This window comes from Hippoglossus hippoglossus, chromosome 3, assembly GCF_009819705.1.
Source record: "Hippoglossus hippoglossus isolate fHipHip1 chromosome 3, fHipHip1.pri, whole genome shotgun sequence".
NCBI lineage: Eukaryota > Metazoa > Chordata > Actinopteri > Pleuronectiformes > Pleuronectidae > Hippoglossus > Hippoglossus hippoglossus.
Window position 1 is genome coordinate 6,630,014 of NC_047153.1, and position 72,089 is coordinate 6,702,102.

The 72,089-nt window shown below is 43.1% G+C and overlaps 1 protein-coding gene across 16 annotated transcripts; it reads right to left on the bottom strand.

Annotated features, from left to right (window-relative positions):
• Nucleotides 1–7,955: 7,955 nt before the first annotated feature.
• Nucleotides 7,956–38,767, bottom strand: tle3b (TLE family member 3, transcriptional corepressor b). Of its 16 annotated transcripts, none has more exons than XM_034576278.1 (22): nucleotides 38,342–38,767; nucleotides 37,702–37,928; nucleotides 36,993–37,093; nucleotides 36,710–36,773; nucleotides 35,235–35,279; nucleotides 29,644–29,706; nucleotides 28,415–28,489; nucleotides 24,797–24,835; nucleotides 21,974–22,175; nucleotides 20,907–20,965; nucleotides 17,373–17,495; nucleotides 16,843–16,893; nucleotides 16,272–16,427; nucleotides 15,208–15,343; nucleotides 14,836–15,008; nucleotides 13,835–13,911; nucleotides 13,468–13,717; nucleotides 11,985–12,232; nucleotides 11,704–11,851; nucleotides 11,232–11,382; nucleotides 9,581–9,657; nucleotides 7,956–9,375 (listed from the first exon to the last, which is right to left on the bottom strand). In XM_034576278.1, exons 2-22 carry the CDS (start codon nucleotides 37,723–37,725, stop codon nucleotides 9,268–9,270), a joined length of 2,370 nt encoding a protein of 789 aa, XP_034432169.1. In that variant the 5' UTR covers nucleotides 37,726–37,928; nucleotides 38,342–38,767; the 3' UTR covers nucleotides 7,956–9,267. The 16 variants fall into 16 exon arrangements, with proteins under 16 accessions (XP_034432169.1, XP_034432152.1, XP_034432161.1 ...); XM_034576261.1 differs by having other exon boundaries at nucleotides 21,974–22,178; XM_034576270.1 differs by having other exon boundaries at nucleotides 24,797–24,838.
• Nucleotides 38,768–72,089: the final 33,322 nt, after the last annotated feature.

Sequence of the window (72,089 nt, forward strand, 5' to 3'; positions counted from 1 at the left end):
CTTCTATTGTACATTTTCAGCCAGCGGATGTTATTCAGACATCTGGAGCGTCTTTTCTTTTTGTCTCCCTCTGTTGGGGTTTGGGACACGTCCACCATGTCTGTCCTTGCGCTTCTATGTGTTTTTGTGTGTATGATCACATCTCACACCTTTCAGTCAAGGACAATCTCCAAGCAAACGCTAACTTGAGGCTCAGAATGAACACTTAACCACACTCATAGATATCAGTCCCCTAAACATGACAGGTTTCTTTTTCCACCATGATCAGTTAATTATTCTCAAGAAAATAATGTATTGGGTATCTGTCTCGGCTCATGTTCTATCCATCCACCAGGTGTCATGGAAATACGTTCAGTAGTTTTTTTCGTATTTCTGCTGACAAACAAACAAACAAAGAAAGAAACGGGTGAAAGCATCTTCTTGGTGGTGGAAACAACAATAAGTGAAATGATCTTGGTTTCCATGGCTACGACCTTGCAGCCGACTCCGTCTTCAGTTCAGTTGTACTTCCACTCGGTTGATAGTCAGTGAGGTTCAGTTCAGGACAACACCAGCATGTACCCGTCCTGCACGTGAGGTTAATGGCTCAGCCGTCTATTATTTGTTATCAGACTGTTTCTTAGGCTTTCACTGTCTTTCTGTGGCGCTGTGAATCACAGCTGAGCTGAAAAATGTCCGTCTCATTGGCCGGCAGGGAGCTGCGTCGCTAAAAGCTCCTGATTGTCCCGGTGTCAGAGGTGACTCCATTTCCTGTGGTCAGTTCGCTTCATGTGTTGACAGAGATTTGCTGTGTAGCTTCAGTGTTTGTGTCCGAGGGTTCAATCCCCTGCACATCAGTCCTTCTGTTCACTCAGGACTTAACACGCTGGTGCATTGTGACGTGTCAGCGTGCAATTAACCGTGTCAATGCACGATCAGGTCGGATCATGCAGCTGTTGGCTCGTTCGGCTGTTGAACGTTGTCAGTGTGACTAACAGAGCGAGAGTTAAAGGTCTCTGCAAACCAAGTCCGTATTTGTGTTTGAAACTGTTGCACATTTAAAAATAATACGACCTTAAGGTTGCGTCAATTATTTCTACACATCGACTCTTTCATCTGTCATTTAGGTTTTTTAGAACAGGTTGAATTTGTCCACAGAGTTGTCCGAGCTGTTCAGGATCAATTGGATGAATTTGTTTCCTTCTTTTTAACGTGTGATCCCAGTGTAGCCAGTAGCGTCTCATACTGGACCACTGACATCCTGCAATAGACTTGAAAATTATCCCAATAATTTCACATCTCCGTGATCAGAAGATGAAATTCTTGTTTGACGGCTTCTCAGGATTGGATGGACCCAATGTTTCTATTTCTACACAAAATCATCCTCACTGCTCAATTGCTTTTTATCTCCGACTGAATAGAATAATAAAACACATCGGACTCAGTTTGCAAGGTTTCTGTGGAGGATGATTTTTATCGGCTGACGGATTAAAAAAAAAAGCAGGATTTGCTGTTCAGAGACCTTAAACCTCTCAAAGCTGACCTCCAGGGAGATGTTTGTTTGCATGACCCTGTTGAAACTTGTCCAAAACAAACAACATGATAGTTGAAACGTTTTTTTCTTTTCATAGCAGAAAGCCAAAGAATCTGGCTTGTACCTCAACACGTTCAGAGCTTGTGAAGTGTTAAGAAACATTTTGTTTGTGTATCTAAGTGTAGAAATCTTTTAGATCAATATGTTTAGCGTGTATATTTAGATTTTTTTGATTGCTGTATTCATTTATAATACAATTTAATTTCCTTTCTCATTTACTATGGTTTACTGACTTACTTAATCTTTTATCTCAGGTTCTACAGAGATATGAAGTATTAATTCAGGAACTGACACAATCACGGTCGGTAAAAACACGGATGTGGACACTGGAACATTGTTTCACATCATATTGCAGAGATCAAAGAGTTCAAAGGGTTGATCATCAGCAACAGAACGAGTTGATTGTTTGATGAATTTTCAAACCGAATCCAGTTCTAAATCAGTTTTTTATTGAGTCTGGTGTTTTGAATTCTTCTGATCGGACTCTCCTTCCTCCGCTGCTCTGAATGAGCTGTTCTCCTTTTGTCTCTGTCGTTGCACAAAGCCCATAGAAATCCCAGGAACAGGCTCACACTCTTTTCTCCTGTCACATTAACTTGGCACCTCACTTTCCTCTGGCTCTTTAACCACAGTGAACCACCCAAACAAATGACCTGTTCATACAGCACAATGACCCCCCCGCCCCGTGTCAGCCTTCCGGCTTCATTTCGCTTCTTCCTCTTGCTGTGACCTCTTCCAACCTTCCTCTTCTTCCTTCCTCTTCGTTTGTTTCTTCTGAAAGTTTGTTGCTTTTCATTACGAGTCAAAACTGATTTAATTATGTTGCATGCGTTAGTTTTATTAGAAGGAACTTTAAATAACTTCCATAATAACACCTGTTCTATTTCCACGTCCAGCGTCATGTACTGTGGCTCCGGTTTAACAACAGTAAACAAATTTCATACTTATAATAATATATTTTTAAAGCACAAAAAATATCAGAAGAATGTCTACAATAAAAAACAGATAATAAACCATACAAGCAAAGACAATACCACAGTTTTAAAAAATACATTTGCGATACTATGGTCCAACAATCTCCTCAAGAAACTACATTTCGATTTACTAGATCCAGATTTGTATGTGGATCTGCACCAAAGTACAGATAAATGTTAGTCCCCTTAACATGCCTGGTTTGTTTCATCAAGATTCATGAATTAGTTTCTGAGAAATCAACGAAAAACAATGACACAAATACATGTATAGTAATCCATCCCGCAGTTTGCTGTTATCTTCCTCACAACCAGTAAACATGCGGTCAGGAGTGAAACGTAACTTCCTCCTTGTTGGAGTTAAAAGTACAATAGAAACATTGTAAAGTACAAAGTCAAATTTAGAATAAATTAGCACAAACACATTTGTCTTCTGCAAAACACCGTCAGGTACAAATGAGTAACTGGAGGTCAGGTTACAGTTGAGCTGCAGGAAACATAACAACTACAAGGAACCACATGTTTACCCACTTCAGCTTATACAAGCAACACAGGGATTAATGGGTCGACTGAATGACTGAGAGGTAACACAGATGTTCACCTGACTATATATACACACTTAAACTCACAATCACGTGCACTGAAATCACATGCACGCACATTCAGCGCTACGTCTGTTTGGAGAAATGTTTTTGTTGCAGGGCGGAAGCTTGTGTATTCACTCTGGTTACTGTGTGTGTGTGTGTGTGTGTGTGTGTGTGTGGTGTCACGTCTTCCTCTGTATGTGTGATCGTCTCTTCTTGCTGTTTCACTCTTCTCCCTCTGAGTTTCAGAGTCACTTTTGCCCTGTGAACCTCATTATCTCTGAGGACCTCCTCGTTACAGCTCCAATTGATGGAGGAGGAAGTTTATAATCATGTTCAATTAGTGCTCCATCGCATTTTATCCGAGCCCGTCCACTGTGCTAATGACACATTTGTACCAATTATTTGCTTTGCTGAGCTTGTTAACCCCCACGTTCACCTTGGCAGTAAAAGCGGCTGCTGTGAAGAACGCAAACAAATAAAACGGAGAAGAAAACATTTTCCTGCGCTTTGTTTCTTTCCACCTCCTCAGCAAGGAATGAATAAGAGAAGAGGATCATGGTAAAGATCCATTGGATTACATTATAATGTGATGTCTCTGTGACTCTGGCCATCCTCTGTTATCCAGTCAGTGCTGACATATGCCCAGTACACACTCAGGGCACTGTTGGCTTCCTACAGCCTCCTTTACTGTCGTGTTTTTTACCTGAAATCCTTTCAAAGCAAATCTCTCCCTGACAAATAATTCAGAAGATCCAGTTTAAGTACTGTTCTCCCCAGTCTGTGTGATCAAGATCAAAAGAAATGCTTTTATAAACAGTAAAAGCACTGAATTATACATAAGAATCTGAAACACACACACACACACACACTCAGAGAGTCCTCTAATTTGAGCCCCTGATTCTGAGTGGGCTCTTGTGTCCAGCAGACACTGATGAAAGCTTCTCATCTTTAGGACAGGTCAGATGATGGAGTGTGGCCTCAATGCTATCAAAGGAACCCAAATGACCTCTGGGAGCTGAAGCACCAGCACTCTTTGCCTCTACTCAAGCTCCCTTTAATCTCCCTCTGCTCTCCACACGCACTTGGTTATCAAGTGAGTGACAGAGAAAGAAAGGAGAGAGATTCACGTTTTTTCTTTCTTTCACATTTGTTGCTCTCTTGAAAGAAATACGGCACCCTCAAACAATCCTCTCGTTTTTCTTCAGGCTAATACGATGCGTTTGTGAGAGCTGCTGCTGCAGAGGCACAGACGTGAAGACAGGAAACACGGAAAAAGAAAGACGTGGCCGGGGGAGAGTGCTGAAAATGGGATGGGAAGAAAGGAGATGGTGGAAGTGGCAGATGAAAACATGAAAGGCGGTGTTGGTGGGGAAAAGAGAAATGGCAAATGAGAGAAAAGTCATTCAGCAAAATCATTTTGCTCTCCATCTTGTCTCGTGGTGCCATAAAAGAGAAATGAAATCAGACGGCTGTCAGGTAAAGGAGAGTAAAACCTTTACCTCCCTCGCTGAAATGGGCTGAGAAGAGAAACGCAGAGGAGAGACGTAGAGTGCCCCTGCATCACTTCTCCTTCACAGCCGAAGCTCGGGACTGTCAAGAGAACAAAAACACCTTTCATCAGGATTTTACAGGCAGAGCCTTTCAAAGTTGTAAAGGAGCCTTCACTGGTGCACAGTCGGCTTTTAGCAGAGATTGAGAGAGAATGTTTTTATGAACTGAGGGAAAATGGCTCCTAAATGGAAGATTTGTTCCGTAAGGTATTGAAATACGTGCCAATAATATAATACCTACAGAAAACAGAAGAAAAAGAACTGAAGTCCGAACATTTTCCGGAAATTTTTAGCTGTATGTGAGAACACACGTCCGAGTCAGTCGCTCTGATATTTTCCAGAACTTTTCCTGCCAGAGCCCAAGTAAAATATCTGAGAATAAAAATATCTCAGGATGAAAAAGAGGAATCATACACGTAGAAGATGCTGCTTAAGATGTCAACTCTGAAAGATGAGACTCTGGACAGACACTGGTGTTGATGTGCTGTCAAGTAAAACACGATGCTTTCCAAAACAGAATTCATACATCATGTCCTGCCTCATGAATGCTCCATTCCTACACTAGAAAATTGACTTTTCCATTACTCTTGCATTTCTCCAACTGTGTAGTCAGCATTCATGGCTTTTAGATCAGTTTCAGTTAGCAGGGATTTATTGTGGTGCACCCCAAGGTTCCATTTTAAGCCCGTTTTCTTTGCATCACACAGTATATGCTTCCTCTTGGCTCTGTTTTAAGAAAGTCCAATTCCCCTTATTGCCAAGCTGATGACATGCAGCTTTTTATAAGTTTTTCTCTGTGAGCACATCGACTTGATCTTTGAACCTCGTTGGCTGAGTTTTCCTAAAGACATTGGCCAGACTTGGCATTATTGATTAAACTGAACAAAGATTACAACGAATACTCAGAATACAGACTAGTTTTAAAGAGTCAAACTCTTGTTTTTTTTTATTTTGAGACCACAATCTGTCTCCTATGACTCACAGTAGAAATACGCAGTTGCAATTGTTTCCTCCAAAACATATTAAGCAAAATCCCATACTCATAAATAAACATGATTTCCAGGAGACGGGGGACATAAGGACAACTGCTCCTCAGGCTGGTACGATTGATGTTAGAGTATCTGAGCAGAATATGTGCATGTATGGATTCATAGCTCCACCATATGCACCGAGCCTCCAGCCCACACAGGGAGGTGAAATGTGTTATATTGTATCCCTAACCACCCTCTCTCTCTCTCTCTCTCTCTTTCTCTCTCTCGTCCACAGTCAGAAATCACAGCCTCACAGCCAGCACCCCCACAAATGTGAAAATGAAAGCACTCACCACCTGTGGTGGGAGCAGAGCGAGAGAGTGGGAAAGGACGTGGGAGAGGAAGAAAGAGGAGCGAAGGGAAAGACAACTGCTCAGAGCGGTGAGTCAGGAAAACGGCATCCAAACACTCTGACAGGACACATACATCACAAGTAACTGTATGGAAGCCGCAGAAATACACAACAGGAAGAGTCAAGAGTTGCAATTTCGTAATCGTGTGCTGATCTTTATCAACACAACATCTTTTGTGACACATTTATTTCAACAAATCCTGTTTCACAATCATCCCGAGATCGTCTTGAAGCCGCAAATTCCCAAAGTAGTTTGTCTTTTTCTAAGTCACGAGTGGGAGTGTGTGAAATATGAGTGCGGCTGAATGTGTCTGTGATTCAAGTGAAGCAACAGAATAGCCACTCAGTGTGTGTATGTGTTTGTGTGTGTGTGTGTGTGTGTGTGGTTTGGCAGGACACACTGATCCTGAGCTGTGTGTCTCATCCCTCCCACCATTGCTCCTGTCAACAGGCCTGAAACCACAAATCATCCCGTCTGGAAACAAAGACATTAACTCACAACTGTCTCTCTCACACCTTTTCCTTCAGTTCCAAACTCCTCTGTCTTCTGTCACACTTCACTTATTCCATGTCAGCGTGTGCAGTGACGAATAAGTTCTGTGGAGTGTGTCCCAGCCACGACATTCAACTTCCCATTAAGGGAAAATAACACCTCAGGTTCTTCTCAGCGGTAAGAACAAAGGGAGCCGAGTCGTGGGCCACTTGAGTCCCTTTGATAATCGAGATCATGTTCTGCTCCCCCTCATTCACTATATGTGGCATCACCTTGTGTGATGTTAACAATTCAGGTTATACACGCAGACAGGTTCCCTCTGTTTCCAGTCTTTATGCTAAGCTAGGCTAACTCTCTCCTGGCTGCAGCTTTGTATTTACCGTGCAGATGTGTTGGTATCAACCATCTCATGTGATTATCGGCAAGAAAGCAAATCATTTCCTTTTAATTGTTGTAAAGTACCTTGATTGTTCCCCTTCAGTTGCTAAAACTCAAACCTGCACTGATCTTTCTTTATAAGCATTTTCAGACATGAACTCCAGAGAAAGTCCAGATCCCCCCCCCCCCCTTGTACAGACTTTGACTTTCCACATATGAAGAACATAGCAGGAGACTCTGGTCAGAAGCATCACAACAACAAAAAACACTGGAGTGTTTCGGTGCAGATCTGCACAGAAAACATGATTTCCTGCCTCCTGGATGGAGACATTTTGTTTCCAGGTTGTTCACTGGTCCATCGCTGCATACGAACATTTGTTCCATTCTCATGAAGACGATATCTCAAGAAGCCTTGAGGGAAACATTTCAAATAAAAATTCTCGAGGATTAACTGATTTGGTTTTGTTGGCCAAAGGTCAAAGTCACAGTGGCCTCACAAAACATGTTTTGTTTCTCTTGAACATATCTTCAGATCAGTTTGAGGAAATTTAAATTTGATACAAACACTCAATTGCCCCACATTGTTGTGAATGTGATATATTAAGAGAATTTCATTACATCTGGCAGAAATGTTCACTCAAGGATGAACCGGTTAGAATTTGGTGGTCAAATGGTCACAGTGAACTCCCCAAACACTTTTTGGCTTCTCGAACGTGAAATCTTAAGATTGGCTTGAGATTGGGGGAAAAGATTATTGTAGACGGAAAGTGCACTGGTTACTGGAGGCATACAACTGTTTCCAGTTCATCCTGAGGTATTTGTACTAGTTGTATTAGTCCGTAGCAGCTGACTCAGACATTGTGTTCTATCTGCATCATTTCAGGTGATTATCTGGAGTTCAGTGCAGGTCTGAGCAGCTTCAGGTAAAACAGATGCTTCACAACCTGAAGGTGTTTGTTCAGAAGCTCCTGAAGAACATCACAACAAAATCAGCAGTAGGTCAATCACAAGGACATGGGCCATTCTACAAAAACAGTTTTATTTATTTATCAACAACTGTACATTTCTTTTTCAGTGCTGACAGCATTTGCTACATACTTTGGTGTGACTCAGAGGGAAGAGCGCATTTCGCCCCGTTTGTTATCTTGTTGGAAACGCTGACTTGATCCGGAGCACAGTGTAGAAACCAGAATTATTCACTGTCGTCGTTAACGTCAACATCGAAGACACTTTCACTCATGGGGTGTTTTTCTCGAGTTTACATGAAGTGCCACTCCCTCCGTCCTCAAGAGCATTTACAGGCACTGAACAGTTTTATTAAGACAGACTGATCTCTGCGTTTAATCAGGACAAATGTCACGACCTCCCCATCACGACCAGCCAAACATATTCCAGGAATAACGATAAGATACCGAAGGGCAGAAGGATTCCAATAGTGCAGATTGGACTGTTTGAGTTAAGTCTGTAGCCAAGAAATCAATGGTGCAATTCAACATCTGTATTACGTCAAGTTAGCAAAAAGCACATTGTCATTCAGTTTGTGCCTGCAGCAGTGAATCTCCTGCCAACTGAGGTCCAAGGGTTAGGCTAAACATTAAACGTCCCCCATCTCCCATCATCTAACAAGGTAAAACAAACAGAGAAAGATAGCACAGACAGAGCAGTACACTTTAAAAAGGTCTTTATATATATGAATTAAATTTACATCCATCTCTTTTCCACTCTGTCCCACAGTGGTCCAAACCAGCCGAGGCTCTGCCTGAGTCGGGGGGGCTCCATGTCAGAGATTATGGAGTGACGAAAGGCCATTTTGAAAATCTCCACAAAATGTCCTGTTTCATGTTTCACGCCCCTCTGTTTGATTTGTGAAAAAGTCCGCCCAGAGAATGTGCTTTAAGAAAATCAAAGAGTTAACGTTGTTTAAAAAGTTCTAGTCTACTGTAGGTTCTGCTCTCCCCGGCGTCAGAGAGAGAGAGAGGGCCAAGAAAATCATCACAAGTACACCCAGGACATGAAAATATATATTCTTATAATATATATAAAATGTCTTTTATTTAATCCGATATTTACACTTTTCACAAGATGTCTGAGGAAGGTTCTCCGAAATGAAGCGCTGCTTCACGGGGTCACAACCCAATATTCTCAGAGGAAAAAAAGGAACCCTCCAAAACAAAAGGACAAAAAAAGGTTCACTTCTCTCCAGCATAAACATCCTTAGGTCAACAGATCCATTGATTTCCACCGGTTTAGATCCTCAGTTCGTCTCGGCCTGGAGAAAAAGTCAAAGTCATCTCAGTAGAAGTGCTGGAGCCGAGCAGCTGACTGCTTCTCTTTAGTAGATGACCTCGTAGACCGTGGCCTTCTTGTCACCGGATCCTGTCACAATGTATTTGTCGTCTGCTGAGATGTCACAGCTCAGGACGGAGGACGACTCCTTCGACTGCGGGGAAGAAAACACAAAACTCATTAAATCCTCCCGTTGTGTTTCAGGTTATCACACATTTTATAAATGTCTTCTTCTCATTATGGTTAAGAGTTAGTTTTTTCTTTATACTGTCATGAATCTGAAGCATGTTTGAATTATTCTAAAATAAATCTGTCTCAGCGCACATGCAGTTTGAGTTAAGTGTGTAAATCATAGTCACCTGGAATATGCTGGCACCATAAGGAGTCCTCCATGCATTCAGCAGATTGTCCTTCCCTGTGCTCACAAACCATTTACCTGCAAACAGAGAAACAAACGTCATGACAATATAATCGGAACACACATGCACTGCCACACACACACACACACGCACGCACGTCGAGTGTGTTGTCACCAGGCGAAACATCCTCATCCACCTGAGCGATGATGGACATGTGATTCGGTAATAACCTCATCAATGGCCATAAAAACTAAAGCTGGTAAAATGCCATCCCATTAACAATCAATAAAAAAGCACATAATAAAAGGAGACTCTCACATTTACACTCTGATGATTGCTTAAATCACTGTCTTATTAATTACCCGACCGTCTAGTTGGTAATGATTTAATTAGTGACACAGAGCTCTGATGAAAGAGCCGGCGCCATTTGAATGAACAAGTTGTGCGGTGGTGGAGATATGAGACCGAGCTGAGGGGGAAATTAAAACTGACATTTCTGGATAAATGTCACTGAGGCGATTGTAAAACTTCAATTGTCTGAACTTTAAATTTAAAACCAGCTGCTCTGCCCAACACACACAATGATCTCAACCGAGATACAACACACACAATGATCTCAACACACACACACACACACACACACACACACACACACACACACACACACACACACACACACACACACACACACACACACACACACACACACACACACACACACACACACACACACACACACACACACACACACACACACACACACACACACACACACAGAGAGATCTCAACTGAGATAGAACACACACACACTGATCTCAACCGAACAGGCAGTGAACGTGCATGTTTGTAAAGTAACAGCCTCCTCGTTCACGCACACAACTGCATTATGAGCAATTTAGAAAATGTACAAGAGCAGCATTTAAAAACACGTTACTGTGGAAGTGATTAAACGAGTCACTGGATGTTTGAGTCCGTTCAGCTTCTACAGAAACTGTCGTTCCCTCATTAGGCAGCAGAACCGACCAGCAACCAATGGAACTAGTTAAATTCAGGAGCTACAGCTTGTGCTCATCTAGACTTCAAACATCTGACCACCACACAGGCCTCAGGGACGTTTCAGGACAGCAGGGGGGATTTTAATCCAACACAACCACCACCCACCTAAAAATGTATGGACTCACAAAACGTCCATATTTTTTTATTTATCCAGGCAATATTTCACACCTACTTTATTTCCTTAACACAGTCTGAAAATCTCTCAATGCTGAAATAATCTTTTCAGTTTTTCCTCCAGTAAATGTGAAATATTAATGTCTCCTAATGTGAATAAACCATAGGAATAAACCCTATTATTTCCTGGAAAGGTCATAACTTCAATGTCAATAACACAAAACTGTATAATCTGGTCACGCGTTGATTCCAGGAAACTTTTGGCCTGATGTGGAAAAGACAAATAGACAAAATCCTCATGTGACAACCTTGAATATCAACAACACATTTAATCGTTGCCGGAATTCAGCCAAACTCTCCAGCGGAGGCTTTTTGAATTTCCATCACAAACGAGACAAAAACCCTCTTATCCAGCAGGAATCAAACCTGTACTCCTGCTCGTGAATGCATTAAGACGAGTGTGTGTGTGTCTGCTACTCACCACAGTAGGCGAACTTGAGTGAGAGGACGCAGCTTTCGTGCAGGTGCAGCTGATACTTGTCGGGCTTGGTGTGATGAAGCACTTCCACGTTGCTGCTCTCCATGCCGACAGCCAGCCACTCTCCGGTGGGACAGTATCCAAGCGAGAAGATCTGCAACGAGGAATGTGTTCTTTCAACAAGTGTTTACAGTGTTTCATCATCTTAAAACAACCGAAGACCAATTAACACGTCAGCTCCAGATGCAACGTCTACAAGTTTTTCCTTTTAGAGCCCGATGAGACGTACAGATGGTTTATATGCATCATAGGAAATGTATTTTTGACTGTTTCTTTCAATAGTTTTTGCCTGCAAAGTAGATCACACACTGTAGCAGCTACAGTTGGACTGAAGGTGAAATGTATGTTTGTCCACTTTGTGGTGGGTAACATGAAAATGAAGAGCACGCTGGTTTGAGTCTCTCTCCTTCTCTACCTGTGAGGTAAAGTCGTGTTGTTGGAGCTGTCGTCCCTCCCTCAGGTCCCAGGAGCGGACAGTGTTGTCAAGGCCTCCGGTCCACAGCTTGGTCCCGTCGTGGGAGATGTCGATGCAGCTGGCTCCGTCTGTGTGGCCCTGGAACTGCCTGGAATAACACAACATCACACATGAGGTCAGGAACAGGGCAGGAAACCTTCCCAACTCTTACATCTCACGTTGGTGGTCAAATGTTTTAATCCTGAAACGCGCATCCAAACTCCTCATTGCTCGGTACTGACCTTACGAGGGTTTGGTTGTGGAGGTCCCACACAGCAATGTTTCCATCGGAGCAGCAGGAGAAGCAGACCTTGGCGTCAGGGCTGATGGCCAGTGCGTAGCAGGCCGGAGCAGAGGAAGTGAGTTCGGCCTTTATGCGGGGCGTCTGTGAGGCCAGGTCCCAGATGGTCAGCGTGCTGGCCTCCCCACCCACTATCAGGGTGCGGCCGTCAGGCAACAGCTTGCAGGAGCGGATATAATTGTCTCTGTTCTGCAGGGGAAACAAAAAGGAAGAGCGCTGTCAGGATAAGTGGATCTAATTTATTTACCTGTATATTTTTCCCTCATGTGAAATGGTTACATGAAAAAACTCAATTACAATTCTGTAGAGTAACCAATAGATTAACAGGATACTTGTGTGTATCTATAGATGATTTCAGACAGACAGCGTTCAGGTGTGGGGGTGGGGGGGGGGGGGGGGGGGGTGCAGCAGGCAGAGGCAGAATGTAAAGTGTAAATTCTGCTGCGGAGATCAAGTGTTTTTGTTTACAGCACATCGACTCCTGCGTCTTCTACGTCTATGCGCTTTTCATCCTGAGATATATTCTTTTTTTTTTCCAGTTTTATGTCTGTCACGTGGTATATACACCTCATCAACACACCCACTCTCTCCCTGTGAATCCTGCTGAGGATCTCCTGCTGTATGGGAGTTTTTTACTTGGGATCTAGCAGGAAAAACTCCAGAGAATGTCCCCAGCAACTGACTCAGACATTTGCCTTCCCACACACAGCCCCTCCAGATATTCTCAGGAGACTACCCGGTGTTCAGTGTATGTCTGAAAGCAGCTCAAGTCTCCTCTGCCACTCAGGAGGAGCTGTTCTTTTTAACGTGTGCAGTTTTTAGACTGCAGCTCTTTCATGTTACAGTGAAGATGTGGATGTCAGCTTTAACAAGGGATTCAGGGAAAGAGGGAATGGGGCAGCAGTTGTTGGCCAGGCTCCAGAAGAGCAGGAAGACAGATCAATAGGACTGTGGAAGCGCTGGGTCGAATTAAAACAGCACCCTGATGGCTTTATAAGACCCAGCTGCACTCTGGACACACCTTGAGGGTGTTGGAGGCCAGAGGAGTGGAGCGGGATGAAGCCACAGCATCAGGATGAGAAATGGGAGACAGTTGGGAGGAAGTAATGAGCTGGGTAATAGCAGACCGGGTAGGCCAGTCGGAGCATCATTACTCAGCAGGCTTTTTTTCTCCTCTCACTAAGGATTATTTCAGTGCAGCAGTGAGACACTTAACTGAATTATTTACATCTCTATCTGCTGGGATCTGGGGGAAAACTAAGGTGAAGTGTGGAGTCAGGCAACATATGATGCTCAAGAAAAGTTAATCACCGTCGTCTAATGAAACACGAGAACATCACGTCCGTCTGCAGTAATAACACACATGTAAAAGACTCTGTCTTTTCTTTTGTCGTGACTTGTAACAAACAAAAACATCTCGTTACCAGGCAGTCGAGTTGGGACACTGGGCTCTTGCTGCCTGGTTGGCTGATGTCCCAGATCTTGACACAGCCCTTGCCGCCGGTGTAGACGTGACGCGTGGGGTTGCTGATGGTGACAGCGCACACCACCTCCCCGTGGCTCAGCGTGTTGATCTGGCGAGCGTGGCGTGGGATGCCCGGGCCTACCAGGGCATCTGGAGGGAAGGGCACGGGCTGCATCTGACCATCTGCACTCACATGAAAAGAATAAGCTCTGCAGAAGACAGGGGGGGGGGGGGGGAGAGAGAGAGAGAGACATTCAGTTTAAACCAAGTCATCTGTTAATAAAAATTAGTTAAACACACATTTCAAATAAAAAACAAAGACTCACGGTTTTCCTCCAGAAATGGACGTGAGGCTGGCTGGCAGGCCCGGAGCTCTCATGTGAGAATGAGGGTCAAACCCCGCCTGCACAAGCACGAGGAAACAAGAGTTAAACAGTCAATAACCTGCAAAGATAAATTAGACTAAACTAATATTCAAATTGAAAACTATGCTTCATTTAAGCTGCTAACGCCCTGAGGAACCCTCGTTTCCAGGCAAATCCCTTCAAAAAGGTGCAAATTCAGCTTCATTGCAAACAGGGAAGCTTTGCACAAGGCTCCGACATCCCACTTGCTAATGCTAATGAAAGCCTGGGAGATTTTCAAACATGCACAAGATGCATTTTGGGGGCGAGTCTCTCTTTTTTCTTTAAGCCTTTGGAATGCTAACGAAGTAACATCAAAGTAAAGGAGCTGGGCTCGTCTTTGTACTCTCATTATGTTTACACAACATGCTGCAGCCAGCCGAGCAGAAATATTCACAATGAGTTCCGGAAATACACGATGAATACCCAAGTTTCTCAAAGTCATTCTACTTGTACTTTACAAGCCACAGTCAAGCTGGATAATTCATACACATGCTGGTGACGGCTTTGAGTCAAACTGATGGAGGTGGAATATACAACATGTATACTGTACGTGACACGGATTCAAGTTAAATTTAGGACTTCTTAAAACCACACGAATGAAATTAAAGATCTATGTCAAGTACAACAGATAAGGAAGATTATCAGATAATTATTCACACTTCAGCATAATTGATGAAAAGGTGAAGTAGCCTTTAATAACCCTCAGTTACGAGTCTTTCCCTGAGCCAAGCCGAGTCGCTAAGACCTACCTAAACACATTCAAGACCTAATACGTAATATTTTAACACATTTAAGACTTTTTAAGGTCTAAATTTCTGATCATTAAATTTTAACATTGCAAAGACCTAATTAGAAAGACATGTAAACAATAAATGAACATCCTCATTAATAAAATGTTTCATAGAGTTGAGAATAATTACAATTGGTGAGCGTCCGTAGGCGGCAGCAGCTGCAGCACTCATCTGAGGTGAGATGAGACCCGGATAAACGCTGGGGCTGGTGAGGGATCCGTTCATCTCGTGATGACTCATCATAGCAAACGGGGTGGCGTAGGAACCCGCAATAGACAGCGGTGTACGCAGGGCAGGAGCAGCTAGAAAACATGAAAGACACGAGAGAATAATTTAGTTTCAGAAATATTAAAATATGGTTCATTACAATGAGCGTAGGGCTGCAACTTTATTTTACCCTAACTCTATTTTATTAAATTCCATGAAAGATAATTATTTTGTTTACTCTTGTCAATCAATAAATCAGTGTGATGCTGAGGTACATTATGTGCGTTGACGTACCTAATGCCTCCATGCCGGGTGGTTTGCCCAGCGTTAGAGGTCGTAATCCTGGAGTGGTGCTGGTTCCTGGTGTCGGCGCCTCGTTCCTGGGTGTAGGCGTGTTGGACTTCAGGCTCGGTGTGGACGACTTGTCGTTCTAAAGCAGAAAGATGCTCTTAAGCCTTTGTGTGCAGCCTTGTTTTGTATCCTCTTACTCAAACACTCAAGTTCACTTCCTCTCGCCCTCAGCCACACACACGGAAACGAAACAGCATCCATGTCAGCGCTAAAAAAAATATTTCCCCACTGGCAGGAAAATCCAGAGTGACAATCTGAGTGGACGGCTCAAGGTAATCCAATCTAACACTGACACTTCATTACAGCTATGGTGAGTGTGTGTGTATGTGTGCGTGCGTGCGTGCGTCAGGGGTAGCAGTATAAACCTTTACTTAGAAGTCAAGCTTGTTAAGAGTGGCTAGACAAGCAAGATGGTGACCCAACCACTCCTCTCATAATTAATCCATCTCCTTCCGTTGCAGATCAAGTTAGAGACACGAGGGTTTAGCTGGTTGAGGGACAGAGTCACGCTGGGTGCCACGGGAGCTGAAGGGTGGTGATACGGACTATAAATCTATCCTAATCCGCAGTTCAATCGTTATGTAGAACCAATGCAGGCAGACTGTTTTAGCCTGGTGTGTAAGAGCTTTAGTGTCTGAGAGAAAATGGGGGATGGAGAGAGAGAGAGAAGATGAGATGGAGGAAGAGGAGGAGACAGCAGTTCCCTTGCCACTGTGTCTCTGGGTTATTTACAGCCTCGGGCCGAGGAAGAAATGACCATTTATTGGGTAAGCCATAAAGAAGATTGAGAGGAGTGAGCCACAGCGTTTGATTTCCTGAGAGTGCATCCACCCTCTGCCCCTTCAAGACCCTTCATAGCAGCCGACTGCTAAGCCGTCTGCGTATTAGACTAAAGGGCATTTGTCAAGTGGAGTGGGCGTCTGTGTGAAGGGCTGTCAGTTCGCCCATCACCCCCTCCACTGTAACCTCCTTATTTCATCATGTCTCTTGTCTTTCAGTGCACTCACATGGGCGTGGTCCTTTGCTTTGGAGGACGGTGTGCTGCCGGAAGAGGCGACGGAGGCGGGGCTGTTTGGGGCGGCATCCTTCTTCAGGCCCCGTGATTTATCGAGGCCGTTCTCTGGAGGTGAGTGAGCGGGGCTGGCTCGAGGGGTGGCCGGATCCTACAGAGTTAAACGAGACAGACGGAGAGCAAGACTGAGCAAACAGAGCAGAGGAAAGCCACCGGCATGTACATGTGGGTCAAACAAACTGGGGCCTCATGTGCAAACATAGATAAATATACTCATGCGTGCTTGTTCTCTCCCTCACATACATACACACACTTTTCATTCACCTGTCACTCCCTTTTCCCTTTGTGTTCTTTGTCTTATTACTTTCTGCATGAACGGCAAAAGAAATACAGCGAGTAAGCACACACTCATGGCGCACACAGCCAATATTGTGACAGAGTTTTTTTGGCAGCGCTGTGAAAAGTGTTGAGGTTTCTGCAGACAAATGACAAAGAGCCGTGTTTGGTTTCGACGCAGCGTTCACGCTGGAATGTGACTGAACGGCTCAGTTCAAACGAAGTCTCACCTCGTTGGAAACGTCCACCACCAGGTCGTCACTTTTGTCTCCGTCACTGTCCTGAAATGAAGGAGTCACAGGTTTAGTTTCCTAGTCGTTCATTAACGGTGGTAAAAATTAGTGGAATTTAATATTTTGACTGGTGGATCAAAATATAAGCCAGCATCTGTGACATGTTTTCAACTGTAGCATTTATTTATTTACTTTAAATACTGTAACCAGACAAACTGAAACTTGGTAATTCTGTATTTTACCGGTCAATTATTTCCAAATATTTATAATTTCTTGAAAGTTTCCAGGAGAGATCATTGCATCCTCTGTATTTATTACAATGTTAATGGAGTCACAGCTCTGAGATGTATTTTATTCAGGTCATAAAGAGCTTGTAAAATATTTTCCCTTCTACATTTTAGTTGACTCATAGCTTACATTTGAAGAGAGGCCTAATGAAGCCACAGAGTTAATCGATGTAAAGATACAAACAGAAACATGCTCAGGATCAGCTTCAAACAAAGAAACCAGTGGAGAAAAACACTCACGTATCTGCTCATGTTGTCCTTGTCATCCACTTTGCGTTTCTTGGAGTCGAGGCCGTAATCTGAAGAGCTGCGGTGCTTCTCACTCGCGGCCCGTAGGCTGTCTGACGGCGACACTGAGTTATTCTGCCAACGACAACGCACACAGACCACACAATCAATGTCCAGCTCCCAGAGTCTGCTTTTTATTTAACTCATAAAATCCTGCAGTGTACAGTGATACGCTTCAACATCCATGAACATGACTGAGTGTTGCATCGTGTTAATGTGAGGAAGAGGCTGGGCCATTATTGTGAATGTCATGATGTGATATGGTGTGAGACTTGCAAATAATTAAATTCTTTGTTGCCTTAAAAAAATAAATAAAGCACAGTTCGGCCACTGTCCAGACATGTCTTCTTTCAGTCAGGTGAATGTTTTGAGGTTTAAACGTGACAAACCCTGAGAAACCAGAAAAGCCAGGAACTGACAAATGGTGCATTTAAGCCCAGATATGACTCTGGAGCCTTTTCCTTTATCAGAGCAGTGACAATATTGACTGTACAGCTAAACGTACAATGCTCCCAGACTGAACTGGACTGATTTAGGATGGAACGGACAGAAGAGGATTCTGGGACAGCTTAGCCCCGCTGCTGCCACCGTGGCAGTGGCGCAAGTAGGAAACAGACGAGACAGCTGAGCACACACACACACACACAGAGACACACACAGACACACAGTACACCACTGAAGACAAAACACCCCCGACGTTTCACAGCAAAGAGATTGATCAGAACATAAGAGAAGATGTGAGGTGGAAGCCCAGTGCATCATGGGATATTTGGTGTATATAAACACAGATAAATGAAAAACGTGACATTGGATCCTGTTGTAGAGCCTTAGGTCAGACCCACTTGAAGCAACATTTAACCCAACAGTTTTGCATTCCTGACTAAACGAGACAACATGCAAATGAAAACAGCAGTGACCAAGATCTGTCACTGTGTGTGTGTGTGTGTGTGTGTGTGTGTGTGTGTGTGTGTGTGTGTGTGTGTGTGTGTGTGTGTGTGTGTGTGTGTGTGTGTGTACTGTGGCAGGTCAGTGACAAAACGGCATAAAATGACTGACAGAAAAGTTCATGAAAACCAACTGGAATAAAGAAGAGGAAGGACAGAAAGACGCCTTTGAGGGAAACTGGACAAGAGTGCAATGTGAAGACACAAAGAGGATGTTGCCAGCGGAGAAAAGAGCCATGAAAGAGGCAGAGTGAGAAAATGAGAAAAAAAGAGGAAGAAAGACAAGAGAGCAAAACAGGAAAGGAACTTGGCAAGCAATGAGAGCGTAGCAGTGTGGCAATGAGTTCTCCCCACTAGTGGGAATGCCCGCATAGGCTGGCACCATCTCAGAAACAGCAAACGGGGGGTTTTGTAGTCTGGGCACTGGTGTGGTGGGGTGGCACCGCCAACCAGCCCAACAGGCAGGGAGGCAGGGATGGGGGAGGTGGGGGAGTGGAGGCAAACCCTGAAACCTGCCCACAATGTCGGGCAGCTCAACAAATCCCTGCCTTCATCAGAGACAGAGAGATGTGGTGAAAGAGGGAAAAGGAAGATGTCTGACATCTTGGCTGCAAATAACGGAAAGAGAAAGAAGGGAGGAAGGCAACAGCCTGAAAACTGAGTGAAAGGGTGACATTAAAAAGCAACAACCTCCTGAGCCAAGGAGTGGAGAGAAGCAAATTTTAAAAAAACACTGTGGTTGGGCAGTTAATGGCACACAGGCATACTTATAGCACCCCCTTCAGAAACTGGCCCTGCCTCCACACACTGGGAGTCCGACTTTTCCTGAAGGTCTCAGCCAACCAAGAAGCCTTGTGCCATTTCCACACTGCCTCCTTCAAAATATGGACAATTGCTCAGCTGCTGTTGTGGTTTAAAAAGAAAAGCCACAAGAATAGTTTTATGCTTCATCCACATTACTGCAAAACAGTCTCTGTCCACACGAGCGTTTTGGCTCCGTATCAGTTTTAATCCGCGTCCATACTAACATGCCTGGAAATGCATATCATGTGACCACTCGCTTACACAGGAAGCATTTGGTTGTCAGCTTAAACAAGAGCTCGTCTCCTACACATGCAAGCAGTAATATCATTGTAAAATAAAGAATTTAACTGCACAAAGTAAGTGATTATCCATGTTGCATTCTACACAAGACTAGTGCTGGTTGTTTTCTTCAGTTGGGGGCGGGGGCGGGGGGGGCGGGGGGGGGGGGGGGGGGGGGGTCATGTGACAGGTGATTAGGGCTACGTTGTGTGTGAAAAGACCCAATCAGCAAACAGTCGTAAGTGTCTACGCCATTGTTTCCAAACATCGCTGTTTCTACCAGATGTATCCAAAACATTTTCAAATGAAAACGTAGTAGTGTGGATGTGGTCTGAGTGAAAGTATGACGTTAAAAGAAACTTCATGAGCCAAGGATAGTGGAGAGTGACAATTAAAAAAACAAAACACTGTGGTTGCGCAGTAAGTGACACACACACACACACAGCACTCCCTTCAGTAACTGGCCCTGCCTTGGCCTCGCAGCTTTCTGCCATTTTCACACCCCGTTCTTCCAGAGTCAAAATATTGACATTTGCTCAGCTACAGTTGTGGAAAAGAAAGCAACAGGACCCGTTCTTGAGCAGCTTGATGTGACGAAGCTGCCTGACGGACAGAAATCTGTGACATCATGACAGCTCGACTATGAATCTGCGCCTGTGACCTTTAAAGGACTGCCTGGACTCAATAACCCTGCACTTGTCTCCAACTTTGGTATCAGATGACCTGAGACAACAGGACAGGAAGACGCTGCGTGTGCGTGCACTGGGAAGGAGGGACGGCGGTGGAGAGATTAGGTGAGGTAGAATTGGCAGCCGCTCGTCACCATACGAGATGAGAGTTTGGGTTCCCTTCAGACATGAGTGGCCCTATTCAGGATGGCCAGTCAATGGGAACTCAATCTGGTCGAGCAGATCCAACAGAGCGTTCTGCTCCAGCTAACTGAGAGCTTTAAGCCAGTCCAATAAACAGGGACTTTAACATGAGAAGGAAGAGAGAGAGACGGGGGGGACAGAAGAGTGAGATAAGAAGAAGAAGAGAGAGCAGAAAATAAAGATATACGGTAAATAAAAGGAGAGAGGCAGATAAAGAGATGAAAAGGAGTCAGGTATCAGACACATGCAACAGTAAATCCTCTACAGAGGTGAAGAAAGAAAAGGAGTCAAAGTCGTTTTTAATTGTGCTGAAATTAAAGGAGGCAGCCGACTATTAATCCTCACCCAGTGATCGCAATCAGTTTCCACCAAGATTAGATGGCACTGGCTTATTTGACCAGACTTAATTATTTGATTTCAGTCAGCTTATACCTCCCGGAGTACAAAAATGTGTATGTTCTTATGCACAGAGCATTAATTTCTACTGAGCAGTGAAGCTGAAGTCTGTAAAGTACACCTGAACACCAAACACAGAGAACCGGGGGCCGACAAAGTCAAGACACACAGGAGAAGCAGAGTCAACATACCGTGCTCGACTCGCGCTCTTTCAGAGGAATGGCCAGAGGTGAGTGAAAAGATGAGGGTCCAGGAGAGAGAAAAACAAAACACAAATTAGTACGAGTGTCACCACAACTGAGAGATTCAATCACATAACAATTATTATTCATGTAAAACAAAGCTCTCATATGTGCAGCTCAGCATCATTCATGTTGTTACCACTTTATATCTTTTATAAAAGGGTTCATAAGTTGTGATAAAATAACTGTTAATGCTTAACAAACACTGATGCATTATATATCTCTATGAACTTTGGCTTTAGGTTGACAGGTTGTGAAAACCTGGTGATTGTTCTCAATAACGTTATCTTTATCAGGTATTCAGTTCATCAGGTGAACTCTCTAACGGACAGCTTGCCCTCTGGAAGTCTGGGTACAGGCTGTGGGACCAAGTCCACGTTTAAAAAATATACATTCACAACTGCAGACGTGATGAAATACTAAAAACTCCTCTATCAATGATTTAAATTACAGATGACTCAAACAAGACCATTTATTGTTGTTTCTCTGTAAAACAGCAGACCTGATGGCGTGTGAGAAAGTGACAAAGGTTTAGTAGATAATATTAACCTAAACATCTATTGCTCTTATATAATCATTAATAAATCCATTAATAATGTCAAATTCCTGTTTAAAAGTTGACTCACTAATTGGTACCATAACATTTAATGACAAAAATACAGATACAGGTTGTATTACTATCAACGTCGAAACTGAACAGTTCTACACTGTCTTTATTTTTCTATGCTATTAAAGTATGTTTATCCTCGAGTGTGCAAACCTCTAAAATGTCCTTTCCTGTTTCGTGATGTTGGTATAAACTATTTTCATATCAAAATATATTATATTAAAGCCAAATAAAATTACCCGTGTAAATATTTCCTCACCCAGTAATTCTGTGCACAAACACTTAGTTTTAAAACATACAGCGACATGTTTCTATGATAAATGTGTCTGGCTGGTAAAACCTGTTCTTGGCAGTTACAATCAGCAGTAAAATGCTACGGGCGCTTTGTGCGGCTGGCTGTGCTCCTCACCTCGGTGCTCCAGGTCGTGGTGGTTCTTCTCATCCTTTACAGGCAGGTGGGCCTGACTGCCAAGAGCTCCCAGAGCCAGCAGGCCGGAGCCAGCGCCTGTCACAGAGGGGATGCCAGGCGGCTGCAGGCCTGAGGGGTGAGGGGGCAGCTGGATCGGGGGGCCGTGGGCGGCGTGAGAGAGGTGCTGGGCCTGGAGCTGCTGCTGCTATAAACAAATGCAGAGAGACAAGAGACAAGACAGAGGACAAATGGGTCGGCTGGGAAGAGAATCTGTGAATGATCGCACTCTACTCCAGCGTTACAGCTGGATCTGACAATATTTAGTCCAAGGCCAAAGCGATTATGCATAATAGCCGAATGATGACGACTCCCAACATGCTGTTCCAGCTCATTCACTGTCTGAGGGAAAAAACTGATTCAGTTTGAATCTGCAGATAAACAGTGTAGTTATCATCTGCTTCAACATGCTGGATTAACTGAAACAGTAGAATACATTTGTTAATTGGTATTAGTCTTTAATTTATCTCACATTCTCATCATCTTTAGCATTTGTCTTTGCATCATTAACACATCACAGGGCACGGTCACACATTTTTCATTTGAAATTTATCATGATAAAAAACAGCAACTCATCACAGTGAAGAATAAGATGTTAATAAATAATTTAAACTGTTGTAGATTCATTCTGTGCGTTGAATCAAAGTATGGTCGACTGACACCGCTCTGTGCTAACGTCTGCACATGAATGCTCCTCAGTGTTGAGCCTATGAAAACACTGCCTCCAGGTTTACATGACAGATGTGTTTCTCTTCTCATATCACACCTCACTTACGACAACCCTGCCACACTCATCGCTGCTGCTCTACAAACTGCCTGTTGTTTCTTACTGAGGATACAAGACCTTCATGTGACAACCATGTTTGACGACATGTCTCCCCCTGGTCGCCAGAAATGATACGGAACATTTTCCCCCAAACTCTGCACCTCAATCATAGTTGGAACTGTTACAAAAAAAATAAAAATCAATAGATCTATATTTGAAAACCTCAAAACCTTCTGGAAAACCAAGCAAGCAGGCATGCCCACTCTTCTAGCAAAACGCTGTTAAGCACAGACACACACTCTCTCACACACACCTCCCAAGAGGCCATGAATATCTGCGTGAGAGGCAACCAGAGAGGAGTGAGTAGATAGACAGGAGTTAAATAGCCACTCAGGCAAGAGGGAAGCAAGTGCTTTAAAACAAGGTTAAATAACACTTAGCACATCCATCAACTGCCTCTCTAAAAAAAAAAGAAAAAACATGATTGCTATTCTGCTTGCTAGATAGAACTTCAATAACCTCATCCATACATTCATTACACGACAGGGGGAAAAAACCAGACAAGGTTATATGTAGTGGCTTAGCACATTTAAAGGTTTATTTAGCAGCTGGCCATTACTCAGTCAGCTCATTATGTGTAGCTGGACCTGAAATCGCACAATGGATATAAGCAACCGAGGGGCGGCATTGTTAATCGATATTGTGCTGGTGTGCCCGGCAGCCTATTTGTTGTGTAAAAGGAAAAGCGAGCAAAAAAAAAAAAAAAAAAAAGGAGAGAGAGGGAGAAAGGGGCCAGCCAGAACAAGAAGAGGGGGGAGCGGGCAGAATCAGAAAAAATAACAAGAGAATGAAAGAGAGAGCGAGCAAGGGATTGAGGCAGGGACGTCCCTATTGAGTGTGCCTAATGAGGAAAAGCGTGCAGGGATCATTATCAAGAAGCCTCATTAGCAAGCTATGGCTGAGGAGAGGAGCGAGGAGGGACGAGGGAAGGGGAGTGGGAGGTAGCAGGGGGGGTGGGGGTAGAGAAAATTTCAGAAAATAAATTGCTTCCAATTCAATATTCATGGATAAAGAGCTGGCTTCCTTTCACACTTATCTTTTTTCATTATGTGTAAATGCCGCTTCAGCTCAGGCAACTTCCACAGGAAACAGGCAATTAAAGTTAACTAGGCGAAGCTGGCTCCCTGCAGAACTGTACTGTCAGGTGGAACAAGCATCAACAGTAGCGGCACAAACCAGCTGGCACACCGGCTCAATAAGTCTGGCAACGATCGTCACATTACCTACTTGTCTTCTGTACTCAAACACATTCTCTTCAGTTGATGCGAAAAAGATTAGACAACGCCTTCTGCTAAACACCGAGCTGACTCGTCTGAGTATTGGAGTAGGATTGACACGAGGGTTTTTGATGTATGCCATCGGTTAAAGAAACGCGCTGTCACGTGTCTGACACCCGAGTAAGGCAGATAACACACAAAGATGCCCAAAATACACCCAAACACACCCAAGTTGTGGTCTTCGAGGGGCATCATCATCTCCCTTCACAAAAGACGTGTGTTAGGCTGCCAGCAAGCAATGCAAAAGAGTTTCTCTGGCTACATCCATACTAATACGTTTCTGTTTTGATCTCCAACCACTTGAGCGTTTTAGCTCAGCGTCAGTAATAATCCCCAACACGTCTGAAAACATGACCATGCCCATTTGCATACACTGCACATGTGCGCGTCTGTGTAAACAGAGAGTAGATTGTCTATTCTGCAGTTGGTTGTTAAGAGAAAATACTACATTGGGAAAAGTAACATGACGGATTAATATTCATGAACCAACAATTAGGTGGAGCTTTTCTGCATTTATTTCAAAATAAAATGGGGCCAACAGCGCTTTCAAACTTCTCAGTTTTAGGCGATAGGTTCAAATGTAGCAACACTGATGTGTTTTAAAACTAAAACGCAGTAATGTGGATGTAGCCTCTATGTCTCGTAACTTCCCTGAACACTGACCATGAAGGCTGGATAGGCACTATGAGGCGGCGGCTGCTGCTGCTGGGTCAGAGAAGAGAGGGAGAGATTCAGCCAGAAATTATACAAGCAACAAGCCATGGGTAGTAAATATTATAACTGTTATTTCATCACTTTATCTGCATTTTTCAGTTTTCTTCAGTGATCTATTCATTTTTTTGTTTATAAAAAAGAAAGAAAAGAGTCTGAGGTGAAGCATTTAGATCACCAAAGATATTCAGAGTGACAACAAAGAAAAAACAACAATATTAACATTTAATACGGTGGAAGCAGCATTTTATATAACTGTTTGGGAAAAGGGGAACTGCAAACTGTTGGTAACAAACGTGTGGATGTAAATGAATCAAACTGCGTATACACACTCAGACCAGATGGAAATATGACCTTCACATGCAAATTTTTCACAAAGGAGATCACTGTGAGGAAATGAAGCAGAGTGACATCACAAACAAAACCAGGCAGTGTAAAAGCTGTGTTCTACAGATTAGCATTTGTGCAAGGGTTGGTGATAAGCAGCACCCCACCTGTAACTGACTCGTTAACCATTACCGAAGCACAATCTCACCCTGTGTGGAAATCATGGAAATGAGACGACAGCCCCGACACTTGTCAAATCAAATTCATGTCTCACCTCTGGCGATATGCAAACCAGGGCAGGAGCGTGACGCCTGTTTGCATCTTTGTCTTTGTGCTCAGTTCAGTTGGGGTCATAGACAATATTCTTTGGAAATTTATTTGTCCGGCAAACATTGTGTTGACATTTCTAAAAATGAAATTATGGCATTAACTCCTAGTTTACTTTGGACAGTGCATCACTTGTGAAATTACACTCTCATACGTCCTGATGCCAGAGAGCAACTAACAGTCACACCATCAGGTAAATAGATTTTCACAAGGACCTACTTTTGAATTTGCCTTTTATTTTCACTTCAGGTAGATTTTTATAGAGATTGTATTATATTTGAAATATTTGTACAAATGCTTTATTAAAAAATAAAAATAAACATAGGGTTGTGACTTTCAATGTAAAATGAGTCGTTAAGTCTTTCAAATAAGAAAATAATAATGATAAAATCATGGGGAATGTCTAATTTCTTGCAGTCCATGGTGGTGACTTTAAACACCTTGATTTATTCAACCATCAGACAAAACTCAAAGACATTTAATTTAAAATGCAATATAAATATAGGAAAATGGCAAATTCTTCCCTTTGATCAGCTGGATTCAGGCAGAAATTGTTTGGTCTTTTTACGGGGGTTTGGGGACAGGGACTAAAACTGATACAGAGCCAAAACACTTACGCCTGTTTAAGTTTGACGACGCAAATGAAAACGGAGTGTTATGGATGTAGCCTGAGACTTTACTGACAAGTCTCACACCGTGGGGACCTGGAGATTGATCACTTCCCATGTCTTTGCCGTGTGTGTGTTTGTTTGTGCGTGTGCATCTGGCCCTGCCAACCCTTAATGAAGACAGGGTCACTCCTGTTGTAGACAGTCCTACTGAGCCAGGTTTTTTTTTTAAAAAGAAGCAGGAGGAAATAGGAAGTAATTACCTTGAAAACTGGAGGTTGTGCTCCTGGCTCATTTACCTTAATCGAATTTCGATATCCGCCTCTCATTAGACTTGACCCCCTACCACTGGGACAAGCTAACCGCTAACTAACCTCTGCTACAGAGGGCTAATCAAAAGGGTCAGTTCTCCATCTGGGTCCAAGCTGGCTATTAGAAAACAGCTAACCTTCTCCCTCTTTTTTAAACAAAAGCAGATGGAAGAAATCACTAAAAAGTATTTTTAGCCAGAGTGGAGTTTGTTTGTGTTCAAGGGTTGTGGCTACAATTAAAAGGTCAGGAACTGAATTTTGAAGTGCTTCTTCTAATAAAGTTTAGTTTGCCACAGATGCTCTCAAATGAAATTTACAAATTAAGGACATTAAACTTTTATTATAAGGATACCGAGTTTAAAGCTTAGCGCTAAAAACCTTATGAACTGGTGAGAATTAGATCAAACATGATGCCACATAAATGTCACATTATTCACATCTTCATTTTGAGTATGATGAGTAGTGACAAAGTAAATAAAAATGTTCACAACAGTGTTGTCATAATGACTACAGATAACAAACTGGGAAATTGAAAAGTGCACAGTTACATGCAAATGAAATCCAATATTGACACTAATAGATGGCCAAATTAAAAGGAACTACATACCACAGTGTTTGTTAATATCTAGTTTCACTCGTTAATAAAAAGCAAACAATACGTGACAGAAACAAGTAGCCCATTTAGCCTGGCTAAATAACGAGACTGTTATCAACGCCATCAGTGGAGGGTAACCATCATGGAGTAATGTGAGCATATGATCTATCACAGGGTTTCTGCAGGTTTCAACAAGTTGAATTTAAGTCTTTCTGAGACCATAATGAATGAAATTTAAGGCTTAAAACGTTAAAGGCAGAGACAGTAGGTATCCATAGTCTTTCCTACAACCAAGCTGAGTGTACTGCGATTAATTCGGCCCAGAGTGTTTGTAGGTGATCAGTTATGAGCTCCATGTTGGTCTTTTTTGTAGTTTTATTACAGCATACAAATTTCTGTATCGCTGAGAAAAAACTACAATACACATGATGTTACAAACTATACTTGCTCAAAAAAAAAAAAGCTCTTTAAAGGGCAACAGAAGTTAAATGAACGTAAGCATATTTAAGACAATCTTAACGTGTTTAACACATAATATTTGAACATATTCAAGACTTTTTATGGCCTAAATTTCAGATTATTCAATTTTAGACTTTGGGAAGACTCTGATTCTCCTGTTCCTCCCACTTTGACGACTTTGCTTGAATGCGGCCTGAATCTTTTTTTCCACGACACCTCACAAACGATCGGTGCCTGTGAAGTCCATACTGCTGTAATCGCTGCGGCAATCACAATGCTTGTCCTAACCTGAAAGCTCTAATTCCTCTTGCTATTGGGTCAGAGGCAGAGGTAAGCCTGTTGGCTGGAACCTTTTATGTAATTAAAGTGCAGCCAAAGTGAAACGTGAAAAACACCATGATCTGATCTCAGCCTGGACTGTGTTACTCTGTATCAGATGTTCTTTGACTCCGCCTGAGACGGGGAAAATCAGAGCGGAGCAGCCGTTAGGAACTGCAGCCTATAACCAACAATCAGTGGAATTACAGCATTGAACACATCGAGAGCACATTACAAACACTGTCAACTCAAATAAAAACATGATAAACCACTGGAGACGGGGGCAAGTCTGCATGAGAGAGGACGAGGCACGTTGCTAGTTTGTATTCAGTATGAACGTTCAAATGCCACAGAGAAGAGAAGGAGGAAAATGGAAGCAGATTAATACACTAAGCTTCTCTTTTTCCCTTTTCACCCCTATTTTCCTCCAGAATCTATTGCCCTTTCCCAGGTTGTCCTTGACATACAACACTTCAGCTGAAGCCCGTGAGCATAATGTAGCTTGCTTGAATAGCCTATATGCCGTTATCCTCTATGCATGCAGTATTGCCCCCGACCTCGGGTCAAATGAAGGAAGAAGAGGGGGTATACACACAGTGAGAGGCAGATTGGGAAGTCCACGTACCCCGATGATCGCATTCAGCTCAGTCATTGTCACCTGCTTGGCCCGTTCAACAGCCTGAGCCACCTGCTGTTGATGCTGCAGGACACATGAACACACAGATGAGACTCTTGATGGGAAAGCATTCATAACTTAAGACTGATAAGATGGTTTACATACACGAGTCTAGAAAAAGACACTGTAGCTGAGATAAACAAAAATATAATGCACAGAAGTCATTTGAGTCAATGATGCTACAGTCGACTAAACACCCTTTGCTTCTGTAGCCCTTTTTCCACTAGTAGAAAAACCTGTTAACACCCACTAACATCTGGCTTTTTGTCTGTGATGTTAATAGATACAATCAGCATCCACTCCTAGAACAACTGACTCTGCAGATACAGGTTTTGTCTCTGGCTCCAATCTTTAGTGATGGGCACATGACACCTCAGTGAATGTTCCAGTTTCTGCTTCTTTATTTTGGAAGTCTAGACATTTTCCTATGCAATGTTATAACGGACATTGAACTTCAGGGCATTGGTGCATTAATAGCCATGAATTTTTGTGTACGTTGGATTTTTAACATTGTGGGAACGACAGCAATTTTTTCTTAATATCTTGCAACACTGTCAAGACAGCGAGGTGAAATTCCTTCTCAGTTTGTGGTGCGTCGCAATGGAAAAGGAGTCAATCGCCTTTTTAGCGGGTTAACTTGGGTGTCCAAAAACTGGGTATACTGGTAATTTTGGTGTAAACATGGTGATCATAGATAATATATACCAGTAGAACAGAAATAGGTTGTTGAGAAATGGGTACGGCCATTTTTAGTTGCATGTTTAAACTTGTCTTTGTTCTTCAGAAAAAGTCTGTAGATTTGGCAGAACTATCATTTTAAATTGTTTGTACTTTGTTTGGCAGATGGTTAAATAAGGTGGGGACGAAATGGGAGCTGCATGTTTTAATAATTGTGAGTGATTAAACTAATTAACATTTGTATTTGATTTATGATCCCAATACGTTCGTTAGTGTGGTTGTGCGGATTAAACTTGATTCAGTTACATTTCATCATTAAGACATTTGCAGTTTCTGTTGCTATTAAGCAATAATGAATGTCTTGCTTTATATAATATGTCAGTGACAGGGTCTCTGTACAATAAGCCACTTTCACAGTTTCCTGTACAGTTACGACACTTGATGAATGAAATGAATCTCATTCACATTCTTTAAATGCTGTTAGCGGGGTTGACACTCACCTCTTGTGACAAGAATGGCATGATCTGAGCCAGAATTGCATTGAGACGTTTGGCAATCTCAGTCTGTAGGCAGAGAGAGAGAACATATTAGAATAATAGTCCTTCAGTGTACTGCATGCCACGGGCAACACTATAATTAAGCAGTTAAGCTACCTATAATACAAAAGGGCACATGTTTGTGCACACACACACAAATGTGTCCAGCGTCCATCTGGGTAGACGATGTATTTCTTAACTAAAATAGGACAGCCTTAGAACAAATTCACCCCCCATCCACCTCCCTCTCTCTCCTGCTTCCATTAGGTCTTATTTCATTAGGAGGCTGAAATATGCTAATACCATCTGGCTGGAGAGACCCTAATGAGGTCCATACTTCATAATTACAGCCCACAGAGAGCAGGGTGGGGAATGCTGAAGCAGACAGGTTAACTCTCTGGCCCTATCTATCAGAGGCATCTTTGGTATCGACCACGGAATATTAGCTGGGAGAGTAAGATGATACCGCAGGCCTCGACAAACAGCGAGCACTTTACTGTGCTCGATTTGGACAAATGGATGTGCTATGCAGCCTGTCTACTGCGATCGAACGTCCCAAGACATTTTGCCCAAACCCATTTCCTTTTTTAAAAATCTGTACTTTCCACAGAGAGTGGGGAGGCATAAAAACGAGGCACACAAAAGTAGAAAGCAGGATAAAGGACAAGGGGTGGTGGGCTGTGTGGGGGTGATGAATGGTGAAGTGAAACCCTATGATTTGACACTAAGGTAATGTGGTTTGACTGAACTGAGGGAGGTGAACTAATTGATTCTGAGAGATTAGGGGTGAAAGCCCAGCAGGTGTGTGGGGGGTGAAGAGGTCTTTCCCGCCGTTTTATACGCTGCTGCATTCCACTCATTTTCTCCCTTAACCTTGTTTGACTGTGAAAGGGGGGAGGGAGGAGAAAGCAAGTGAAAAGGAGAGGGAGGTGCCGGTAGCCTTTTGCACAACGTCTGTGTCACTCTGTCCATTTTGGAGGAGGTGAGACAGGAAAAGAAGGACAGAAGAGGAGAGGGACAGATCTTTACTGGCCTGTCAGGAACTATCTCACAACCTCCTGCCTGACCTTAGACACACTCTGCTTTCTCTCTCCATCCTCCCCCCCTCACCTTCCTTCTCCAAACCCTTCTTCACACCCCTCCATGCTAATCTCCACTACTCTCCTCTGTGCCCTCCCTCCTTCCTCCCCCTCTTCCATCTTCCCCCTCCTCTGTTGCTGGGGCAACGCTATCTGGCACGGCTGATCGTTATGTAAATTGGGTTGGGGCCCTGACCAGAACAGCCTGTAAAATCATATTAGGCGCAGCACAGAGGCAGGTCATTAAATTGAATTTTCGGCCTGTCGATCTGATCGGCACGGGAAATTAATGAGGGATAACTGGGAGTGGGGAAGAGGCTGCACGGGGGGACGCATAGAGAGAGAGAGAGAGAGGGTGGGAGGGAGGGAGAGAGCTCTATGGAGACTCATAAACCATCATCATTAGCGGGGGCTGGATACAATGCCACACAGTAGGATTAGATTGTTTCAGTATCACACCACTTCTCTGGAAATGGCTGCAAGGGGAGCCACATGGGGCTTGTAGGAAACAGTGGTATGCTGATACACTCGGCTATTAGAACAACAACATTGCAAACCCTCACCACAAACCAATTCACAACGAAAAGCCGTCTGATTGTTCGTAGCAAATCATCACTCCAGAGCCATCACTTAAAGCCAAAAGCATTTGTGGAATGCAGGTACACTGTGCTAAAAACACAGGTTTCTCTCAGCGGTTCATTCTGAAAGATGAGCTGCAGCGCCAGGTGTTTCGGGAGCCGAGACCACGCTGAGTCAGGTCCAGGTTTTTTTTTAAGGTTAAATGTTCCCGACCTCTTGAATTCCTTTGAAAATTCCCCCCAAAGTTAAATTATTGCTTTGAAGACAGGAAATAAAACAATAGAGCAGACATCCTGTTTGAGCGCTAACTACTGTAGTGCTGATGTTGGACTTTTTGTTTGGTCATTTCTCAGCAACACTTTCAGGGAACATGAGGCCAAACATGACTGACGCACCAACCTGAGAGACAGGAATTCAAACCTCTCAACTGAATCACAGCCATTATCAGCTACATCTTGTCCTTGCCTTTCAAATTTAGTCACTCCGCTCTGTTCAGGCACAGTTCACACATGTGACGGAGACCAAATGGACACATGGCTTATTTAAATTAATTTTTGACAGCTAAATTGAAGGGGAAAAATACCGATAACACATCACATCGAATGACTTGCAGCATTCCTCAACGACTCCAACTTTAATTTGGAGGCACTATTTTTCACAGAGCTTTTAGTGCAGAGACAGCCACTGGAAAGAGTTTATTGACACTTAAAGCCAGTGAAAACAGAAGCCTTTAAACCAGCAGAAGCTTTTCACTGCAGCGCCACAATTACAGGTACTCAGGGTTCTCTAGTAGCACCAGAGCTTGGAGAGGGCTCTCTCTCTCCCCACTGCATCCCTCTGTCTATGGTGCACTGAAAGCCATTTGGCTGTTTGTCGCTCCAGGCATTAGCCCCCAAGTGGAGAGCAGAGTCTCTGACGAGGTTTCAATTGGCGAGGAAAACAAGTGGCATATGATGGGAGGAGGGCAGAGATGGCTGTTTGGGAATTATCTTCTCAGCCAGAGCAGAGGAAGAAAGAGGCACTTAGAGGTATCTGGTTCATTACAAATGCATGAAGAATATTTTGCATGTGCATGTCATTCTATTTTGAGCTGGTACACGCAAAAATGAAGTGACATCCTCTTCTGCAGGGGGAGCAAGTGGAAATGGGCCGTTTTCCAACAGATTGCGTTCGATTTCACTAAGAGTTAAAATCCTCATGACATGCACAATATTTCTTGTTTTGAATTATGCAAGTGCACTGACATACGCACACAAGTATTTACTTCCATTTCACCACATCAACACCGACACACAAAACCCATCATCAGCTGGTTGAGTACACACTCACACGGCCAGACACTAATTGTGTAACTCTGTTCTACCAGCCCCTCTAGCCTGGCTATCAAAATAAAGCGTGTCTCACAGCCTCCAGTAACCTCGTCAACCTCCCTTGAGAGACTGTGTGTGTTCTCATAGTCAGTTTGTTTTGGCTTAGAGAGAGGTCGGCCATCATCACCTTGGCAAACAATTCCAGGAATCCAGTATAAATTATTCATTTGCACAAGCTCTCTTTCTCCCTCCCCCTGTTCCTCATTTCATCCTCATCCTCCATCCAGGAAACGGACATGACTCCTTGATGAAGCACTTTCCTCGGTTTTCCCTCATTCAGTCAACGAGGTGAGAAAATGGGTATGCATAACACGATTAACAAAATGGCTACCGAAAGGTGGGGGGAAAAAAAATGCATATTAAGGAATATGATCAATTGATGGTTAATTGTTGGGATTGATATTTTTTCTACTCATGTTCCTTTTGCTTTCATTTCACCAAAGAGCTGAAATCAAAACGAAGGCAAGCGTACAAGAGATAAACTGGGACCACAACAGAGAAGAGGGAGTGAAAAACAAAGCAACCCCCACCACACCCACACCACAAAGTCAGCAGGGCACGTTGCTGAGGCAGCCTAATGAGCTGCGCTAATTAAAATCACTTATTGACAGCAACCGAGGGTGATTACCTCCACCCTGCACTCTTTGCCATCATAAGAGACACTGTCAAAACAAATTACCCCCCCAGCAGCCACACAGATCCCTGTGCTAGCAAAACCATTCAGATCAGCAGGAAGCTGTGTCTGTCGGAACTTGAATTACAATGTTTGTGTAAAGTCACAACTGGTGTTACCATGTAAGGGATGTGAGTATTTATTTATATGCACGTGTGTGTGTGTGTGTTTGTGCCCATTCCCCCACTTTTCAATCCTGATTTGTAGCTATAACAACACAAAATGAGTTTATCGCGTCTTTTTTCTCACTGCAATAAATCTTCTTCACAAGCAGAGTAATATGCCTGCCTGCATCCAATAATCCAGCCCACCTCTCTTCCTACCAATAACAGGGACGGCTATGGGCTGTCGGTTTACCTCTCGCCGATGTCATCAAAAACACTCGTTCACCAGGGATTGGAGAGGAGAGAGGGAGGGAGGGAGGTGGCAGGAATCATGCATTATTCACAGGACTCCGTCGACTTCACCGGGCTTATTGATAAACAAAGAAGATGCACGGGAGAGGACTTGTCGATTAACCCATTTACCCTGAAGCCTCTCACTCCTCTCCTGTTTCCATCCCTCCTGTTTGCCAGCTTGTCTCATCCACTGCCACCAGCATCAACACACAACAACCAGCTCAACCCCCACCCAGCATCACTTCTACCTCCTTGTTGGTGATAAGTGCCTGACAGAAAACGCTCAAGAATGGGGAGGGGGTTGAATCGCAGCAAGCTCCATGATAAACAGAAAACACACCTACTTAGCACACATAGCAGCACCACACAGATACCCAATGCCTACAAAAAACATCTACACCTGATGAATTGTGCAGCGTGCCGCTGTTCCAACTGGGCTCCCCTCCCACTGACGCCATTAACCTTCTGGATCTGAGGGCCATGACGCCTCCGCCCCACCTCTCTGTCTCGCCTTCTCCCTCTCTGACAGACTCCCACTTTCATACATCATATCAAACAGCTAATGACATGAGGGCCATCATTCACATCACTCCATCGGGGCGGCAGGGGGGGAAATAATGATAAGACATAAGGGCACGAGGAGGAGGTGGGAGAGGAGAACTGAGGAGGAGGCGAGGGAAGCAGAAAGCAACACGGAATCTGAGAGAATGGATATGTAAGTGTCAAAGATAAGAGGGACATCGTGAAATAGTTGTAATCTATTTTTCTACTTTTAAATAAACAAAAGAAAAGATTACGCTAAGACAAAAGAAAATGTGGCTAAAATGATTTTATCACCTCCCCCTGTTCCTGCATGCCTCCAGTCTACTGATGCTGAATCCACACGGCTACGTTTTAGTCTTTAAATGCATCACTCTTGCTACTTTTACATCTGTTTGAACACTGTGATAAAACGAAAACTTATTAGTATGGATGTAGCCTGAAACTACTCATTGGGGGGTGTGGTGGTATTTTAGCCCTGTTCATCAGAAGTCTTTCCACTGCAGCGTGATGCCCAGTGCTGGGTGGCAGCTGAACTAATGAGCTTTTAGCCCAGCTGGCACTGGGGAGGCAGACACACAATGGTGCAGACATGTCTCCACGCGCACGCGCGCACACACACACACGGACAAACCACACAATACCACATTCTCTCAGACTGTCTGCCAAATACTTCACTTTAATCTTATCAAACCATCCCCATCAGGCAACGTGCCCTTCGTGTTGTTTAGCCTGTCAGCATTTTCACTACAGGAAGCCGGTATGTGTATCCCTCCTAATGGCATTTAAGGATGAGGGCAGAAACTAAGGTCAGCGATGTGTGTGTTAGTAGGTGTGTTTATATTCCTCAATCACTAGGGGAAAAAAACCACAGTGTTATGGATTTATACAGACCATCTCTGATATGGCTACATACCTGTTTGTGCATCTCAATGTTGAGCCCATAGGACATCTCATAGTACTGTAAAACAGAAGAGAAAACATTCAAAAAATGTTGCCAAACAAATTTTAATTTGTACATGGAATCAAAGTAATGAGGCTAGATGTGCCGCTGCATGATACACTGCATGTACAACACAAAATAGGAATCTGACTTTTCTCGACTGAGGAACAGAGAATGTTAGTGCATCAAAGCTGTAAAAAAAAAAAAAAAAAACTTGACGGTGACATGAACAACAAAAGAGAAGTCGACTATATGTTGCAGCACTCGAGTGAAGCTATAAAAAAAACCACAATGACTGATTAACCAAAGAGGTTGAAAACTCCATTTACTTTTTGCAAACAGACGATTGGCTGCCCGTCTCCGAGCACAAGCACCGTCTATGGCTTCAGAAACCAAGAGGAACGCCAATGCTATTATTGAAAACATTATCTGCTGCCGAGTGCCAAAAGCCTGTGAGCCCACCACCAGATGCAAACTGAGACTTAATAGTTTGTCTTGTTTATCTAACACACACTAAACAGTTTCCATTTTTTACAGCTACTCCCACCACCTTCTGCTTTCTCACAAAGAAAATAATATTTAACAAACGTACTGTTGCGCTTGGTTAAAGTAATTCCTTGCAAGTACAAACAAGATAAGCACACACGTACACAAACTACGAGTGAGCTCTTAGCCACATCGCCTGTAAGATAAAGGTTGATCTTTTTTCCGTGCACACAATGCAGCTTTTCCGGTATCAGAAATAACCTTTGAGTTGAGATTTTGTTGCACATGCACAGATTTCATTGTCTCTATCTGATCACCGGGGGGCCCTGAACTGAATGTAATATGATTTAATTGCAGTTTTGGAGCCGTTTTACATTTAACCTGCCACACAGCTTTGATGGAAATCAAACACCTATCAGGAGAAAACGCCTGGCCCCAGAAAGCACTCTGTTATCTTTATGGTTGGAGAAAAAGACACAAGTCACCTAATATCTAAGAACCCCTGGGTGTGTCTAAAGTGTCTGAACGAGCGCACGGTTCAACTTAGGAGAATTTAAAAGAAAAAAGAAAAGAGTACAGGAAACCCTCTGATTCATGTGCAAAGCCAGCAGACCAGTCATTAACCCCCAGTGGGTCATGTTGGGTGTGTTAGGGAGGGGCGGCGGAGGGTCATAAAGAGGACCCCTGAGCCAGAGCCACGGGGAGGGGGTCGTCACACCACACAATCAATAGTTGGACATTTGACCCCATGCTAGAGTCTCGGCTGCCTCTCCGCACACCCCCACCCTCCACCTCCTTATCCAATGAAAACACAGGTGTGAGTCAACAGCAACGAGCAGGAACAAACGCTAACATGGTTTTTGCAAAACAACGAGGCTGCACCACCTGTGACTGTTCACCTGAGGCAAAAAGGAGGATATGCTAGTAAATCAGATTCACAGCTTTATGAGGATCGCTCTTACCATGACGTAGTGACGCTGCATCTCTGTCTTCTCATTGGCCAGTTTGTCGTACTCCACTTTAAGGCTGAAGAAAGAAGGAAAGTATTGTTTAATTTCTGGTGACGGTTAAACAACGGAGTGAACACACCGATTTATGGATATGAGAAAAACTAAATATGGAACATAGATATGTTTATGCTTCATTAGTGTAGAATTGGTGAGTGAAGTGGAACTAAACAGAGGCAGCTTCCTCTTCCTATTCTTTCCAGGTAGACAGCATTGTTTACAGGAGGCCAATCATTACCTGTGGTACTGGGCCTGCAGGAACTGAAACTCATCTTTGATCCTGTCGCAGGACTCCGCCACGGTGAACTTGAAGCCAGGCTGCCCTGGCTGATGAGGTGCCTGGAAAGTGCAAGGTTGGAAATACCACAGGTGTAAATAGCGCCATCGCAGCCGGGATAATAGTCTCATCTGTCTCTCCTGCCACTTCCACCCTCTCTCCCTTTCTTTTCTTTCTCTTGATGGTTTGTCCTCACATTTCCCCTGAGCCCTGACTGGCGGAGGACGGAGCCGCTTTCACTCAACAACATGTGCCATGACAGAGAGGAGGGTCACTTCATCCAGCCTCAAAGTAATGTTACACAGTGAGCAGAGGAGAACATGGAGGGGGGTGGAGGGGGGGAGGAACACTTTAAATCAAACACAGTTGTGGGATTTCGGTGTGTGCTGTGCAACAAGCACAATTAACCTTTTAGCACAAAAAAATGCAGCAACAGCAACAAGAAGAGGAATTAACTGTGTTCCTATATGATCTGCTGTCCCGAGTTGAACCAAAATCTTCTGATCTTGTTGCCAATAAAACACGATCTCCCAGTTTTCTGCGCTGCCACAGCGGTGCAGACCATAAATAGTAAGGTGTGGATCAGCAGCTCCTCTCTGACGAGCTAATTAGGCTGTTGTGAAGGGCGGTGCGGTTGCATCAATTCACAGTGACAAAGACAGCTACTTACCGGATGCCGGCCTTGTGGATACATGTCGGCTCCTTAACACGAGATAATCTGCGTGGTTTCTCTCTCGCTCTCTGTGAGTGAGTGTGTAGTCCCAGTGAAGGTGCGGGAAAATCACCGCCACCCCCTCCCCCGCACACGCACGATGGCGGCGGACAAAGCCTTGTTCTCGGCTTCGAGGCGGCGCCCTCAGACCCCGGCCGCTGGATGTGCGATCACCTGGTTTGTACCTGAACACACAGAAAAACGGGGCACAGCTGAGGAGCCGGACTCCGACATGAAGCGAAACTTAACCTCAAAAAAAAAAAAAATCTTGAAAACTTAAAGTGTTTAATCAGAAGAAAAATGTCTATAAATCTAGAAACAACTACGGCAGCGAAGCGAGTAAATCCCCAAAGTTGAGACGTTTGGTCACAACGGCTCCGACGGTTATTTCTCGTAAAATATATGTCTTCCACGAACAGGAGCGCACACACACACACACGCACACAGACACACACACGCACGCACACAGACACACACACGGGGGGTGTTTCGGTGTCCGGGAAGATCAGAAAACAAGGAGCCGCTGCCATGAAGCCACAACACCACCTCCTCCTCCTCCACCACCTCCCGCCTCGTTAGCGCCTCTCTCCGTGTTTACCTTTGTCTCAGGTACGGAAAATAATCCAGACACGAAACTTAATATCCTCTCGAAGGGAGCTGGAGAAAAAAAAATGTCCGTCTCCGCGTCTCTTTCTTCTTCTTCTTCTTCTCCTTCTCCTCCTCCTCCTCCTCCGGAGAGTCGGTGACCCGCGGCGGAGAAGAGCGTCGGCTCCGTCCGGCTGAAACGTCGGAAGCCCCTCGGTCGCGGGACGAGTTGCTGCCCGCGGACAAGTTCGCAGAAAGCGGGCGTTAGATCCGGCGGCGGCGGCAGAATCCTCCGGTGACTCCGGATGTCGCTCCTTTCACGCTCCTCGACGCTTTTTGAGAGAAAATGTCGTCCGTTGGTGAAACACAGCGCGAGCTCGTACCCGCTCCTCCGCCGCTCGCGCTACCACACACACACTGCTCCCTGGCACGAGGAGCCCACAGCGCGAGCAGCCAATCACGGCCCGCGGACAGGCTCGGCGGCGCGGGCCAATCGCGGCGCGGCTCCCCCACGTGGGGGGGCACCTCTGCCGCGACGTTGCGATTGGTCCGCGATCCGTGACCTCACCAACCACCACCCCTCCCTCCCCTCCTCCTCCTCCCTCCCTTTCGCCATTTTGGATCTGCAGCTTCTTCAAATAACCATCACTTCTAGAGGCTCGCGCTGCTGCTGCGTCTGTGCACGTCGGTGATTTAGTTTCATCAAGTGAAGTCAAACACACTTTCAATGAGACTTCCGGATCATTCAAACGGAGAAATGACGCCAGAGAGAGTTTCTGCATCTTAACATGAGCTTTACATGTTCTTCACATGTGAGGGAATCACACGTGAAGCTGGTCCTGGAGCAGCCAGTGTCCAACTGTGCACATCTACAGTTAGTTCTATCAATAAAGTTGAGACGATTCAAACCCACTACATGTTCCTTTAAAGAGGAATAACATCGTCAGCGCTAGAGAGGATCCACTGTGTTAATATGAGTTTTAAATATGTTTAATATGAGAATAAATCACATGTGAAGCTGATCTGGAGCAGCTAGTGTCCAACTACATGTTCCCAGTCAGTTCTGTCTATAAAGTTAAGACAATTCAAACTCTGCTCCTTTAAACGGACGAATATCTTCATCATAGAGAGGATTCACTGTGTTAATATGAGCTTTAAATGTGTTTAATATGTGATCAAATCTTATCTGGAGCTCGTCTGGTGTTTGAACCCAGAAATACAACTCTCTGCTCTCATGTCAAATATCTAGAAAAAGAAATGTGAACCCTGAGAATAACAGGAGGTCGTAGAAATGTTCATTCAAGAGCCTTCGTGTCCTTTGAGTGACGAGAATTGATCGAGATGTTTCTAACCAGACCTGGAGCATCTACACACTTCTTCATCTTCATCATCATCATCTTCATCAGCATCTTAATCATCATCTTCATCAGCATCTTTATTATCATCTTTATCAGCATCTTCTTCTTCATCTCCATCAGCAGCAGCAGCATCATCACCATCATCTTCATCTTTATTATCATCTTCTTCTTCATCATCATTATCTTAATCATCATCATCTTCATCAATTCATCTTCATCAGCAGGTAAACCACCACCCCGTCTGTGCTCCAGAATTTCAGCCTATCACGTGTTGTCGGCTGCAACCCGTCCCCACGTGGGTCCTCCCCGCCTCCTCTCCCTCCCCTCGCTCCTCCTCCTCCTCCTCCTCCCCCCCCCCCCCCCCCCCCCCCCCCCCCCCACCGCCGCTCTTCATCCAATGGCGTCGCCGCTGTCTCCCTGCGCGGCCCGCGATTGGCCGAGCGCCGTCGAAGCTGTCAGTCAGGAGCCCCGCTTGTCAATTAAAGCCACGTTGGTCTCGGGCGCTGACAAATGGCTGCGCTTCTCCCTCCTGCCTGCGAACAGAGCCCGGAATGGCTGCTTAATTAGCTTCGAATGGCTTTTCCTTTCAGCTCAAACAATCTGTCACTACCATGTGGTAAAAAGAGCCGTGCATAAAACAAAAGAAAAAAAGAGAAAGAGCCAGCAGGGGCTAAATATCAGTTTGATCCCCCCCCCCCACCACCAAACCATGAAAACATGTGCTGCAAAACAAAGCTTCTACCTCCATCAAACATGGTTTCACTCATCTGTCCACATCTTCATCTGAAAAATCTATATGTTGGTTTGTTTTGTGTCCGTTCATTCGTTCACGTTCAAATTCAAGGCTGTTTTTACTTTCTAGATTCTCCCTGGAACAAGTGCACCAGGTTCCACCGGCTTCTAGACATTATCATTTTACTACTTGATTTATTAGGAAGTTGTTAAATGTTAGGGCCGGTAGTTAAATCGCCTTAAGGTAAGAGATCAGTCATTTAGTATTTAATTTTTTTGTAGCTGATTATTCATGTTGGGCTCAACTCTGGCAGCCAAGGCTAATGCCGATGGTTTTCTTCTGGAAGAGGGTCATGTGATATGAGCCTGACGAATCGGCGAAGGCCACGTCATGACCGAAAAGAGCCAATCAGCAAGCGGCTGTGAGTTTCTCTGTCATCGTTTCAAAACATCACCGTTTCTGCCGGTCCAGACTAAAACTAGTTGCAGCTTCTACGACCTTTTCATTTTATTACTTGATCTTTTAGGAAGTTGTTAAATGTTAGGCCCAGTAGTTATATCGCCTTAAGTTAAGAGATCAATCATTTAACTGGTATTTTTTTTTACTTAAAAATAAATGTACCTCAAGACGGATTTAAAAGTGAAGTATTTTTATTTGCATGCGTATCATTTTATCAGATGTAAACAGGGAAGTTAAGAAGATTCTAAAATAGCCTGTGAATAACATGATACAGGATGTTGAATAAGTCAGTGACATTAGCTAGAGCAACTATCTTTGTTTTACTTTCTAACATTTCTTGTGTTACATATGTTGTATTGACACGAGTTTGTGTCTCCTAATTTGATTTTAACCTTTGGTTTTGCTTTAATTAATCATGTTTATTTGTGACATATACTAAAGTGTCTGGTGTCTAGAAAGACCTAAAAATCAATTTCAGTACATTTCATATTATCTACAGCAGAATAAATTGCCCTAAAGTCAAAAAGTATGCCAAATTTTAAACATCACTGTGTAGCTAGCGTGCTGCGAGCTTGAGCTGTTGCTTAGCAACAAATGGATCCCTCCTGCAGATGCTCCGACATGATTTGGGATAATAACTCATGTACTGAGGACATGTCAGTAAGCTACACACTCACTGGGAGACTTTACAGGTATGTCACACAGAACTTGTAATGATTATTTATCTTAGTAGTTCTTGTTATAATCATAGTAGTTTGAATATAATCAGACTTTCTGTGCTGCACCTCTTGAGGGAACTTTGTTACTGGCAGCTGAGAAAACTAATAATCACTGAGTTGCACTGACAAATCCGTCATCGACTGACGTGTAGATTCCACACATTGATCATTGCTTTCATGTTATGGCATCAGTTCTAATAAAGGTTAATTCAAATGTCGTTGTTTCAAAATAAAGCTGAAATACATCCAAATATTTCAGGTGAATCACAAAAATGCATGAAATGTTTGTGCACAACCTTTTGACATCGTCTCTCCTTACCAAGGATGCACTTGCATTTCCAGGATATTTTGCAGACATGTCACAGGTTAAGTTTCAGGATGTGCTTGAATATAAACTTCACCAACGAGGCTTCAGTGATCCGTCCAAAAACAATGGAATCATACCAGAGAGTTTTCACAAAGGTTAATAACATAATCCAAGTTATAATATGGTGATATATTCCCATCTTTACTTGATCTTTTTTAATAAAAAAGTTTGAAAAGTTCAATATTGGGTGATGGAAAAAAAAATCTAATTATCAACCAATCTTTCAGTAAAAGGAAAAAAAGCGACTGAAATAATTTCCTCTCTGCCTCCCCGTTGTTTGACCTTTGACCTGGAACACATTGTTGGTCGGTTGTATGAGTTCAGGCTGCATGTTCAAGAAACACGGAACAAGAGAAGAACATACTAAATGAATCCAGGTTTGTTTCACTCATGTTGCAGAGACATGACAGACTTCGGCTACATCGATACTATTACGGTTTTCATTTCAGAACAGCGCTTTCAATCTAATATGATCTCTGACCACACAAGCATTTTGGCTCCGGATCATTTTTTAATCCCTGTCCATACTAACACGCCTGAAAACACACATCACATGACCAAACAGGAGCTTTGGTCTCCTACACACGACAGCAGTTGTATCGTTGTAAAATGCAGAATTTAACTGCACAACAGCTGTTAGCAAAGACAACAGGGTCAGCGACACTTGTAACCAGATCTCCATGTTCCATTCTAGTAGCCAGTTGTTTTCTGTCAGGAGACGGTCATGTGCTACGTCATGACTTACAGGACACAGTAAGACAAAGCAAAGCTGCTGTGTGTGTCTCCATCATCGTTTCCAAACATCACATCTTCTGCACGTCCAGAGTCAAACCATCCCCGGAGTTTTCAAACTAAAACGGACCAGCAGCGTTTTTTAAACTTCTCAATTTCAGTGTGTTGTGTATAAATTCCCTGCGACCCTTGGGATGACTAAATGTTTGAGTGTGATTTAAGGTTGTTTAAAAACAGAATCAACCACCGTGTTTTTTGTAAAGTTTGCACGACTGAAGTGTCCATGAAGAGTGGCAATGCTTAAAAACCTCTTCCTACACCTCAAATATGGGATTCTGCCAAGTTTACAGTGGGAGCAGCAAACTAAATATTTTATGATAAGTTGCGAGTCATTTGCCAAGGCACTATTTCAACCGACTCATTTCCATGTCACTGTACTTAAAAATGACATTGAGATGGTTTGTTAGTTTTATATTTACTGACTGTTTACACAAATCTCACTCAGGTATTTACACCGTTTTATCTGTCGCCTTCACACAAAATGATTTATATTGTACAGGAACAAGGAATAAATAAAGGAATAAAATTAGGATATTCTCTCATGTCATAATAAGAACCACACAATCCTCCGCCAAGTAAAATCATCCCTGCAACGTCTTCGGATCTTGTCTGATCCTGTCTGAAATTAGCTCGTGGAAACCCCCCACCAAAATACCCCAACCTGTCAAAAATAAATTGATGTTGCAAAAAAGAGAGAGAGAGAGAGAGCAGACCTGAAAGGGGCCAAGAGACAGCCAGACCCAGTCTGAATAGACAGAATAGATACTGAGACGATCCAAGAACAAACCCTAATCAAACCAAAAACACAAAGTCAGACATCAGAGTTCCTGAAAATGTTGCTTGGCCATTTGCTTTCTCACATACAGTCCCTCCTGAAGTTTTCAGCATAATGGCCGAACTTAAGTGCAAATCTAAAGGCAGCTAAAAACAGGTCAGCTCTTTAAAGTAGTAACTTAGTGAATCTGTGAACTTCAGGATGAATGAAGTTTCTGTGACCTCTACGTCGCAGTGACAGAAGACTGTATTTCAGTTCATACATCCTCCTCTATTCATCATGCACTCGAGTGAGCAGGTACTGTTGGGTTATGCAGAGTTGTTGGTCAGCAGTGCTGATATTTGTCAGTTTGCTCTTCGCTGAGGATCCTGGCGCTGGTATGTGTAGGTGCAGTGTGAAGATGTGGGTTATCTGGGAACTGGCAAACACAGCGGTGGTCTCCACAGGCCCCGCGTCTCTGATTTAAGAACCACATACAAACATTATCATACAGCTTCATCTGAGGACTGTGGATGTGTCACTCACACTCACACACTAGCACGTAAACACTCGCACACACAGATCCACTTTTCATCCTACTCAATAGTGAGTGGCCTAGATTAGGGAGCACCAAAGGGTGGGCTTCACCTCTGGGATGAGGAGGGGGGGGGGTTCTACCCTTGTAGACCTCTGCACTGTTTATTTGCACTGGAAACCCAGACGCTGTGAAACTCCCACTCTGAGGCACTACACAAATATTGGGGCTATTTGCAGAGGTGGTTTTAATTCTTCACAGAGCAATGATTGGCTCTTTTCACTCCCATCTCTGCGCGAGCTCGTCCACTGGATTCCTGCAGCCGTCTATGCTCCCCCCCCCCGCACCCCACCCAGCTCACACCAGCCCCAAAATAAATAGAACTGATGTATATTTTCAATAGCTTCGTGGCCACTAAAGACTCAAATCCCATTTACTCTGCTTATGCTATCACATTCTTTGCTCAAACAAACCCTCAGTACCAAGAGTGAACCGATGCTAGTTCCTGCTTCTGCCGTGTACAAGGGTCTGGATCCTTCCTGAGAAGAGAAACCCTGTTCTCTCGCCTTTTGGAGACCTGCGGTGTGAAAACAAGGAGGGGCTGTGCAAAGCCATAAAGCTGTTCCGGAGATATCTGGTGTGGCATGTGAACTTATAAATGAAGAGGGATTGAATACTTCTTCAAAAGCTTAACACTGATGAGTTTTTTTTCCTCTTCTTGTGTAACTAATCTCACCTCTGTGAAGTTATTTATGTATCAGCATCCATCAGATTTATTGCTTCATTTATTCAACTGTCCGTACTTTCAACCGTCCCAGTTACGTCTCCTTGGGCGCAGAACAAAATGAGGCCTATTTCCATACTGGTCTGGTTGGTGGGTTGGTCACAGCGGTATTGTGAAGCACCCACTGACTCAGGATTATTGACATGCTTTCACAGGGGAGTTCAGGCCATGAAAGGAAACATTCCTCGTCACAATGGACCCAGTGTGTGTCGCGGGGGCTGTGGACTTGAATAGGGCCCCTAAGTGTATCAATAGCCCCTTTTATACACAGATCCCGCTATATTGCCGTTAAGAAGACCCCTCATTATGCCCTCTTTGCTTGTTTACACTGATCCAAACACGCTGGCATAGTGCCACCCCAGTGTGTGATTTTACATGGCATGCTGACGTTCCAGTATCAGAGGTGCGACATGTAACACAACAGCGTCAGCGTCTGTCCCTCCGGCTCGTCCTTTACCACAGAATCCACTCGGCTCTGTGACTACCTCTGCCGGCCCGGCACAAAGGCACAACGACAACTGTCTCCTGTTTATGTCCCTTTTATACGGAACCAAGAAAAAAGGCACAACATCCCGTCTTTAACAGGCTGTGCAGGAGAAGCTACTGTGTCTCGTCAGCCCGTGATCAATGCAAACAAGTCGAAAGGGGCCTTATCAAAACAGGCAAACACAGACGTGAGCAGTGATCAAAAAAGGTGACGGCTTTTTGTGGCTGGAGGCCCTGTATTTGTTTGTCCTGTTCTCTGGTGTGTTTACTGTATGTGTGCATATATGTTCCTGGAAACATGATGCATGTTTGGAGAAGAACATGGGCAGTCTCTGATGCTATCGTCATTTTATAATGGCCACAGAGAATAGCACTGCCAGAGTGAGATGTCTAAAATCGATGATGTACCAGCAGCAAAGGCAGTAAATAGAATTTTCCTGATTCCATTTCATTTACATCAATCCTATCTGGTGATTTGCCGTAATCCTTCTTTAAAAGCTGAGCCCATCCTCTGCAAAGAAAGCCAGTGACAAGTGAGCTTTTAAAAAACACAGATGTCTATCAGGGCAATTTGTTAAAGTACTAAAGGTAAACAAGAGGAAGAAGTGAGACGAGTCAGGAGACTCCTCAAAGAGCCTCGACACATTTTTCTTTTGTTCTTGTCTTTTTGTGAGAACTTTGAGACATTGACACTTTGAGTTGAAAGACTTATTCCCAGCTTCCACATCACAGGTTAAAGATGCTCAGACTTATTCATAAACACGACTGTCGCGCCATTTATGGCTTGAAAAATCAATCACTGAATAACAGTTTAAAAGTGATTAAAAAAAATTATGATTAAATTGTGTTTTTTGTATTTTGTTTTGTAGTTTTGTAATAAAAAAATCAGCTCACTTGTAAATGCAGGTTAATTGAAGTGTTGTTGTGTTCTATGGACCTTTTGCCCTGGAACATAATATTAAGCGCTCATGCAGTTTGAGTGTTTGTTGTAGATGCAGTGTCAATTGGAGACGAGTTCACAGTTGTTGATACTGAAAACAGGATTGAGCCTTTTGTCAGAAGGCTCTGCTGAGCATTAATGAATTCAGAATGACTCTGCCTCTGGTGCTGTCTGTGATTAATAAGCTCATTAGTCAGCACTCATTGTGACTGAGTCCACAGCCCAGCCCGGCACGAGCCTCTTTAGTGGGCTGGTGTTATTTTTTGTGATTACCGTCCAAGTGGCTGCTGTAAAAGGCAGGTCAACACAGTGACCTTATCCCGTCCTTCAGCTGGAGAGTGAAAGGGAACCTAGTGATGACAGTGAGACCCACTTTACCAAGTGACTGATAACACATCCAGCGAGGTGCCAAGTACCACTTCTACTACTGCTACGACCACCAATGAAAAACAAGAGAGTGCCTGGTTTAACAATCCTGTCCCAGAGAAATGACCTTTTTACATTACTGTGCTGTTTTCTCTATTATGTCGTGCGGACAAATCTAATCGCTCTCTGGATTACATTAACAGGCAACATTCTTTTGAGTGACTGAAGCGCTACATTAATGTACTGCAGCAGAGTGACTGGACGGAGGGAAAACCACAGGATGTGACTCAAAAGACCGGGGTTCACATCCATCCCGTCTGTGGTTTGGTTTACGCAGTAAAAGCACTTTGGTGTAGGTTAAGGAAGGATGGTGGTTTAAGTTAAATGTAACAATTACATTGAGTGTCGTGAATCAACTCACTGCAGACATTTCCATATTAAATCAGACCACAACCTTTTCCTAGTTTAAAGATGAATAAAGTATTATAAAGTCCATCCTTATTATTATTATTATCCTATTATTTAGTTACACAATTCAGAGGTTTTAGTTTATTCCTCGTTAACTTAATAAAACACAATATGATCTGCATTATATTCCCTTTAAAACATATAGGCTGTTACAAATGAGTTGTATTTAACCACAGTTTCCAGGAGCCAGGGTTTGGTCCACAGGACCAGAGAAGTTCATCTGAGGGCACACGTGTATTTTCTATTTGTTATCATATTGTGACCAGACTCTTATGTTGAGATAATGTGGTTCTTATATGAATAAACCATGGATCAATTTTAACATAAGCTATTACAGTTTCAGACTGAAAAAGCATCATATGTCTCCTTTGAATGTATTTAAATTTTGGTGAAAATAAAAGTTAGCACATTGAGAGCTTTTTTACATACTTGGCCACTAAAGCTGATTTGATTCTGAGAAAAAAGTTTCAGCCGTGTCTTCTTGCCTGTTAATCTATTATATCTCATAAACTCATCTGTTCCACCTCATGAAGCTGATTCAGTTTTAATGTTATATTCTGTAATTCACATGGTGGTTGGGACATGATCTGTTCCCGCATCTCAGAAGATTAAACCGAGAAAAAATATCTAGGAATGTATGATTAAATTGTTACATTATGAGAAATAGAGGTTGTTCTTCATTGGCAGAAGTTTGTCCCTCAGAAGAAAACAGGAATGTGAGTATGTGAGAGCAGCCTGACATCCTGGTGACATTTCAAATGTCTCCTCCATGTAATGATCTTGTTTTTGATCAGTCACTCCTCAGGCTGCCAGATAACCGAGTTCATAATGGACCAGAACAAAATGTGGTTTCCAAGGGAACAAGCCCCCACATGCACTGCCTCAGGTCTGGAGGCAAGATGAGGTGTTTTCCTACGTTTACCTCAGGGGGAATTGTGTTGTATTAATGCTCGCTTATGGAGGGTATGCAATCGTGTGCGTGGCCCCGTGTGCTGGTTTTCGTGCACGTGGACCCGCTCAGCCTTGTGAGATAAATGGAATGAGGTAAATCACCTGGGAGATTGCAGCCAGGTCATCGATTTCATGGGTCATCAGATAACACTGGGGCTTGCTGAGCACATGCCCTTCAGCCCTGGGCAAAGGCTATCGTTTAGCCAGATCAATGGCTCTAATTACTCTGCTCCACCCGCTGCAATAAATTCAGAACCTATCATATTGTGTTCCAGAAGCTGGAACGAGGAAGCACAGTATCACTGATGTAATCACTTTGAAGTTAACTGAATTTTTATGAAGATACAGATTGTTTTAGCATCATGTTCTGACCGGAGAGTCGTTTCTCTGTCGCCCATCATCCAGACATTACCTTCATGTCAGCTGTTTTCTCACAGGGACACTTTGGATTTCTTGGTTCACTCATGATTGATTAATTCAAGTTGCTGTTCTGATTTTTGATATAGTTAATATGTGTCATAGTATATATAGTAGTTGATAATTGAAATACATAATGTTTTTTCTAACCAGATAGGCTTTATTTTATTTATATTTTTATTAGTGTTATATAAGTAAATAAAGAGCTGTAGACTTACAAATATTTCCAATTGTAGTTTTTAGATAACAGAAATGGTGCCACAAGGCCATCGAGAGGGATGGAACAAAACCAACACAACAACGTCTCTGCACAAACAAATAAACAGCAATGGAAAACAAAAACAAACAATTAGATCCACAACAATGAAGAAAATTATACCCCAAAAAAAGACGTTTTCTTGTGTCAAGGCCAAAACCTTTAGTAATTATTTTTTTTGAAAAATACACGATCTCTGAATTACTGATCAGAAAAAGAATGGATCGAGAGATGTGGAATAGTGCAAACATTCTGTTACTGTTGTGTTTTTAGTTATAAATTCCATCTCCACCATGTTAGTGGATGGGACATGGATCATTTTTAGGTATCACACAGATTTCTGTTCATTGTGTATATTTGTTCCGGTATGTTTGGCTTTAATTAGTTATTTGATGATTCAAAAACAGGTTGAAACACTATGATTGACAGCTGAGACTGACGAGATACCACGATCACCGATACGTTTGTACAATGGGAGGAAGTGGAGACTCGTCGTCCATTTTCATATATGGTCTACGGTTTGTTAACATGAGAGTGGGAACTAGTTTTGGTTTAAAACTAAGAACAGGACGTTACAGGGATATAAATGCGCTGCTCATGTGAACGCAGCCCGTCAGCTGACGTGGTTCAGGGTTTTCTGAGTCTTTGTCTGATTCAAAACAAAAAAACTCACTGGTCCACTTCGATTTCCTCTCAGCATGACTATTGCTTTGTGTGTCACTAACTCATCACACACACACACACACACAGACACACACACACACACACACACACACACACACACAGCATCTCATGTTAATATCTTCAAGCCGTGCACTTAAAAGTAATGCTGTTGTCAGTGTGCCGCCCTCCCTCCCTCCCTCCCTCACCTCTAACATGCTGAGTGCTGCCATCCTGCTATCGGGTTTCTACACACTCATAACTCTGCAGTGGTCCACTTATCACTGAGGCTGGCACGCAGCCCACTGCCCATCACGTCATGTCGTTCACTTTCTCTCTCGCTCAGACGGAGGAAGCTACTCGCTCGTGTGAATGAAACTCTTATGTTGTGATCCACTGTGTCCGTTTCAGGCGCAAAAAAATCTCGTAATGATATTTTTTTGTTGCATCGGCTGATACTGATTATAATATTGTGCTACTATTTTTTGATTATCTTAAATTGTCCCTTTTATTACAACAACGTGAAAAGCGATGTGACAATGTGAAGAGTCTCGTGTAATAATGAGCCTACAGATAATTATCTCCTGATTCTGCAGCTCAGCTTTACAGTGTCAGCTCATTGATTAGTTTCCCGCACAGACACTGTTCACCGCTCTCACAGCATCATTTATAGCTGCAGCACGGAGCTGTTTCCACGTAGGTAGAAGTGTGCACTGTCTGCTCAGCACCAGGCAGCAGACAAACACAGTTAAAGACGCACCGGTGAATGTGATGAAGCATTTAGCAGCTAAACAGTCGGATATGGTGGAACGGAGCTAAAAGAAGAGCGAATGCTGTCCAGAAACACGACCACAAATGAATGATAATGTTGCTCTCCGCCTGCAGAATGTGTGAGTGCATGTTTGCCACGAAATTCACCAAATCAAGGTGATGGTATGGCAAATGTATTTCCAACTGTTATATTAACTAGAACGACAGTAGAGCACGTACCTCCACCAAGGTCCAACATTTTAAATTCCACACCAAACCTGACATGATATTTATTACATAGTTCCAAAACGATTGAAGATACATCGATTCCAACTGTCGATTCCAACTGGATCCAAACTATCTCAGCTACACATTGGTGGTAGTTACAGGTTACATTTAAATCCACTAGATTCACTTGGATCTGCACCAAATTGCACACACTCATAGATGTAAGTCTCCTGAAAATGCCTGATTGTTTTCATCAAGAAATCTTGTAATGTTACGGAAAGTGACGAGAAATGACTGGATCCACCCCTTTGTTCGGATTAGTCCCCAAATTGAATGGATTCTGTTTTAGCCCATGTCCCTAACTCCCACCGAGTTTTGTAGAAATCCGTTCAGTAGCTTTTGCGTAATCCTGCTGAAAACAAACACACAAATGGACAGGGGTGAAACCATAACCTCAATGGCGGAGGTGGCAATAATAAAATAATAGGCTTCTTTAAAAAGCTAAGAAATTGTTTGAGAAACAGAGAATCAATATAAATAAATAATCAAAAAATGAGCAAGAGACTATAAATCCTTATAAATCTCAGGGTTAAACGTTGGAAGCTTCTATCTTAAATCATCACCGTGTCTTTAAAGAAGCAGCAGCATGTGTGACGTGACCTGTCAACACGGGGTAAAGTACTTAGTTATGCGGTATGACGCAGGGTGTTTCTTCCTCCTTGTTCCAAGGGCTGGGTCTAATTCATGGTGAGTCAGGAGGTTAATTCAGTCGGAGGCATCTCCTTTATCTGTTGGCACAAGTTTTCAACTCATTGAACGGTAATACATCAGCTCCTGTAATGTCAGTCTTTAAGCAGTGTGAGCTTGTTTTCAGCCACTGTCTGACCAAACACAACTCGTCATGTCTTTACAGCCAACATAAAATGAATACAGTTAAATCCCGTCCAGGCGGCCTCTTGTTGCTAAGAAGTGTGTATTGGTTTTCACCCACAGCCATGTGTGTGTATACGTGTGTGTGTGTGTGTGTGTGTGTGTGTGTGTGTGTGTGTGTGTGTGTGTGTGTGTGTGTGTGTGTGTGTGTGTGTGTGTGTGTGAGAGCTCTATCAAACTGTGCTGCCCCCATACTGGCAGGCCACTGCAATGCAGGCACATATCCAAACATGCCCAGCAGCCAGCCTCAGGGCCGGTGTAGCTGTTTAGCCCATAATAGTGACTGATTAGAATACCAGAGGCCAGAACTGAACCCAGAGCAGTTGTTGACAAGGGATATTAAGCAAAGTGGGGAGTCGAGCTGCAGGGATTTCATGATGCCACCAGGGAAACATGTGCTGGCGCGCACACTGGTTCTCTTTAACACCATAGCATCCAAACAGCTGATAACTCGATCCAAGAGGCTGGAGGAGGGTTCCGCTGCTTCGCCCCACAGCCCTGCAAGAGGAAACTGAGAAGCCAATGATTAAGCTCCATGACAGCGCTGCAGAGGCGGGACCCGTGTCACCATTCTCACATGGTCCTGTTTTTATTCTTATTCTATGCTCGGGTTCATCTTTCCACGGTTTCTCCCACCACAACCACCACAGCACCGTGACAAGAGATAATCCAAACTGCAAAAATAAGTGAGGAAACACCTAGAACAATACTTATTAATATTGTTTTCATCTTCTCTGTCCTCATCACTGACATATCTTCACTCTCACTGATTATTTATATGAGGAACATCAGGAATTTTATGAAACTTAACACTAACCAACTCAAATTACAACAATAAAAGTTATTGCAGAGGCTTTTTTTTTACAAATGTGTTATTTCGTATTAATTTAAACAATTTACTTTTGTACAAATTGCTGGAAAAATACAGACAGCTCTTTTATTTTATTCAGTTTAATTAGTTGTGTTGAGTTTAGCATTTAGTCAGATGAATGCCGGACAACACTTTAACTTTAACATCAACTCACCCATGGGTGCTCAGATGGGTGCAAGTGCATTTAACCACGATCTTGGTGTTGATTAAATATTGAGCGGTGACCCGACACAGAACATGTTTTTAAATATTTAAATAGAAGCAGGATCTGTTCATAACGTCAGTGCTTCAGCAGACTAACCACGTTTGGGACGCAGGACATAAACACTGATTATGGTGTGAAAGACTTAATAATACTTAATAATGATAACACCAATAAATAATAATCATTTGAATTAGAAAATAACAACTACTAAGTTGCATATAAAAGTCACTTTTAGCAGGTTGAGTACAAAAACACATTTTATTTCATCTCTCACCTTCAGTATCTTTATTCTGAAGTTGTGAGGGACAGTATTTAAAGGCGCAGAATCACCATAAAAAAATCATAATCCTAAAACATGAAGCACAGTAAAGTATTAATGAGATTTTTGTCTTAAGGGAAATTTAATGCAAGTCATTTTGTCATTGACAGAGGGCTATTAGCACCTTCCAACAACTCCCCCGGAGATCTGTCCTCTGTGTTTGATTGTGTTGCACGGCTCTGCAAAGTGCCACCTCAGTGTAATGACTTGTTCATAATTTGTCACCACTCTGCCTCTTTCAACAAAACAACCGTTTGTTCTGCGGTGCTGTCCACTTCACTGCCGTCTCCCAGGAAAGGCTTTTAGGGAAGAGCCGCGTGGAAAAGAGACGCGGACCACGACATGTCTCACACTTACATTATTCATGCAGAGAAATGCATTTAGCTCCAGTCGGGTCAAACCTAATATTATGTTAATAAGGAGCAGGAATCATGTGAGAACCAATGCACTCATACAAGGAAGAATACTCTACCATGAACATTAAAAACTGTTCATGCACTTTGCTGCTTTTTTTGCTCCTCCAGACAGCAGTCGGATGTGGACCACTTCAGGCAATGAGGCGGAACTTCTGACCTTCTTGTGGCCCGGACAAAATGGATGTGAGCCTTAAGTGGCCCCACTTGTAAAATAGCAAATATGGCCCAGATATCCAACAACAAATCTGGAGCTTTTTTGGCAAACGTGTGGTGCTCTGAGCAAACTTTAATGTGGATGTGAACCTAAAGTGGCCCATGTGGTCAATGTTGAATACGACATAAAGTAGCACTTAACTAATTCAGGCCACCTTTGGCATCTATGGTTGATACGTGGTATTGCTATGGCTTATTTTGGTCCACATCTGGCTAACAGGAGCAGGGTGCCATTATTCCATAGTGTGGGCCAGATGACAGTGTGGCAGTGTGGGCCAAATCTGGGCCAAAACAATTTTGCTATGTATGCATCAGTTTGATAATAATGGTATATCTAGACTGGTTTGAGGTCAAGGATGTTGCACACAATTTAGATTTGGTTGGTCAAAGGTCAAAGGTCACGGTGGCCTCACAAATCATGTTTTTGGTCTCTTGAAGATCATATCTCAAGAGAATATCTTCAAATTTGGACTAGTTCTCACTTGGACTCATCAAAGATGAACTGATTCGATTTCAGTGGTCAAAGGTCAAATTTACCTCATATGAATCGGGACAAAAAATTATGTACATGCAAATGCATAGTTTGGCAGAGGCCTCAGTGTCTATCAGAGAAATGAATGCAGATGATGGTCAGAGTTGTAGTTGTTCACAGAAAGTGATAGTGCATCCTTAGTGAAGTAATAAAGAATAAAACAATGCAGGTTGTCAGGATCTAATAAAAATTGCATTACTGCAAACAATAATAAAATGTTTACTTGATTGAGTTGAAGTCCTGTCCTTTTCCTTCAGATGCTCATATTCATATTTAAGTACAGAATACAACTATTCATGTGCATTCACTATCCAGCAGCACTACATTCATCCCACCTCCCATTGAGAAGCATCAGACTTTACAACCCAAGTTCCGACTGTTGGATGAACTCTATATCTTTACAGTCTTTACACACTGGGGGCATTTCTTCTTGTTTCATGTGATTATTTTGCACGTCAATATATTTTTACGAGTTGCTGTTTTTACTTTCACAGTGAAAGCGAATATTATGCTGTGAAAAAGCAATGAAATAAAAAAAGCTATTTTTTATAAGCTGTCACTCCACAAATAAAAGAGCAAATTATGGTCCAATACAGCAGTGAAAGCTCCTGAGCTGATTCACCGGATCAGTTAATGACCCTTTTCAAGTGGATCATCTATTGGCCATCACAGGAATGATCCATGTTTTACAGTTTGTTTCCACCATCCGGTTACGAAGTTTTCATATTTGGCAAAAAAATAAATAAAAAGGGACGTTGGGTTTTATATTTGAGTCATATCAGGAAACAAACAAACAAAGTGTGATCAGTGTCCGAAATAAACAATCTGCAGTTACTTAAATAACTATAAATAAAACAATAAACAAATGTGTTTGTGAATCAGGTTTGTCTGGTTGAATTGTAATTGGTTAAAATTAATATTTTGACAGGAATGCTTTTAAAGATAGTTTTTTTCTTGCTAATGCTAGCATACTAGCATCAGTGCTTTTAATGTGTGATTAATGATGTACATTTTATATTTCTAGTTATTTGCTTTTATCTGATTTTTAGACAGTGGTAAAGTGTCTAAGAGCACTGTTAAAAGTACTATGAAAATAAAATGTATTATTATTATTATTAAATGTATCAGTAAATTGATGCTAGTACGTGGGATTGATTAATTGGTTAACAAAACGCTTCCTCTTACATCCATGGTCGAAAATATGAAGTAGATTATATCTGTATTAACATTTGACAATAACATGCCATTTTACTTGTTATTGGGTTATAAACAATCTTATACAGTAAATAAACATGTTTAAAAGCACTGATTAGATTTGACTATAATATAGCATCACTTTTATGTCTCTTCATTCTTTCTCATCCACCATGAGGCGTGTGGAGTACAGACACAAAATGGTTTCTTCCCTGAAAACTGCATGGCCTGCACGCATCCTCTCAGTGGACACATGTTCCACCATTACGCTGTATTCAGTTGTCACTAAATGAATATGCAAGGAGGGCTGTCGGTTCAAACACGAGCACAAAGCTGTCAAGTACAAGAGATTGTTGCCGGAGGGGCCTCACCAAAATTACAATTAAGCCGTCACAGCGAGAGTCAAGAAGAGCCTCTTCAAGCCTTTCTCTCATTAACTGGGATTTGGGGAGTACCTGGGTCTCCTTGGTAGCGAGGTTCAAGTGGTTGTTAGTGAATGACAGAGCAATTCCTCGAGCCGCTCCATCTTCCAGGCCCGAGCAGATGAGAGGAAACGTGTTCAACAGCCTCTCAGGGGTCACGATGTGGAGCTTTAGCACCTACACGAGTACGTATTCTAGTTCATGCTCTTTGTAGCATCACACACAAATATGTTTTAGAGACGGACTGAAGTGCCTCTCAAACAACAGACAGTTCTCTCATCCAAAGAGAGACACACAAAGAGCTGCACCTCACCCAGGGTCGGGCTGCTTTTAAGTGGCTCTGGCAGCTGAAGTCTTCATACTGTGGAGGAGACGAGCTATTCTAAAATTCACAGATGAGTACTGTGGAAGTAGAGGCTGTTTGTGGCACTTTTTATGTTCGACAGCCGAGAGCAAATGTCTTCCTGGAGAGACTGTCTGAGAATGTGTAGAGTCAGAAACGTCTTTAAACACTATCACCTTTCCTTTCTCTCTTTGACAGCTGTCTTTTCACTCCACGCTCAAAAGCAGCCACTCAAAACAACTGTAAACACTTTTAACGTCTGACATCGCTGTGGTTGGAATATTGTATTTGTAACTCGTAATCTGAGTCACGTCTTTTTCAGAGTAAGATCAATAGTCGGAATATTGTTGTCCATGTAAACGCTGTCAAGACATTTCACTAAGAGCTAACAATGTCAACCTGCTGGTGGCGCTAGAGGAAACGTCAGGGGGTCACCAAAGTCATTGGGGTTCATCCTCTTTGCACCATGAGCGTTTGTAGAAAACATCACGAAAATCCATTCAATGGAAGTTGAGTTATTTTTAATCTGGATCAAAGTGAAGATCAACCAACTATCAGACTGACTGACTGACATTTTCTTAAAGGCAGCGTCTCATAAAGATCCACATAAAACATTCATGTTTATACAGCCACACACAGCAAAGGTCACAGCCAGGTGGAGCCGGAGGATTCGGCCTCACCGCTAAGCTGCTATAAGCAAACGAGCATGGAGTTACAATAGCCCGGGCCACAGAGGTTACAACAATTAAATCTGTACTAAACCACATCATCTGCCTTAAAGTCATTTAGATGTTCTCCTAAGATGCAGTTAATTAGATTAAAGAACTGTGATCGAGCTGTGAGCTGCCAGCTGACGTATCGCTGGACGGAGACGGAGACACGATGTACTGGCTCCGAGCGAGAAGAGAAGCAGCCGCGCAGGGGAACACGCTTATATCACTCTGTTAATGTCCTATGAGTAAATCAGGGCGGAAATGCAGATGTCAGAATTAGTCATTAGATACAGTGAAATTTGTCAAGGGCTCTTAAGAGATCTCGTATATTATGTGTATAAATATGAGGAAGGTTACAGTCTCTTCTTTATGATGAAATCAAATGTTTTATAGAGCTATATATTTATGATATTAACCAATGTTATGGGAGATATATATTTAAAAACTAATAATGTTCATGGAAACGTAGCTGCATTTGTTGACATGGAAACCAGTTCATGTTTAATCAGGGTACCAGTGTGTTGTTTTTCCACAACAAGGTTTTAAAACTAAAATTTGATTCTCCTCTTGTTTTTCAATTACATTAAAAACCTAGACTCTAAAACGGGAAGCTGCCGTTGTTTGTTTTACACGGTGATGTGGTGGCAACTAATGATTATTTTCAGTATTAAAACAATCTGCCAATTATTTCTCATCTTTCAGTCTTGAAAAAGTAAAAGAAAAACAAACCAAAATAAAAAAAGAAGATGGCAATCACAGCAAACTACAGTTCAAAAACCCTAAAATATTCAGTTTACAGTGATATGACAAAGAAAAGCAGCAAAACCTGCAAAAATATTTGCAATTACTTAATTAGAAATGACTGAAACGATTAATCACATATCAAAATAGTTGCATATTAAATCTGTTGATCACTAATTCAACAGGCTGATCATCTCAGTTGTATGTGGCAGTAATATTCATCTCTTTGGACTTTGTTGTTGAGAGGAAATAATCAATGTTAAGTCAAATAACTTGGGATCTGGGACATTGATGTTGTGTTGATTCTGTTTGTTCTGACAAGGAATTGATTTATCAAAAAAGAAGAAAGAAAATGATTGATACTGAAAATAATCACTGGTTGGAGCCAGATATAAAAATATGAGCAAATCTTTTCTGCTGAGCGTTCTATAGATTACATTTGTTGTTGGGCTAATGAAACCATTAACGTTTCAGGAAACAAGAAAACAACTGGAACATCACAAGACCACAGACATTTCTTGTGTTAAAGCTGTAGCTCAGCTGTTGAGAAGAAGTCCTCACATCAGAGTGAACGTACAGCAGCAGCAGCAGCAGCAGTATGATGCTGAACCATAACATATTCGCCTATACTGCAGAAAACAAAAGGCGATCTGTCTCCGGAGGCGCTCCTGTGATACACTTCTAAGTGTCGGCTCCACAACCTCTGTGGATTTCCACAGAGATGGAAAAAAAAATTCCTTCTCTATTTGGCTTTGCTGCTGTTCTTCTACTTGTTTTTGCCACACAGAGAAACATCCAGAAGCCCCTGTGGGCACAGGACTCCACACCAACACTTCAATGCTTGGCAACTGACACAGGGGGCCGGGCCAAAAATACCTTTGCTTCTTTACAGCGAGTAGTAGAAGAACAGCAGCTCATTCACGCTGCTATATTGACAATCGTGAGTGGATATGACGAGCGGATGGGAGGAGAGCATGTCTACATTAACGCTGGAAGGAGCGATCAATTTAATCAATATTAAATGGGATCCTGATGAGGAAGTGGACGACGCCCCTTTCCTCAGGTCCTCGCTCGCAGCCAAACACCAAACGTTGGGCTTTAGGACTCTGCTTGGATCAATGACAGAGGCACAACCTGCCAATTCCTGATTGATTGCAGCTCTTCCCTGTTTCCAATTTAACCCCATTACACATCAGAGCACTGGTTTAATTATCTGACTTCAGGACTATAACACCTCGCTTTGCTGAGTGCGGCGGCTGTAAACATCTTGATGTGATCTGGGCCTGACAGACTGTGAGAGTGATTAAGCAAATCAACATAAATTAATGAAACGAGCAGACATCCTGCTGAGTCCCCCCCACCCCACACGTTTTCTTTTATTCATCCAACTTCTTGCATTTCAATTAAACTTCTGGACCATCCACAGTGTTAGAAAACTACAAACCTGGTTCACAGCCAGTAATGACCATCTGCGCTCCACATTTTGAGCAAAGGTTGAAAAAGCCGAGCGTATCAAGGAGATTTTCCTCGTGCGCCTCAGGCAGCCAACACATAAAAGGATTGGATGAAGGAGTGCAGGCGCAGGCTGGATACTATTCAGAAGATAGTTCGATTAAAAGCAGCAGCTGACAAGACGAACAAGCCAAGAGTCTCCTCTCTGTCCCGGCTAACCACAGTCCCGTTCCTCCAAACAACACTGACAGGCTGCGCTTGAATGTAATTGGAATAGCAACTGATTACATTCACAGCTGAGTGACAATGCACCAGGAGAGGAAATGAAGTCATGAAAGTTTACAAAGTGAGCAATTGTGTAAACCATTACTCTGGAACAGGACCGCGATCACATTTGCTGGCGCTGCTCTGTGCGGACCAGGCCAAACATCGTGTGTTTGGGAAATACAAGCTACGAGGAAATCTACAATGAAAGGAATTCAAATTAGCGACTGCAACCGGATTTCATCAGATATTCGTGGAGTTTTGGGATAATTTATGAGACAAAGTCCCGAGCAGGGATCAATGATGAGAAAACAATCTCGGCGTGGCGGGAATGCTTCGGCTTTAGTCTCCCGAGAGCTGAAGCTGTGCCGGATGCTAACTTCCCTCAGACGTCCTCAGCAATGCTGTGGTTTTAGAGCAACAATGCTTAACCCTGGTGTCAAGGCTGAGTAAGCAGCTTCCTCGCCGGACATCTTAATGAGATCTGCACAGGTGTCACCACAGTTTCTCAGCTGTCTGCAGGCTCCCACATAATAAGACGATGCACACAAGTGGAAAATAATATGAGCACAGACTCTTTACCAAACAATCACTGAATCCTGCTTGAATTCAAGAAATAGCCGAGTTTTAGGGGACGTCTAAACACTGTATTCTGTTTCACAGCAGGGGGCAGGACGTAACGTATAAATTCCTTTGTGGAGATCACGTGTTTTTGTTCTTGCTCAAATTTCGTCGTCGTTCCAAATTACATCTTAGTCATAGTCTTCTAAGTCTTTTTTCACTTTCTTTAACATTGCAAGACATGCTCAACATCTTCTCAATTTTCCAGTGAATAATTAATGGAACTTGGTGAAATTATTCAGGCACATTTCGGGGACTGATATCTATGAGATTGAATTTAAGTGGACTGTTGGGCTGTGATGATGTTACGTGTTATTCTAGTTTCAGTGTTTATTATTTTTTGATCAAACCTGAAATATGATTTCAAAACATGTACGGACCAGCATCCTCCTATGAAACTATATGTAGGTGTTGGAAAACAAATGCTATACACACACAAATCCATGAGATTTAATGATATACCCTGAGCCTGAAGCTAGTTCTGCAGCCGGCAGCATTAACAGTTTAAATCAATAATTCACTACTGCAATGTTCTATAAATGGTTTCTTCACTCTACAATTATACAACTAACTAGAATGGTTCTCAGTAAAGTGCAAACCTCCGCCATCGGCCCCCTTATGAAACCACATCTAAAGCCGCAAGATCTAGATTTCAATTTGGATCTGCACCAAATTGCAAACATTCTTAGATATCAGTCCCCGAAATATGCCTTATTTTTATCATCAAGATTTACAGATTATTCACTGAGAAATAACGAAGCCTGATCTGGTTCCACACCAAAATGTACTGGGTTCTTCCCTGATCTATACCACATCCTTCCACCAGGTTTCATGGTTATCTGTCCAGTAGATTTTTGCATAATCCTGCTAACTAACAAATAAACGCAGCTGAAAATATGACCTCGTTGCCGGAGGCACTATGATATTCAACACGCTGTGTCCTTGGAACACATGCAGACTCTGTTCTCTAACACTTGGTTTTGTGTGCGCAGAAAGAGAAGCTCTCATCACAAGTTCATCTTGTGTCAGCATCGAAAAGCGTGAAAATCGAAGCCTCACGCCGTTTACCTCCGAGGAAACAGAATGAGCGGAGACTTCCAATTAAGTCAATATCCACGGATAAGAGGGAGGCTGACTGGGTTTGTTTTGTTTTGCCCTGAGTCGCACTCTCAGCCCTCCTCTCTCTGTGGAGGAGAGTGTGTGTCACAGCACTTTTTCCTGATGAGTCCAATGCGATCTGTCGTTCGCTCCGTCATTCACTCTCTCTCTCTCCCTCTGGACTTCCTCCATCACTCGTCCAAGTGAGAGAGTGGCGTGACAGTGATGTGATGGGTCTACACAGACTGTCAAGATGGACTGCTACCCTGGGAGATTTGCAGACACACACACACACTCACAATGTGACACACAAACGGCAGACGCAGTCACACATGCGTGCATTCACCCATATTCACACACATAATCGCACACATGCATGACCATACAATCGCAGACGCACGGCACGCACACACACACACGCGGTCCAGTGAACTCCCGGGCCTGTCAGCCCAAGGTCACTCAATCTGACAGTGTTCCAGTTGGAAACAGGCCCAGGGAGGCATCATGGCTCCACTGCCTCCACTGCAACATGAAACACACTCAACCTTTCATCAAATTCAGACACACACTAATTTTTCACATGAGTTAAACACAACGTGAGATGCTTCAAATGTCTTAATGAGTAAAAATCGATTCGACAGCATAAACACACATCACTTCCAAACATATCACATGATAGTCACACATGACACCTGTAATCGGATATTCCATATTTCTAAAAGTGTCACACATCAGATTCTCTCATACAAACTCACCTTTGTGCTCTTTGAACACACACACACACAAACACACACACAAACACACACACAAACACACACCAGTCAGGGATGATCACAGTGAATTCCAGCCAAGCAGTGCTTCCTCTCCTTCCTGACATATACACGCGACCATAGAGACACACACAGACACACAGACACACTCAGACACACACACACACACACAGATGCCTAACCCCACAGGACAGCATGTCAGGAAAAGATCTGAGAACACATTTTCGACTTGGCTGAGCAATGGAGCGGCCCAGGGGTCCACTCGGGTGCTGGTCTCTGCCCACCCTCCGTCTGCCCCTCCTTCTGCATCGCAGATCAGCAGCAAGCAGCCGATAAGGTCAGCCAGACAGAGATGAATCCATACTCTGCTGGCACGGCCGCCTGTAAGACTCAATTCCTGTTTTTCGTTCTTTATCTGTGGACCAAACGCTGTCGGTCTGTACGACAATCTGATCCAGAGGTTGTGACTTTGGCAGCAGCTCTTCACTTGATACTTAAGCAGCTTTCTTGAGGTCGCTGTTGTGTACAGCTGCAGCTCCACCCACAGTGAACAGAAAGCAAAAGGAAATCATGAACATTAAGATTGTGTATTTAAAGCAATGTGTCACCCCATTACCAAACTTCTATCTACTGCAACCATCATAGTATCAATTTGATTCATAGACGTTTCAGTTTTAGGAGGAAAGCTGGATTTTAAGTTGTACTGTAAAAAGTTTCTCAGGCACAGACTGTACGTAAACATGGAGGAAATGACTGCTTCCCAAGCGTGAAGCAGGAAAACAAAATGTTTAGAAACCTGCTTATTTTGAGGAGGATGCAAATATTTCCCCTAAATAATGCATACACGCCAAAAAACACGAGAGCCTTTCTGTGTGGAGTTTCCCTCTTCCCCTCGTGTTTGTGTGGGTTTTCTCTCTCTCTCTTAATTCCCCCTTGGTGTGAATGTGAGTGTGAAGGGTTGCACATCTCTGTCTGTCAGCCCTGTGATACGCTGGCGACCTGTCCAGGGTGTTCACCACCTCTCGCCCCTTGTAGTAGGATAAGCAGTATATAGATTATAGATGCATGGATGGTGACATTACTGATTGGGCTTTAAATAGAAAATAAAAGATAAAGTAGCAGTGTGAGAGGTTAAAGACAGAGGAGGATGAAATAAACAGTCAATTTGATGTTAGGAGCCGGTGAATTAAATAAATACAGACACTAATCAAGCTTTGAAGTCAAGCTGCAAAAGGTGATATTTGATTTGTGAACTTCTCATTCTGATATTGGCAAGCTGTGTTTATTTACCCTGCATATCACGATCAAATGAACTAAACAGTATTTTTACTGGGTCATTTAGAATCAAGTAACCAAACAATCTCACCATAAAAGCCACATTTTGTAAAGTATTCACAATAGTTGCACTTCACTCGTCCACCTGTGTCGCCGCGCTGTGCGCCAGATCAAATGAGGGGGACTCATTCACCCAAAATAAAAACATGAAAGCTTTTTTTTTCAGCATTTATGAATGATTAGCAGCACATTAGTTGAAGGGCTAATTAGGCCTCAAGAGTGTGGACCCAGTTATTAGCGCGCACTTGTCATTGTGGCACAGAGGAGAGCACATTTCCGCCCCGCTGCGAGCAGCCAGGTGGCCTTTGTTTGTGAGCTGCAGAGGTTCTGCACAGCCGTGCTTCCCTCTGAAGACCTGTCTTTTCCTCCGCGCTCCACTTAGACTTTGAGTCTGAAAGCCGCAGGGGAGATGAAACACACTCGCAGACACAGAGGAAGTGGTGGGAGAGGTCACTCTAGTACAGAGACAGTTTATGGTTCAACACAGACTGCGTCACAGACGAGACTTTGTCAAAACAGAGACTCAGAAGACCTCAGCCACCGCCAGAGCTCAGTTTGAGAGGGAGTTTGTGTCAGTGTGATACACGTGTGTGCATTAATACCGTGAGAGAGGGAGTCAGTAGCTCACAGTTCCTTGTCTTTATTTTTAACCAGAACTTGAATGGGGAAGTGAGTCTGTCTGGTTTTGTGTTGCTTTAGGCACAACAATCATCTCTCTCTGTCTCTCTCTCTAGTTATCTCTGGGAGAGAACAAGGCAGACAGGCAGAGAGAGAGAGTGGAAATGATCTATATCTTAAAATAAAATGTATACGCAAAGCGAAGCTGCTACTACGTGTTTTGATGTTGAGCTGAGCGCTGCGCAGTGTTTAACAGTGTTTCTGTGTGAGAGCGTCGAGCAGACAGCGAAATGAGAGGAAGAAAGAAAGTCTGCTAATGAGCAGTGTGTGTGGGGGGTGAGCTCCTGTCAGCACAGGGCTCTCTCACACATACACACACATACACACACACACACACACACGCTAACATGCACACACACACACGCTAACATGCACACATGTCCTGGGAGACAAGCGTGGAGAAAGTAGTCCCAGTGTGAGAGTAGTAATTAGACTCCCATCCATTAACACAAGGAGCTGTGGAAGAGCACGAGCAGCAGGTGTGGGGGTGTATGGGTGTGTTTCTGCCAGTGTGTTTTCCCCCTCGTGTACATGGACATAATAATCACGAGCAAACACACTGTTAGTTGTGAGTGTTATGTTTATGTGTGTCTGCACGGTGTGCTTATGAATATACACAGTAACTGTATGCTAATGACACTGCGCAGGAGTGTGCATGGTGACCCTGAAGTAATAAAAATATAACAGCAACGATAATAAAATTTATTTATATGGCCTTTTCTTAACAATAACACAAAGTGCTTTACAAGAAGAAATAGAGACAGGCAGATAAAATGAGAGTAAGACAAAGGAGCGTGAGCAAAACAGAACAATAAAATAGACAAAACCACATAAATAAATATATAGGATTAGACAGCGTTAATAAAAGTCAATGGCAACCCTTTGTAAAAAGCTTTCACCAATAGATGGGGGATTTGAAAGAAGATGGAGATGGAGTCTGTCTGAGCAGCGAGTGACACAATGTGGAGCGAAAGGTCAAAGTGTGGGTCTGTGCCAGGAAGTCAGCAGCGGGTGTGAAAACAGAACAAAGAACGAGAGAACACGTTCAAAGAGGAGATTGTTTACACACTCAGAGTCAATGGAGATGAGGAGCAGCTCAAACTGCAGCAGATTTCCTGTTTTGTTTCTTCTACCTGTTCTAAATCACTTTATGAACAGTTCTGGTCCCACACGGTGCATTAACTGTTACAGCTTTTTAATTGATAAAGCAAATTGGAAGATGAAATTTAACATACAAACTGTTAATAGTTTAGAGTATACTTGATTTAAATACACAAATATAAATAACTGCAAAGCAAAATCATAATAATAAATGAAACCTAACCCAACTACAATAATGCAACACGTCATCCATCTTTATCTAGAGTCCATGTTTGAAGTGGAGTCCACCAGCGTAACAATCAAACAATTCAAACATCGAATATATCGTCACATAAAATCCTGAGTAAGATAAATGCGGTAAACTAGGTTTCTCCTCTAGATATTTTAAGCTGTAGTCAATGTTATTGATGTGAGCTGAGGGGCTTAGGGAGGGAGAGCGGGTTGTCCACTATCCAGAAGGTTGGTGGTTCAATCCCCAGTGTGGTTTTATCTTCTGGTCAAAACCTACTGTGGCAGAGATAACCATAAACACGTGCTTTGTGTAGCTGCACGATCGTCAGAGGGAAGTTTGGACCGTTCTTCAGATCAGCAATATTCTTCTGGTGTGAACTGGATTTCCTTTGTTTGAAGTCATTCTGTAGTAATTCGACTTTGATGTTCAGTGTCACAGTCTTGCTTCATCCCTGAACTTCCACTGATCTTCAGCTGACGGACATTATCCTGGAAGATACTTTGATAAACGTAGGAAGTCATTTCTCCTCGATGATGGCGAGCTGTCCCGGTCCCACAGTGCTTCACTGTGGGGATGATGTTCTCACGTTGGTATGCGCTGCCCTTTTTATCCTGTGCGTACAGCTGCATGTTGTTCCCAAACAATTCAAACTAAGTTTCCCTCAATTCACAAAACATTTTTCCAGTAGTGTCGTGCGGTGTCAGGCTGCTCTTTGGCAAACTTCAGGCCGCAGTAACGTTTGTTTTGGAGAGCAGCGGTTTCCTCTGTGGTGTCCTGTCATGGACATTATGCTCCATGCACCATGATCTGCTGGATGTAGACTCATGAACGGGGATGTAAACCCGCTCCTATGATTCCTATAAGCCTTGTTACTCTGGTTCTTACCTCACTGATGATTCTGTGCTGTGCTTTTGGATTCATCTAAGTTTGACGCCTTCTTCTTAAGAGGGGCGGTACAGAACTAATTCAACATAGACATCTTCATGTGTTTTGTCCTGTTTTACTTGTGTAATGTTTATATTTGTTTCAGTATGTTGTTGCTTGTGATGCGTGTGTCTTTCTTTGTTACCTGCCTACAGGGACTACAGATGTAAATTACCATTTTTGCTAGAATCTGGCATGTTTACATGTAGTATTTTTAAACTGATATTCATTTGCATGTCTCTATCAAGTAAATAAAATAAATAATCAACCGTTCAGTTTTTATATAAATGATTTATTTATAAATGCATGCTAACGTACATTGCATGCTTAGGTTTAATTCTCAGACTCAAAAGTTTGTCTAGATTACAAAGAGATTTACACAGTTGGCTACATGTCACAAAATATATTTATAACATTTGTATACTATAAATAAATACCACTTTCAAAGGTAGAAATTATTAATGAGAAGCAGTTCTAATAATCACTGTGATGCAAATTACACAACTGAACTGTATCTGTCCCACTTTAATGGAGCAGTAGCCCCCAACAAAAGTCCTAATGGGACCATTTAATCCTGGACAATCCTATACTCTATATTATATAACGATAAATAACATTCAGTAGAAAATAAATGCATCAAATCAATGCAAAACATACGATGTCAGGATCTCGTGTTAACACAATTAGTGATGATGTGCACATTAAAAAGTTCAGCAGGCCGAAACCACAGAGTTCATCTGAGTATTATTCACAATATGTGGTCGCACCGATCGTGTGCTGTTACAACCCAACTACTGTGACCCTACAATCAGCATTCATCAGGGTTTGCCTCGTTGTTCCAAACAGGGTGTCGGCTTATGAGGAAATCCAGCTGAACTGATCTTTGATTAGCCCCCCGGGCCCGACTGGATGGGAATACAGAATGATGCAACATGTAAATGTCACCTGATGGGATTCTTTTTATCTCCATATAATGAGATCCCATTAGCTTAGATTCTCCCACAGGAGCCGGAGCCAATAATTTCGCAGATTAGTGGTTTCTGGATGAGGTCAGTAGGTCTGTAGGTTGGAAGTCTTGCCAGAGGGGATGTTGATTGCTGGCCTTGCTTTGTAGACACCTGTGGGACGGGAAGGGCCCACAGAAGGGCCCACAGAAGGGCCCACAGAAGGGCCCACCCAAGGGGCCGCGAGTGTTCATGTATGTGTGTGTGTGTATTCATGTGTGGGACCTGAACACTTTGGTGAAACACTATAGAGCAGAAGGAGCCTGAGAGTGTGTGTGTGACAGAGAGAGCTCAGCGAAAGGAAAAGCAAACGAGTGTGTGAGTATGCTGTACACAAACCACAGCTTTGCTCCATGCTGTAATTTAGCCCTGCCGCCAAAACCACCGCTGCTTCTGCTGTTGCTGCCTTAGCGCTGCGGCAGAGTTTAGCTCCTCGGCCTGTCTCGCTGGCTGGGGCTGGCTAGCGCTCGCAGACAGGGGTTATGCTAACCCTATGACTGTTTGTTTATCTTGCAGCCAGAACCGACCATTAAAAGTGGGCCCTCGTTCAAGAGCACAAAAACAGACGCTTGTCATGTTCGAGGGCTGTAATTGTAGCTCTCGCGTGATGTTTTTATTTTCCCTCTGACCTCGCTGGATAAACTCAAGAAGCCACTTAACATTGGGCTTGGCTTGCCAGAGCCCAGAGAGAGAATTAAGCAACATGTAGTCAAAGACACATTTCCCCCCCCCTCCCTGTTTAATTCATAGCTGGGAGCACTTGACTTCACCAGTTGTCTCTTGACCGTATAAATGACCCGGTACCTGTTGCTTGATAAGAACGTCTCCATACGCTCCCTTGTAATCTTACGCATTATCACCTGCACTGAGATCAACCACACGGCAAAGTTGTTTAACGCTGCCACACAAGCTGTAAATGCTTTGTTTACCAAAGGAAACAGGCGTCTTTAAATCAGCCTCCTGCAGATTGCTATGTGTGTAAAATAGTCTTGCCTCACAACTGCAGGGATTTGCACAAAACACAGCTTTTACTTCAACATCATCCAAATACAAGTGAGCCCGGGCCGTCTCAGCTCCTTGTAATGTTGTCAGGACGGAGCTCGCAGGTTCCAAACTTCACTTGTGCTTGTCATCAATTAAGCTGGAAAACACAAGGTTCTTTTGGGGACACCGTCTCCCCTCTTTTTTTTCCTGGCTCTCTTTCTTATCGGTGTCCATGTCTGCTTAGTGTCATTATGAAACGTGCAATTATAGTCGCACACAAGAAGCTGCCTTTCATGGCATTTGAGCTATCAGCTGCAGCCTTGAGAGAATGAAAGGAGGGCAGGAAAACATCAGGGCGAAAAGGAAGACAAAGCAATTCAAGAGTTAAAACAAAGACTGGAAATTGTGGAAATTGGCTTGGTTACCACTTTCCACGTGACATGCATGTGGCAATTTGGAGAAAGCCAGGGGCATCTTGTCTGGTGAGGCAGAGGAATTTAGTGAGATTAAAGGTTACAACAGGCTAATTACTTCAATAAGACATCCAGACATGTTTAATGGTGTCATTACATCACCCCACAATCTAGCAGTGTCAATGGTGAATTTAAAAGTGTGGTTCACAGGGGGAATCAGGCGGAGGAGAAGGAAATGGTTCTCAGACACAAATTATCGAATCACCCCAGAGTTTGAACGGAACCAGAACCTGGATGATGAGCTGGAGGTGTAATGGTGCACGCTCACACTTGTTTCTATACCACAAAACTATCACTAAGGATACAACTTTAAGGAGTTTATTTTGAAAAATGTATTTCAACAGTGGCTCATTGTCAATAATTGATACTAGAAAGTTCAAGCTAGGGACACAGTGTATTAAATCATATTGTCAGGAAACTAAACAAATAGTGTGGAATATCAATGCTCTTAATTCTAAAAGACGAACACAGAGATAAGGAATATGAAACCAATTGATGATCAATAAGTCAGCGATGCTAGCAGCTGTGAGAGGCCGTACTCCAGTTAAATGCTAATGTCAGCAGGCTAACATGTACCCACAGAGCATGCTAATGTTTAGCAGGTATAATGTTTAGCGAATTCAGCATCTTAGTGACCCTAAAACATAGACTTTTAAAAAATGGAAGCCAAAGCATCTCAATCGCCCCCTGGTGGCTGGCTGCACTTGAACAGAACAAAAAATTCACGTCTAAAAACCTTTCTGAAGGATGGTTTCCGTCATTTTAGGTAGTTTGTACAAAACCAGGGTAACGTCATGACTGACAGCTGAGACTGACTCACGATTGGTTGAGCTCCATCATGATCACTGCAGCGTAGAATTTGGCTCCAAATGACGGCTTGACGCAAGATGGCAGCGTTCGTATCCGGAATATTATGGATTAATTTCTGGAAAGTGGGAGGAAGTGGAGATGCGTCTAAAACTAAAAATCAACCTCATGGTGGCAGTACAGGAAACAATGGGAATTACCAAAGTAGGTAGGCTTCATCCTCTGGGGACCATGAATGTCTGAAAAAACTAAATCATCTACTGCTGGGACCTCAAAATACCTTCGACTCCATTTCAACCTGTGATGCAGCATCATCGCTCAGTCTCTGGTTTGCCATTTAGGGCCTTCAGCTGTTTTCCTGACAGAGGGACAGACACATGGACGGAGACAGATGGACAGACAGACGGACTCACAGACAGGGAGTGGTGCCCTCGCAACGCCACAGTGGCATAAACGATGAGCTGTCAAAGCCCGAGGGTAAATTGCTGTGGAGTAAGTATATGCTCCAGCATGGTGTAGGCCGTGCCAGGTCATTGTGGTGGGTGTATTGTGTGTATGGAGGAAGCCGCAGTGGTACAGCGAGTCTGTGTGTGTGTTTGTGTATTTGTAAAGTTGTGTGGCATGCCAGCGGAAAGTGAGAGGAGTCCACATCTGTTAGTCGTCTGAGTTCCACTTTGAAAAAATGTCTAAGTGTTTGTTGTTTGGAAAGTGATGGATAAACACAGGATTTGTAAAGTTTTCTTCGTAGACTTTTTTTTTGCAGCTTCTTGCCTGTGGTGAGCTCCTCTCATCGGAAAACCAGGAGAGTCGGGTAGAGAACAGGAAGGGTCACCTTTGCCCTTTTGTGGCTCCAAATAAGTGACGGCCCTTCTTGGTGTCCCACACAAACCACATCTAGAGGAGTTCTCCTCAAACCTCCACCCTCTGCTTTGCTGGATTAGATCTCCTGACCATCCCACCCAGTGACTGAACACTGAGGCCTGGGTAGCTGGCGAAGACGAGGTGGTTGTCTGAATGAGACCGCAGGCCAACGTGGCTAACTGTTCCAGCCTCCTCGGTAGACCTTCACTAAAGCTACATTACAGGCTTTGGAGCCAAGGGCTGGACCACACTGCGTGCATGTGGATGTGTGTTTATGTGTGTCTATGTGTATCTGCGGCCGTTTTTGCATGCGTTTTACTGTTTGCGTATGTGCGTTTACTTGTGTGTGTCTTAATTTGTCTTTTGCACATGCACCTGCGCCTTCACATTAAGTGTTTACGGTGAACATGTGTGTCTCTGTGTATGGTCTGTGCACGCTCCCCACACTTAAAGGCAAATTAAGACTTTTTAAAAAGGCCCAAAATTGCCGCGTCCCCACAACTGAGAGACTTCACCCTTGTTCAGACAGACCCCAGGTTTCCAAAATAGAAGAGTTATCTTTAAATAACCGCCGGCACCAGATCGTCCTGTGTCTTTTGTGGACCAGAAAAAGACTCGACTCTCGTCAGGCTTGAGTGAGTGGCAGTTTTAGGTTATGCTGCAGTTCAAGGAACATTCATGATACATCACCCGACTGCTCTCTATAAAAAAACATACATGCACATACAGACGACTCCTGAGCTCAACCACCAGGTCCCTTGGGCCAAATGTTGACTTTCGACAACACAAAGTCAAGACCTGATTGAGTCAAAGTCTGCATGAATATAATGATGAAATATGACATTATTCACATATAAAACACAGACAAATACATGTACATACATACATGTAAAATGCATGCAAATCGCAGGAAGCAGCGAGTCTCTGAAGTCCCCTGGATGTCACACAGCGCTGTCACTCAGTGGAAATGAGTTCGCTGTGGGACTCTGGGGGTCAGAGAGGTCAGAGAATCCTGTCCAAGCCTCACTGTGCTTCTCTTGTTTCTTTCTTTCATCCTTCCTTCCTTCCTCCTTCCAAATGACTCTTTTAAGTTACTTACACTTTACTTAAAGATATCATATGTAGCAATTCTTCATTAGAATGTCTAATAAAAACAAGTATTCTTATATATTTTGTTGACTTGTGTACTAACTTGATCCAAAAAATGTCCAACAATGTTCCATCAGAGAAATGCACAATTTTATTCAAAGTAAAGGGACGTTTAATTTTGGTTGTCTTTGAACTGTCATATCCTCTTTACCTGTTGCCACTCCCGTCTCTGCTAAAACTTCCAGGGTAAACAAAGTATGATGAAAGAAGCCAGACAATTTTTACTTGTCACACATAAAGGATCATGATTACCGTTTGCTTCCTAGCATGAACTTTAATGTAACTTTACATCAATACAACTTGAAAACGGGACCTCATCCATGAACATGAATTGCGTCAGATAGATTTTCATCAACAATGTTGGTGAAGACAACAACTCCCATGATCCCACGCTGCTGCACGACATCATCAAACTCATTTTGTTGTTATTGTTTGGATTGAAAGACCCCTAGTGGCTGAAGTTAGATGTTGTACGTTTAAGCATTCAAATGTTATGCTAGTCTACACGGCAACATTTCAGGGGGGGGGGGGGGGGGGGGGGGGGGGGCATCTCTATGCATGTATACATCTATATTTACTAGTTACATTACAAATAAAGATTTTACAAGGCTGCAATGACTATATGAAATATTATCTATGTTTACAAAGTAAATTAAACCATCCCAACTCTTTACCATGGCCAAATGCAACATTAATATGTTGCTCACATATTGATGCATTAGTAACTACAACAGCAATCAGTGGAGCACCAAGGCCCCTTTAAATCAAGCTGCACCAATTTACGCAGACTCGTAGTTATCAGTTTCCTGAATGTGCCAGATTTTTTTCTGATTTTTTATCAAGATCCATGAATTACTCCCTTGGAGAAAATGTAAAATATCTTGCAATACTTAAATAAAATCCTGGATCCACTTTTTTTTCCTTCAGATTTGTGCCAAAATTGAATGAGTTCTTTCTTGGCCCTTGTCCCATCCTCCCATTAAGATTCGTGGAAATCTGTTAAGTAGGTTTTGTGTAATGCTGCTAACAAACAAACATAAAAGTCAACAAACAAACAAATGGACGCAGGGCCAAATACAACTAACC

What these genes read in the sequence shown, in the direction of transcription:
- tle3b (XM_034576217.1), bottom strand. Translation starts at nt 37,725, where the DNA reads ATGTATCCACAAGGCCGGCATCCG. An exon ending in TGCCATTCTTGTCACAAGAG is followed by an intron (nt 28,490 to 29,643) that starts GTGAGTGTCAAC and finishes TGTGTCCTGCAG; the next exon opens with CATCAACAGCAGGTGGCTCA. An exon ending in ATGGTGCCAGCATATTCCAG is followed by an intron (nt 9,376 to 9,580) that starts GTGACTATGATT and finishes TCTTCCCCGCAG; the next exon opens with TCGAAGGAGTCGTCCTCCGT.